The sequence below is a fragment of the Lutjanus erythropterus genome, chromosome 22 (assembly GCF_056507025.1).
Source record: "Lutjanus erythropterus isolate fLutEry1 chromosome 22, fLutEry1.hap2, whole genome shotgun sequence".
NCBI lineage: Eukaryota > Metazoa > Chordata > Actinopteri > Lutjaniformes > Lutjanidae > Lutjanus > Lutjanus erythropterus.
In genome coordinates this window covers 26,428,371-26,492,706 of record NC_139338.1, presented here as the reverse complement: position 1 = coordinate 26,492,706, position 64,336 = coordinate 26,428,371, and the positions used below count along the sequence as shown (strand labels likewise).

At 41.1% G+C, this 64,336-nt stretch overlaps 5 protein-coding genes across 7 annotated transcripts in view; 3 read left to right on the top strand and 2 right to left on the bottom strand.

The window, feature by feature from the left end:
* The window catches only part of tmem110l (transmembrane protein 110, like), a 14,141-nt gene extending 11,993 nt beyond the window's left edge, over positions 1–2,148 (top strand). Inside the window, exon 8 of the mRNA XM_084711266.1 lies at positions 808–2,148. Within this exon, the coding sequence (XP_084567392.1) occupies positions 808–936 (129 nt within the window). The 3' untranslated portion in view covers positions 937–2,148. The remainder of the gene's footprint in view (positions 1–807) is intronic.
* A 3,072-nt stretch (positions 2,149–5,220) lies between these two features.
* itih5 (inter-alpha-trypsin inhibitor heavy chain 5) lies at positions 5,221–21,175 on the bottom strand. The gene is made up of 14 exons (XM_084710899.1): positions 20,851–21,175; positions 20,727–20,771; positions 19,321–19,484; positions 17,985–18,086; positions 16,178–16,458; positions 15,633–15,802; positions 15,246–15,362; positions 11,926–12,097; positions 11,427–11,736; positions 8,694–9,376; positions 8,300–8,353; positions 6,810–6,926; positions 6,354–6,731; positions 5,221–5,860 (listed from the first exon to the last, which is right to left on the bottom strand). The coding sequence occupies exons 1-14, from the start codon at positions 20,968–20,970 to the stop codon at positions 5,601–5,603; spliced, it is 2,973 nt and encodes a 990-aa protein (XP_084567025.1). The 5' UTR covers positions 20,971–21,175; the 3' UTR covers positions 5,221–5,600.
* Positions 21,176–23,075: 1,900 nt separating this feature from the next.
* itih2 (inter-alpha-trypsin inhibitor heavy chain 2) lies at positions 23,076–32,591 on the top strand. Its single transcript, XM_084710660.1, has 21 exons — positions 23,076–23,326; positions 24,872–24,901; positions 25,208–25,246; positions 26,057–26,229; positions 26,309–26,413; positions 26,788–26,950; positions 27,030–27,137; positions 27,908–28,036; positions 28,142–28,258; positions 28,416–28,584; positions 28,954–29,079; positions 29,201–29,382; positions 29,822–30,007; positions 30,168–30,307; positions 30,450–30,622; positions 30,737–30,892; positions 30,990–31,103; positions 31,274–31,472; positions 31,559–31,731; positions 31,945–32,056; positions 32,161–32,591. Exons 1-21 carry the CDS (start codon positions 23,231–23,233, stop codon positions 32,306–32,308), a joined length of 2,838 nt encoding a protein of 945 aa, XP_084566786.1. The 5' UTR covers positions 23,076–23,230; the 3' UTR covers positions 32,309–32,591.
* On the bottom strand, positions 32,504–36,999 carry kin (Kin17 DNA and RNA binding protein). The gene is made up of 12 exons (XM_084710659.1): positions 36,745–36,999; positions 36,562–36,656; positions 36,422–36,465; positions 35,679–35,801; positions 35,385–35,569; positions 35,252–35,300; positions 35,039–35,090; positions 34,172–34,307; positions 33,957–34,088; positions 33,766–33,865; positions 33,574–33,674; positions 32,504–32,770 (listed from the first exon to the last, which is right to left on the bottom strand). Exons 1-12 carry the CDS (start codon positions 36,856–36,858, stop codon positions 32,711–32,713), a joined length of 1,191 nt encoding a protein of 396 aa, XP_084566785.1. The 5' UTR covers positions 36,859–36,999; the 3' UTR covers positions 32,504–32,710.
* Positions 37,000–38,352: 1,353 nt separating this feature from the next.
* atp5f1c (ATP synthase F1 subunit gamma) lies at positions 38,353–42,867 on the top strand. Of its 3 annotated transcripts, none has more exons than XM_084711156.1 (9): positions 38,353–38,474; positions 39,101–39,135; positions 40,021–40,152; positions 40,239–40,446; positions 40,525–40,668; positions 40,751–40,815; positions 40,903–41,058; positions 42,221–42,317; positions 42,525–42,546. In XM_084711156.1, exons 1-9 carry the CDS (start codon positions 38,434–38,436, stop codon positions 42,529–42,531), a joined length of 885 nt encoding a protein of 294 aa, XP_084567282.1. In that variant the 5' UTR covers positions 38,353–38,433; the 3' UTR covers positions 42,532–42,546. The 3 variants fall into 3 exon arrangements, with proteins under 3 accessions (XP_084567282.1, XP_084567283.1, XP_084567284.1); XM_084711157.1 differs by lacking the exon at positions 42,525–42,546 and adding an exon at positions 42,730–42,867 and having other exon boundaries at positions 38,354–38,474; XM_084711158.1 differs by lacking the exon at positions 42,525–42,546 and having other exon boundaries at positions 38,354–38,474; positions 42,221–42,321.
* The last annotated feature ends 21,469 nt before the right edge of the window (positions 42,868–64,336 follow it).

The following is a 64,336-nucleotide window of genomic DNA, read 5'->3' as shown; positions in this document are numbered from 1 at the left end:
AAGCTGTGTGGAATATTGCGACATTTTGCATGGCAGTGTTGTATTGATCCACTGATGCCAACTATCAATCTGTCCTGCCAAGATTTCACCGGCCTATTTTGGGATTGTTGCGCTCTAAAATGCCTGATTTCACGGCAGCTTTTATAAAAAAAAAAAATTTGATGCATGTTTTAGGCATTTTTTGCAACAAAACTGCAGGAGCTACTAAAGGTTGCAAAAGAAGGTTGTGATTTATTTTTTGGTATAATTCTGAGCCTGGTTAGCCGTTTCCCTCTGTTTATGCTAAGCTAATCAGCTGCCAGCTTTAGCTTCATACAAGAGCGGTTTCAGTCTTCTCATCTAACTCTTGTAAATCCAGACTGTCCCTTTAACTTTGTCCGTTCAAAGCTGATGAGTAATTGTGAATTTAAAGATGATCAAACTTTTTAAAGCTGTGTAGAATTTGGAAAATTCTCACTATTGCACCCTGAGTTCCAGTAAGAAACAGAGACGGTGTGAGACGGTAATGCGTTGCTGTCTGTCTTCATCCTAACATCTGAACCTGTACTGCTCTTTAAAGTCTTTCTATCAGTTTTCCCACATGTCAGATCCAACATAAAACAACATATGGAGCTTTATGATGCTGTAAATGTCTTATAGTTTGCTCTTTTGGGGATTTGAATCCCTGCTGCTGGAAAACTGTCTTCCAGGCTGTGAATAAACTGGGATGTTTTCCACGTGAGGTCAGGAATGCAGCCGTGAGATGTTTCCCAGCTGAATCCAAACAAGTTTTTTTTGGGACTCTAAAACGCTTCTGTCTTCTCTCAGGTCCTCCTGACTGTCGAGACGGACACAGATGAGGCCTCAGAGGGGGAAGAGGATCCCTGTGATGTCGGCCCCGTCCCTCCCGTGCAGTATTCTGGCGGACCGCTGAGACCCAGCTGGGTGATGGTGTAAACCCAGGTGATGTGACCTCCTACTCGTCCGTCCACTATCCACACAAACACACACACACACACACACACACACACACACACACACACACACACACACACACGACAGCCTACATATGAGCAAAAACTACAAAACCTTGCATCCTTATCTTTATTAAAGGTCTAAGTATCAGCTTCCTTGTAAGCAACAGCACGATTAAAGGTCATATAACCTGTGAATGTGAACACTACAGCCTCAGCTGCCTTCACTGGAGCTCCACTCAGTGTATGCATGTAAATCTAATAGCATCTTGGGAATTAGAAGCTCTTTGTCCTCTCACCTCGCTGCCTCTGAGAGAAAATCAGAGTAACCACAACTGAGCGCGTGCGGAGGGAGATTATTAGGGAGCGCGGCGCCCGTAGGGCAAACCGAGCGGGTAGCAATGACAAAAACTGGAATAAATCTGTCATTTTTCCACACCAGGGACTTTTGGGAATGATGTTGCTCTAAAGAGAGTCATTTATCTCGTATCATATTCCAAAGACGAGCAAGTGAGTGAAGTATATATACATATAAGTGCTCCGTCAAATATAATCACTTCAAATCCACCTTTTTATTTTGTAATTATAGTCATTCCTGCACGTTCGTTCTCCCTCTGGCTGCTTATTTTAAGTTTAAAAGGTGGTTAATGGTCTTATTTTCTTAAATACCACCTGCGCACTTGATTTTTTTTTGGCTGCTGCAGTCATGACGGACCAAACACGTTGAAAGCAGCAGTGGTTATATGGAAAAGTTTTAGTTCTTCGCGTCAGGCTGCTTTTAAATGTATGTATGTGGGCAGGAAGTTGTTTGATGTCATGGTTTAAAGGACCAGGTCACACTATGATTTACGTGTTTGTTGTGTACGATGGAGTATTGGGGCCACAAAGGGAAGGAAAAAAACCCAGGGATTTTCAAAATAATGTCGGAATGTTTTGAGAAAAAAGTTTCTATTTTGACAGAAAAAGTTGTACAAAGTTTAATGTGATAAATGCTCTAATATTTTAGGGGAAAATTAGTCTCAGTGTTTCTAGAATATTATAATATTGCAGTGTCCGTGTTTTCCTTACAACAGTTAGATGTAGGGCTGAACAATTTCAAAGAAATATGAAAAGTATTTTGACTGATTTTGCGATTGCAATACTGAAAGACACAGTGGTGGTGGGTTATCGTTTTCAGGGATCTGTACTAAACAAAGATATTTTCTAAAGTCTAGAGAGTGATGTGTTGGCCACACCTCTGCAGCACCACTATATTTCATTTAAAATGGTATTTTGACACACATTTTGCCTTTAACAAGTACTGTGCATCCTGCAATTTGAAAATTCCAGTGGACCATATTGCAATTTGGATAAAATTCGATTAATTGTTCGGCCCTAGTTAGATGAGAGGATGGAGTTACAGCTGGCAGCTAATTAGCTTAGCATAAAGAGGGAGAATCAATATGAATATCTGACTATTCTTTCCTCTTTCTTCATAGACTATCAGATTTTTGAACAGGTTTGGTGGAACATTCAGGCTGAAAGTGAGATTTATATAAAGAAGCCAGGTTAGGTCTCCAAGCAAACGTGTGCCAACCGTGAATACGAAACATATTTTGCAGCACTAGATATCAAACAAAAGCCAGAGACCATAAATCTCTAAGCAGAGAGCACAAGATAACATAATTTTGGAGCCTGAGGCCTCTTTTTTTATCTGGGCAGCTGCTTCCATCTCAGAACTACTGTGTGTCCGTGGTGTGTGCTGCACGCTGTCCGACAAAAAAACCAAACAAACTGAAACTATGTTATGTTGCACAAAATCCAAACTGTAAAACATCACGTTGGGTTTTCATGGGGGGCTGAGAGACTTTCTAAACATCCTGCTGTTCATTTGTACAGGGACGGGCCAGCTGATTCCCCACTGCTATCAGCTAAGCTAACCTGTATTTAAAGGACCAGTGCGTAGGATATAGTGGTATGCATTAGTTGCAAACGGCCCTCTGTAGAGCAGGTGTTACCAGCCTGCTGTAGAACATGGCGGTGCAACATGGCGGCCTCCGTGGAAGAGGACCTGCGCTCTCTGTGGATATAAATGTCTCATTCACAAACAGAGATTCTTATTTTCAGGTGATTGTGCACGAATGAAAACGAATAAATGTCTTTAAATCCTGCACACTGGACCTTTTTAAGGGACAAACATCAGAGTGTGGCGTCGATCTTCTTGGCAAGACTGCATAAGCACGAGAGTAAAGCTGCTCTTTTCATTGGAGCGTTTTAAATTCCAACTTTATTTTCATAACATTCTGACATTTTTCCCCCCAAAAGCTGCGGTTTCCTGCCTGCCTACAAGTGTCCCTGATACTCCATCACAGTAATTCTCTCAGTGGGATGATACGGTCGCTGCGTATTAAACTTTTGCAAGTTATGGCACATTTCTTTTATTTATTCTGTTGATATTTTATATGTACTTGATTTTATATATTGTGGTCCGATCTGTGGTAATAGGAAGTGTTTCGTGAATAAAGCAAGCAGGAGAATTTTGAGAGTCACCGCCAAACTGCAGGTAGTGAATAAGTATGAATTTCATATGTGATTGACGTATTTTTCTTTCTATATTCTGCTGTTTATCATTCAAACATTTCCATTCTCCTGTTAACAGTTACGGTTTGTAAGCCTACAGTTTGACATATTCTGTCTGTAATGTTTTATTTTCTATTCCGATGTATCTTGTATGTATTTTTTTTTACTACGAACATGTGTATAAACTGGCACAGCGCGGCCTGAAGTGTTAACAGGCCGTAAACTGCCACGGTGCTTCTTACCGAATGTATCTCTTTAATCTGTGCTATGAATAAAGATGATTGACACATGAACCCGTGTTTGGTGGTGAATTCCTGCGGCGGTCGGGGGCGACGACAGACAACCCCGAGCTGGGGACCTGGCCCGGAGCACACCTGTGTGGGCGGGGCCTGCAGCCCTGTGACCCCCAGCTGATGACAGGGAGCACAGTGGAGCTGAGTGTGGGGGGTGTGCGTTCGTGCGCTGTGTGTGTTAGGCGTGCATCTACTCATTGGCGCTGGGACAAGGGGTTAGTTACTGGGGCTGGTCTCCGTGGTAACCAGGTGTGATCTTCAGCCATGTTCGATGCATGTCGACGTACATATTTGGTGTGTGAGAAAAGCAGAAATATGTACGCCCAGATGTGTGTTCATACCTCAGAAAACGAGCTCAACATGTGGGTTTAAGTGTTTTATTTACAATTATTGTAAAAAATAATACATACAATATAATAAAAAACATTTAAAGGGATAGTCCGGATTATTTGATGTGGGGTTATATGAGGTACTTGGAGTCAGTGTATTAATTACAGTAGAAGCAGAGAGCGGCACCAGTGAAGACAGGCAATGAACTAGTTTTGACAGGGTTAGCCACAAAAGATATTTTAGCCACTTGAAAATGATCCACCTGAAAAAAATTAATATCAGTTAAAGTGTAAACTATATTTAGAATAACTTTGTTTTGCTGTCAGACAGCTTTTTTGACAAGAAACTGCTGTTACATGAGCCAAATATTGCTCTCTCCAAAATCAACCAAAATCCATAGGCAAAATCGCTCATTTCACCTCGCAGAATACAGGAGTTGCTGGTCTACTGCTGCCTCAATTTGTTAGTTTGTTTCTGTTATTGTGTGACTTTAGTGTTGCAAAGGGTTGGTTCGGATTCACCAAAGTCACACAATAACAGAAAGAAACTATCAGATTGAGGCAACTGTAGCCCAGCAGCTCTCGTGTTCTGTGAGATAAAATTAATAATTTCGCCTATGGACTTTGGTTGGTTTGGAGAGAAAGATATTTGGCCTACATAATGGCTATTTCTCATCAGAAAAGGGGTATCTCAGTGCAAAGTAAAGTGGTGAAAATATTCTAAATATGGCTTAGACTTAAGGAAAGGCAAGTTAAGAAAGAAATATATAGAAATTGAAATATTTGTATTAAAATTCCACTTTTTTTTATTGGGTCATTAATGCTTTGGCAGTATTGTTCATAAGACATTCATGCCGATAAAGCAAAGTGGATTGAAATAAATTAAAATAAGACATTAAGACACATTTAAATGATTTAAAAAGGCAAAAGCAAACAGAGAAATACTTAAAATGTAACAGAAAATGTATTGAAAAGACAATAAAAAGCAAATAAATAGTCACAGGTTACTTTATCAAGACATTATGTATCTACCTTATTTCAAAGCTGCAGAAAACATTAACTTAAACTAATAGTTTTTAAAAAAAATTTAGGTGGAACTGTTGTTTAAGTGGCTTAAATATCTTCTGCTGTCACCTCCTTCAGTAGCAGTATATTGCTTAGCTTCCTACATTGGTGCTCCTGCTGCTTCACCAGACTAAAGGCATGCTGACCTCCATCTACTGTAGGTAATACACCGACTATCAGTAAGTATCTCATACAACCCTACTTCAAATAATCCAAACAATCCCTTTAATTTTCATTAGAAATAGTACAAAAATATATTCAGAAGAGCCTGTAGGTTGACAGAACAACTGAAATATGAAGGTTTGTCATGTGGAAACATTCTGAATCTGCTGGGATGTGATTATGGCTACAGAGTAAAATGAGTTAAAGTCAAATAAAAGCCGCAGCCACGGTCGCCCTCCTCACACCGTGTTGGTCCCATGCGGCCAGTCCCCCGTGTCGAACATGTGCGACACCACGTAGTCCTCGTACTGTCCGTCTATCAGCTTGGCCGCGTTGTTGCGGGCGAACCAGCAGTCCACGCTCTGGGTGCCGCTGTAGATCCTCCTGCTCTTCTGGACCACCGGCACTGAGCGGCCCTTCACCTTCAGAGCGGACGAGGGTTTCATGTCTCCGTGTGCAGGAAGCTCTGCCAGCCCCACTTCCTCATACAGGAACTGACCTGAAAGAGGAATCGGACTGAGGTTATTTTAGTGCCAGAGTTCGACTCTTTGAAGGCCTGCCAGTAACTGTTAAAGCTGGCATGATTGGGCAAACATTCCATAATAACCTTTAAGCATGATGTGATTGAAGAGATCTGAGAGAAAACCAGACTCCTGCTCCTCCTCTTGGCTCTGTTCTCAGGCTTTTGAAAATCTAGCCTGTCAGAAGAGACTTGGGCCAATCACAAGTCGCTAAGATAGCTGAATGTTGAGTCTCACTCCCAAAACATCATTATTTGACAACCTGGGAATGAGACTCAACAATCATCTATATTTCTCCTTTAAATTAACGCACCTTCAAATAGTCAAAAATAACCATTTATCTGCACAAAAGTAGTGAAAAATGAAGATTTTTTGGGGCTTTTTACTCAGTTACATTAAATGAATGCAATGAAAGCATATTCAGCACAAATGGACTGACTCAGCAGATGATTAAAGTTCGTTAACACCTACCCAGCAGGCCGTGGCAGTGGTGCGACAGCCCCTTGCTGTGACCAATGTAGAAGCCCAGGTGGTCTCTCTGGTAGGGGGCTGGGTTCTTGTACTGATGCAGCAGGATCACAAAGCTGATGTTTCCCCCGACCGTCACCGTCACATTAGACTTTCCCACGATGGACACGGACAAAGCGCCGCTGTCCACTTCCACCGTGGAGTGGCAGGGCAGCACCATCCTGTCCCGCCCGTCCAGGATGACCTTCTTAGGCGTCACCTCGATGTAGGCACGTTTGGGACGATCCACCACGATGGTGATGGTGCTGAAATAGGTACGCTGCTGTTTGTGGCTGCCTGGCGGAGCTGGGGCGCCGATTAGCTTACCGTTCACTGTCACACCTGGAGACACAAAGCATAAATGACTAGGACTTGGTGTGAACTCAGTACAATGAGGATTAAGAGCATCGTCCATCTTACCAGAGTACTTGTGGTCAGAAACCAGGCGCAGGACGTGTCCAGGCTCACCGTTGATGTTGAAGCACACAGTCAGTTTACTGAGTGGGAACTCCACCACAAAGTGAGGATCGCCATCCGCTGACGGAGTTTTAAAGTTCAGAGACAGACAAAAAAAAACTGTCTTTAAAAACACAGCAGCAAGAATCAGGAATATAACAAGTAAGCCTGACAGTGGATCGCTTAAAGCGAAATGACCCATTTTGAGAACATTTACATGGTGACAGTGTCAACCAGTATTATATGTAAGAGGCAGGAAGAAGAAGGCCGCTATATTTGATAGTATGTAAGAAGTAATCAGGGGCAAATTTAGCCATTTTGGGGCAGAAGGTAAACACTGCTCTGCAGTCTTTGGGTACTTCTGTATTCTGTAAAGGAGAGTTTATTTTATATTTTCAGACATTAGGATGCTTGTGTAATACACATTTTTCCATCTTAAGTTAGGATACATTAGGAACCCCTAATAAGGTAATAGTAATTACCATTGTCATTTTTGTAAATATTCAACTAAATTGATTGGTGTTTGGTCAGAAACAACTCAGGGTGTTAAGGTTCTGCTGGGTGAAATAGGTCTCATGATGTCAGTTTTTCTAAAATTTGGCTACAGCTCCAGTTAGATACCCACTCAGTTTTGAAATGGACAGAACATGCCAGGATTCAACTTTAGAAAAGACTGATTAAAGAAGGGCTGTTTGAGAAAACCCTTTGAAGGGTGTGTTCCTATATTACATAGAAAATAAGTTAATTAAATTTTCTATTCATGTTAAATTCAACTAAAAAAACCTTAAAACTTGAGCTTCAATCTTGGACATCTCTGTAAAGCTTCTACATAATATAAACAGAGGCAACAGCTGATTAGTAGCCGTCTTAAATTTGTCAGTGTTGTTTGATTTTCTGCAGATTTTTTCTGTTGAATCTTCAGCTGGCCTGTGAGAACCAGCGAAGATGAACAGAGGAGTGATGAGATGAGAGGAGATGATAGAGCCACAGTAATGACAGGGTCATTAGCCCTCACTAACTGCCTCTGATGGGCTCCCTCTCTTTACTGTAACACATGCACCAAACATCCCACTTCTCATCTCTTCACTCTGTCCCATTCGCCCACAGAGTGTGTGTGTGTGTTAGCGAACACGCACTTGCATGTTTAAAGTGCCACGTAGTGCTTGTGTTGGTATTTCAATTAGACCCTGCGTGTTCTTTCCTCTGGTGCAGGTCATGTTCAGAGTGGCTGCCTGTGTGATCACTGCAGACTGTCTGACGAACATCCAAATTACAGGCCGCCCACACAGAGAGCGCACAGAGAGAGTCTACTGTACGTTCCCCTTCTCCTCTCTGTTAAAACTCCTCCTATGGAGCCTTATAACCACCGTGTTTACAGTATGGAGGGTTCAGAGGGTATCAGATGAAACACACGGGGGAAAATGTACAACAGTTTACATAAGATGTGGCGTCACCTGATGTTTTGGAGATGGTGATGGATTTCTTGGCGGGTCTCCTCTCGACTTTACCTACAAGGAAGAGAATATTTATCTGATGCAATGAGGCGGAGGGCAACCATTGTTTAATGCTTCCTCTTAAAATATTCCATACGGGTAACATAACTCGGGTGGATCTGTTATTAGTGTTATACAGGGTGTCTGAAGAGACAGAACAGGTTATTAAGTCTGCACCTTCTCTTAAAGGTCCAGTGTATAAGATTTACGGGTATGCACCGGAGTGCAGCACTGTTTCGCTTTTATTAAATCACCTGAAAACAACACCAGGTTGATACTGTGTAACCATACGGACCTCATCAGACTGGTCCATTATAACTTGATATTATGCATTTTTATGAACACACAACCTCACCAATCGTGTTGCTCGGAGATGAAGTCTGGCTGCCTGTCTTCTTGTTGGGTTTCTGTGGCTTTCCATCCTCTGCGTCTCCTGGCAGCTCATTGGCAGTTGAAACACCCTCATCAGCCACTGGGCTGACAGTGGGCGCGGGGGCCATGGTGCCATCAGCCAGGACCTCGGGCCTTTCCACCACCAGGTTGGTGAGGGGAGTGAGGAAGTGGTAAGTCAGAGACAGATTGGTGGCCTGTTGGATGTGGCCTTCCCTCTCTTTGCTGGTCTGGCTGCGCAGCCGTGACCGTAGCCCCTCCTTGACGCTTAGGAAACCCCAGACGCGTTCCACAAAGTCTTCCGCTATTGAGCCCAAAGCAACTCCCAATCCTTGAGCAACCGCTGACCCTACAGGCTTCGCTCCAGCCGCCATCGCTGCTGTGGCTGCCTTCACATGCCTCTCAGTCTCCATCTGTCGGCGCTGCAGTGGGACGTCGGTCTCCAGGATGATGCTCTTGTCATTGTTGCTGGCTGTCACCTGGACGTGGAGTGAATCTGCGCTCTGGTTGGTCAACTTGCCGGCGATGACGATCTCAGAGCCGTTGAAGTAGTTGGTAAACAGACTCTGAGTGACGTACTGGACAGAGTCCTCGGTGTAGTTGATCCTTATATCAGACAGAAGAGGAGTTCCTATCTCATCATAGAACCTAGAAAAGGACAAGGAGACATCAAGGACTGCAGCTGGTTCATCATGATGTAGTTAAGAAGACCTTAAACTTGTGACTTAGACCATAAACTCATTAGGAAACAGTTTACTGTTATATCAAGTGAGAGGTAGGCTCATTTTCTCATAAACTTACATACAATTGGACTTCTTTTAGCAACCGCTAGAGTCTCCCCCTGCTGGCCATTAGGAAGACTGTAGGTCACTTTTCAGATCCAGAAGCTCCGTCCACTTCTTTTATACAGTCTATGGTTTGAACAGATTACCAGTGGTGTTGTTTTTCTTGTTCTAGCATTATGCTAATTTTACTGTTTAACTTGCAAGCATTGAGTCGATGGAGCTACTTAATGCGACCATGGCAGCTCTCAGGGTTTGCCCTGCAGGATTAGACTGTAAATTGCTATAATAGCAATAGCAACATCCAGACCTAACATTTGCCTGTTCTTTTCTGTTGATCACCAATCAGTCATATGTTTAGTGTGTTTGCTCGAGGGCACATCAGCGGCAGTTTTTGAGGTAGAAAAAAGAAGGTTGTTATTACAGATTTCATCAAATGTCTCGTTTGTTCAAACAACCCACCTTCCGGACCATAAAACCTGCTTGTCTAACCTCTCAAAGCTACTGCAACCCCACTTCAGAGTTTGTGCACACATTCATAAAGGAGTGCGTAGAAGGTAAAGATTGTGGATGTGTGTGTGAGTCCTCTGTCCTGTCCTTGCTGTCACGCCGCAGTAAACCTCCTCACCTCTTAACCAGCGTGTTTGTTCAAGCAGGACGAGGGCTATTATCTGCGGCGTCTATCTGTTAACCCCACGTATACACTCAGATGCAGGTTTCACAACACACGCGCATTCCTGCCCGACTGAACAAACACCTCGTGTGTCCGAGTGCGGAAGAGGGAGAGAAGAGGGATAGAGAGAGAAAAAAAAAAGACGTCTGGGGAGAGAAAGAGGGTGGCTGTTGTGGTCTGTGGCTGTCACATGTTGAGGTTGATTAAAGAGGTATGTTGTCAGCACCGTCACATTTGAGGTCGTCGTTCCCTCGTAGCTCGATGAAAGACGGAGGGACGTGTCAGAGGGGTGGAGGGGACGGATTAAGGACAGCTAATTGCTTCTTAAGAGGTGGACTATACATACAAGAAGGGGAAGTCTGACAATGATTACTTATTTAAAGTAATAATCAATGATATTGTCTTATAAATGAGTAGTTGTTAGTCTTTTAATTTCATGTTCTAGATACACATTATCTAGTTGGTATTTTGTGGGAAAATCCTGCAGTTTAATGCAAAAACTTCATAAGCCCAAAAGGTGGAGACAGAAAAGAAAATGACTACGGCTATCTTGCATGAAATGCTTTAAAAAACTACAGAGAATACACAGAATCAAAATAGAAATTTCTCAATAGTTTTCTAGAAGTGTTGTCTGGTCTCATCTTAGGCCTAGACTACACTCACAAAAGACTTTTGACTTTTAGCTACTGTTGGACCAGTTTCAAGTCAGCTGAAACCCAAAAATAAGAAGGAAAAATCTTTTCTTTTTCTGGTGTTCGTGTCATGCCTTTTTTTTGGTCTTTTTATGATTGGGAGTCTGCACAGGGCATTTTATTTTGAAAATTTCCTGTATTCTCTGGTCCTTTGCTGTGTCTGACTTTGTGTCTGGGTTGATCTGCTAAACAAGGCTTGATGGGGCTTCCATCGTATAAACTTGGCACGTATTTGAAGTGGAGCAAAGTGGACAGCTGCCTCCAGTACACAACATTTGCTTTGGGCCAGATTAGTTGGTAAAGTTGATGCATTTTCCTGTTGGTTTGGTGTCTTTCACACAAAAAAACAAAATGCATCACTAAAAGGCACATGAGAACGTTCTCTCTGCTATGTACATGTTTGGAAAACTCAGAAAAATCAGAACAAAAGCTCTAAAGATCAACAATCCAAATAGTAGCTGAAAGGATAAGATGGTCTTTGATTGGAAGAAATATTACAGCAACATACAGATTTGATTGACGGGCACACAGAGCGCAAAGGACACTCCTACCCTTTGAGCATGGCGCTGGCGTCGGCCTCCTCGTGGATGCGTCTCATCATCCCGCAGTTCTCCAGAGCCATGCGCTCCAGCAGCCTGTAGTCCACGTCGTTCCCGATCCCGATGGTGAAGATGCAGAACTTCTCCTGCACGGCTGAGCGAGTGTTCCCCAGGATCGTGGTGGACTGGATCTCCCCGACCGTGGGCCGTCCGTCCGTCAGGAAGATAATGAGGGAGACGCTGTTGGGGCTGGCGTCAGGGCCCGCCAGGTAATGCCGAAGCAGAGAGGAGCCGGTCTGGATGGCATCGTCGATGTTTGTCCCTGCAAGAGATGTCACAACAGATTATTCCTCAGGAAAACATCAAGGATAATGAAATACAATGAATAAGTGGTGCTTTATAGATTTTATTGCCTTGAGGCCTGGAAATGAAAAGCTCATTAGACTTGATATTTAACCACCAGAAAACAAACTGAGTCATGTTTATGTATCAGAATAGTAGAACGTCTCACCTCCAGTGGGTGACAGCGTGAAAATAAACTTCTTGGCGTCTCTGACATTAAGTGGCGTCACCGGCACGAGACGGTTCGGCTGCCAGACTTTGACCTTATTGGAGAAGCTGATGAAGTTGAAGCGATCGCCGGGTCGCAGATCCCTCAGGATGGTGAAGAGAGCATCTTTAGTCTGAGAAAGAAATGAGACAAATGTGAGACATCTTGTGTCAGAATGCTGGAAACACAACGCGCTCGCGGTGTCTGGGGTGTAGCCATGCTTATATACTATTATAATGTGAAAGCTGCAGTGGTGGGACACAAAACACACATGCAAAAAGTTTATAAAAGTGCATACGTCCAAATGTGATAAATACTGGTTTATTAATAAATATCCATGAGAGCATTATGTAGTGTGCAGACTCTATTTTTCTATTTTTTCTATTCTAACAAACATAGCATCAGTCAGATGTCCTGCCTTTTGACCAGCTGTGGTGTTGTGTCATACACACACTCCACCCATGACTCGAGCCCAGGAGGGTGGTGTCAGTAGTTTTGAAAGTTGGTGTCAGTATTGCATTTAAAAGGGAAGACAGCTAATTAAACTGAACATTCAACATCATCTATCTCAGAATAAGGTGACACAATGGTGACTGAGCCTATGGCCCGCTTTAGAAAGACCTTACATTTATAATATTATTAAGTGGGTCTCTGTGGCAACATTCCTGGGAAAAATCACAAGTGGCACAAAGTTAGTCATGTGTTTTCCATCACATGCAGTGGAGGATCCGTCAGTGACGTTAAGTGGAGCTAAAGCAACAGATGCACTCTTCAACCTACGTGTGTGGTTGAAGTCTTGTACTGTTTTTTTCCGGTCTCTGCTAGCGGGGTAAGTAAACAGTTTAAAATGACTGACGTCACACAGGCGGCACTGTTTGGATCTGTTTGGTACTGAGGTCCAAAAACACATCATGCAACTGACCCTTCCTAAGTCCCGCCCTCTTCTGCTCCACGCTCTACTAACAATTGAACAAGCTTGGCACCTCGGTCAACTTTCTCCTTTTCCTGCTTCCTGTTCTTACATATGCTACGTGCTCATCTCGTCTCTGTTGAAATTAAAATTTGAAGATGAAAACGCTAGCTAACTAGCTAGCTAATCTGTATCAATCATTGGTCAGCTATTTGACTACCATTTAGCTGACATTAGCTTACTTAATATGTGAATAAGGAGATAGTTGACCAAGAGAACTGTTACTGGAGCACAGACTAAAAAGGGGTGGGACTTAAAAAGGGTAAATTTAAGCTTGAAATCTCGCCATAGGTGTCGCTATATAGAATGAAATGGAGATCTTTACTTTAAGGTGTCAAGTATAAGAAATCAAGAAAAGTTGGGTAATTATTTTTTTTTTGTTAGATTTAGTCACATTTGCCAACTTTCTTCTTCAATCTCTGATGTATCTGACGAAGCCCACATTTTCCTGTTAGTTATGGCAAAAAGTGTCTAACTAGCAATTTTTAAGAGAAAAATGTCCAAATTCTCCGACTCCAGCTTTTCAAATGTGAATACTTTCTGATTTTTTTACTAATCTGTGACAGTAAACTGATTATCTTTGGGTTGTGGACAAAACAAGAGCTTCCTGGAACACTAATCAACATTTTTCAGATTAATGTCTGCTGTCTATTTTGCATTGAATGTACAAAAGCTCAAAATCTTCTTCTGTCTTTTCAGTTCTGGAGCTCCACAGTCCGAGCGTCTCTGCAGCTCTGACTCCGAGTGTGGGTGTGATATATAATTTGGCTCTGGGGGGTTTATGGAGGGGTCTATATGGGCTGTATACAGCAGAGGTCAGAACCACAGACTGACCTACACTGAAACCCTCTATTGTGGAGCCACATCAAAACACACTTGTTGTTCTGTTCCTGCGGCCCGCTGGGGGCTGGCGATGGGTGGGGGTGGGCCGGATCAAGGGGTCGAGGGTGCTGCTGTTGTCTAGAAAGTTCCATTACCCCATAGACCCTGACCTTCCTCCCTCACAGCGCTGCCTTGTGCTGTATGTTTCCACTTTTCTTTGTCACTCAAAATCTGTTTTTCAGTTTTACGTTTGTTTCTGCGCTCTCCGCTCGGGGCAGCTGCAGCTCCGAGTCTGGCCGAGGGGATTAACGTGCCGCTGCCGCTGCAGATGGAGGAAAAGGTCTGATATTGATATTCCAGTGTGGGAGTGAGGAGGTGGGGTGTCAGTTTACTGATCTGATACAGCCATTATTGCTCTGCATGGGAAGCAATATCGTCAGATTTCCTCTGTCACACTGGAGGAAAGTAAGACTGAGTTTATTTCTGTGGCTTCTGCTCCATCTGGAACTTTTAGCTGCAGTAGTTAAGACTTTGATGTGAAAATACACCAAATCTGTCAGCCTAAATCTCCAACTGTTGTTGCAGCAAATCAAAGCGTCGCTCAAATTCAAGTGGTAACATAATTCAAGTGGATTGCATAATGGTGATGCCAAAAAAAGGTAACTGTAATCCCTTACAGTTACAGAAAAAGACATAATCAGATTACAGAAACAAACATAAACCATTATATTAGGCTGAACAATTTGACAGTTTGGTACTGAGGTAATCCAAAAGTAATGGAAAGTAATCATGTTACATTATTTTAGGAGGATTTTTTTCCTGCAGGTAATTGGCAACTACATAAGAATACATTTTTAAAGTGACCCTAAGTTAAGTTATGTCCTGCTGTGGACGGGGTCTGGTGTTTTTTGACAGGAAACCACTGTTATATGAGCCAAATGTCACTCTCTCCAAATCAACCAAACTCTCATTGGCAAAATCAGTAATTTAATCTTATATAATGCAGGAGTTGCTGGTCCTCTGCTGCCTCAATCTGTTAAGTTTGTTTGTGTTATTATGTGAATTTGGTGTTTTAAAAGGTTAGTACAGATTCACCAAAGTCACACAGTGACACAAACAAACTAACAGATCGAGGCATTGGTAGGTTAGGTAGCTAGCAAGGTTAAATTAGTGGTTTTTCCTATGGAGTTTGGTTGGTTTGGAGAGAGTGATATTTTGCTTATATAACTGCAGTTTCCTGTCAGAAAACGCTGTTTGAGGCCAGGCAAAGCAGTGAAAATATTCTAAATATTGCTTACACTTAAATTGATCTTAATTTTTTCAGGTGGATCCCTTTTTAAGTGGCTAAAAAAAATTGTTGTTGACCGTGTCCACAGCAGTATTTTGTTAGCTTCCTACACCAAAACTCCTGCTGCTTCTCCAAGCCAAACTGTCGCTTTAACTTCACAACAGTTTTCCAGACATTATCCACTAATTTGTGCCACTTTACCTGTCTGATCTTGGTCCCCAGCATGGAGGCGCTGGTGTCGATCACAAACACCACATTCTTGGGCACGACAGGCAGGTCTTTGGGGGCAAAGTAGTGGACGAAATGTCCGTTTAAAACCTGGGAAAGAAAGACAGGCTTTGAGATCGGTTGCAGTGATTGTCAAAACATAGTGTGGTTCTGAAGACAGACACAAGAGTTTGGCAGTGGAGTGACGTGATGGCAGGAAACCAGAGAAATGAATGAAAAACAGGTGGGTGGATGAGTGTGTGAGTGTGTGTAGCTGGGTGTGCACATGCAAAATATGAAAACTATTTTTATGCTCTCTCGCAGTCATCGTTCCTGTTTTTTTATGCTTGTCACAGTTTATAGGAGTGTTGTTAATCTCACCTGAATGTCTCCGATGCCCATGTCTCTCTGCACGTCATAGCGGATCACGAAGTCTCCCAGGAGGCCGTTGGTGGTGATCTTGGCCTGCTGGACGATGTTGGGGCTGAAGGTGATCTTCCAGACGTTCTTTTCGTTTTTGATCACGGTTGGGACGGGCGGCTCTGGCTTGGCTGAGGCACAAAGACAGGAAGTGTGTTTGTATTTTAACTGGCACTAGATCAAAATATCTAGTGACCGTGACCTAAAAGTGGACTTAAATGCTGGCAAGGTGGCTTTTAAAACTCTACACTTTACACTTTAAAAAAAAAGGTGGGAAAACTGCTCAAGCACGGGTAAACTTTCTAATTAAGTAATATTGCTATAAGATGTGTCTCAATCATAACATGTCAGCTCTGTATCAATGTGTATTTTGTTTAGTATTAAAAGAACAAATTTACAAAATGGAAATATTTAAATTGAAAATATTATTAATGCAGAAAAATAGGCAAAAATATCAAACCAAATTAGCTGACAATAATAATATAATAATTAATGTATCTGTAGACCTGGTATCTTGGGTGCGTTGGGTCCAGCTGCACTGTTGGAAGCGCCGCTGCTCCTGCCGTTGCGGAGCGGCAGCACCTCGAGGTCGGTGATGGACGAGTGGTCGACGATGGTGACGTCCAGGGTGAGGCGGCTGACCAGCTGCATCGGCCGCAGGCTGGTCACGTGCTCGTAGCGTCCCAGCCGCCGCTGCAGAAGCTCCTCGTAGGTCAGCAGGAAGACGGCACGGTTCCGACCCGGGATGGAGGCCGCCATCCTGAACACCTCCACCTCCGGTTCAGCACTGGAGGAGCAACGGCGACAGGTATCACACCTCAGCCTTATTTCTGATACTACCACCAGATGGCACCAAAGACTAAAATTTACTGTAGTGGCTTGAAATAATTTATCACTATTTTCAACTCTCAACTTCTTGAAAAGAGTCGCTCTTTATGGTGCATTCGCCCCCTGCTGGTAGGCTACTGCACCTTCATACGTGCGTGTAGTTTTCACGCCTGGGCGAGCCAAAACGTGACACTGAAATGAAAAGAGCAGCAGCTGCAAACGGAAAATCATAACATATAGATGAGAGAAGAGCAATTAGGAAAGAGGAGGAGTGCAGACGAGGTGGGGCGCTGAGCCGAACAGTCCAAGTGCTGATATCATAAATATGGAAGTCCTGTGTCTGTCTAATCTCTTCCACTTCAATCCTTTCTTTCCTTCCTTCCTCCCCTGCTCTGCTCTCTTCTGTCCTTTACAGATGGAGCCACTGAATCACCACATCTCATTTAATAAAATGTCACTTTTCAACATGACAGCTGGAAACGTGATGTCACTTGTTCCAGATGTCACCTCCCGGGTCACACGGATTTATGTGACAATCCTTGTCTCTGGAGAAATGATCTTATGTCAGGCTCACTGCAGTCTGCTCTCACGCGGCAGAAATCATGGACTAAAACTGAAGAGGAGAGGGACCATCCAGACTGCATCATGGGTAACTGTCGCGTCTGTGGAGGCCCCGTTAATGCTGAAAGATGCAGGATTTGGCATCCAGATGACGTTCCTACTCATTTCAGTGAGACAACACCAAGACACATTGTGGACGTGTTCCGACAGCGTGTCTTTGTAGTAAAAGAGTTCAGGTACTAGACTGACCCGCCTGGACTCCAGACCTGACAACAGAAACCCTGGACCGTCTGGCTCCTGAAGTCACATGTCGAGGAAGAATGAGAATTTCACTTTTAAAACTCCATCAATTAGTGTCCTCAGTTCCCAAACGCTGACTTGTAGCCACTCACAGTGGTGCACTTTTAGGAAGAAGGGTTCTAAAATGGTTCTTTCTGAAGGGCTGAGGTTCTACTCAGAACCATTTGCTTGTGAAGAATCTTTTTTTTTTTTAATAAAGGGTTTGTCAAGGGTTATCTGTAAGACTGAGGCATCAATGAAAAGTTTTTGCAAATCATTACAAAGTCGCCCTGCAGTGAGCTCACACTCTCAGAGCTCACACTCTCAGAGCTCACACACTCAGAGCTCACACACTCAGAGCTCACACACTCAGAGCTCATACACTCAGAGCTCACACTCTTAGAGCTCACACACTCAGAGCTCACACTCTCAGAGCTCACACTCTCAGAGCTCACACTCACTCTTTGTGGCCGCCCTGTTGTGGTAAAAGGTTTTAGTTGGGATATTATCAACCTCTGTTTGCAAAATAGGAACATTAGAGGGAGTGAGAGCTGCTGTGTAATTAGGAGGAGACATCAGACCAGAGGAGTGACCACACACACACACACACACACACACACACACACACTCTCAGGTTCCTCTTACCTTGCATCACCTGACTCTTTGTTCTTGGTCTTTCCGTTCTCCTGTTTGACCCTCTTCTCCTTCGGCCTGACCTCGCTCTGGTAGACACGCCCTCCGATGATCCTGGTTCACGGGGTCAAAGGTCGAGGATTAGCACGGCGCTCATATTCAGGACCGACCTATTGTCACGTTTCAACTGCGTCTCCTCACACAAAAGACAGAATTTGTGGACAGAATCTAGGTCTTTACGAGTAACAGTCCACCTGCACATGAATGACCTCTCCTCACGGCGGGTTCGTCTGTTAACAGCAGTATAAAAGTTTTCACCCTTTCTTGGCTCCTTGCTAACATCTCCATAGAAACAGAAACATCGTAAATCCTTCCAGCCTCTAAATCCTGTTTCTTTCATAAAATACCTTCTAAAAAATGTCCAAATCTGCTTAGATTGACTGGATTCAGGGGACAAACTGCAGCTGTGACTGACAGGATGATGGTATTATTTACTGTTTTACTTCTTAAGGACTAACCAACATCAACATTTAGAGGAAAAGGCACCAGGTCATCGACACTGGTTATGATGCAATTTAGTTTAGTTTTACAAATATCAAAATTTTATTTTTAATTTTGTGTATAGGCTCAAACTCTTGTGTTTTGAAATAAACTAAAAAGATCATTTACAATGATTCACAACATTTTTGTCTTGTGACCTTTTGAAATGAAGCAACGTCTACTAGTGACCTTTAATCACAGGTTATTACGGCTTCAGTGTTGACATGAGTTGGGAGCAGTTGACCCGAGGAGCAATGTTGCCTGCTTGCCATCTTTGTTTGCTTGATTTTAAGGATTTTTAGAAGCATAAAGAGGTAAAAGCAACCAGAATTTCTGAGGAAAATGTCAAAAAATTAGAGAAAAGTCAGAAAAACTAAATATACAACAAGCACTAGCCAATCATAAACATGGAAAAATTGGTATCTGCAGTCTTATGTGAAATCATCATTGTTTGATGCATAATAAATGTATTTTTTCAAGATGAAATATCACAGTTTAGTGTCCTTTTCTTGGCAAAGAAGTGCTCAGATTTTAACAGATTTGTTAACAACATAATAAACCTTATGTGTGCACAGAAGTAGTCTGACATTTATTTTTTTCTTCAGCTCAGGAATAATGGGAGTAAAAGCAAAAGTGGTGCTTTATCTTTTTGGTATTTTAAGCGATTTAAGACATTTTATTAAGCAGAAAAAGTCCTAAACTAAGATACAAGTTTTCCAGGAGACACTAATGTATAAGAAAATCCCGACTTTCTTCCTAATTATGTTTTGATTGTTATGATTTTAGGTCCTCTATCAGGTGACCTTACATGGTGAAGTTGGAGACGTATGCGTTGGCGGGGATCTGGAACTGGAAGACGCCCTCGGTGGCGGCGGAGTGGCGGTTGAGCATGGCGCAGTACACGGCGGTGAAGGCGTAACGTGAGATGATGGTGGTCTTGATGGAGAGCTCCTGAATGTGAGGTTTAGTCTCCTGCAGAGGAAACATTAAAACACCGTTAAAGCAGAAATAACCACCAGCACCCAACAGACTACATGTAGCTATGCTAGAGTTTTGCTAACATTCGCTAACTTAAGATGGGATGATATTGTATAGGTCGCTACTGCAGGTCCCCTGGCTGTGCTAAAATAGCAGAGAGCAGGTTTAGGCTACATGCTACTTAAATTTATTTGATTATGGTGGAGTTAAATGACATATTGCTGCAATTTTATCCAAAAACATGTGTAACTACAACTTGCAAAAGCTGATTTGAGTTTATTGTGTTATTAACTAGTGCATATTTATATGCTCCTTACATCAAATGATGACTTGTGTATTTCAAATACAGTCTGTGAGTTAAAATTTTTTAAAATGTTACTAATGTCCCCAGTCTCCCCTAATCCCAAAGTGTTCAGATGAGATTACATTTTTTGTAAAGCAATGGATTACTAATTACAAAAATCGGCATTTACGTTGTATTGCATTATTGACAACATTTCAAAGTAATCTGACTCAACCTCCACCCGAACATCACCTGGACTTCCTCATTAGTTTCTAAACGCCAGTTTGGCTCGACTTTACGCGGCCCTGCTGTGCACAATATCGAAAATCCCCCAGTTTTACCATTGATTAGCCAACATATTTTATTCCAGTTAGACCGGAGTTTCTCCATGGTAACAATAACCAAACTGGGGCAGAAGAATTTATTCCCAGGAGCTCAGATCCAGCGCATTACAGACACTCTGGCACATCTGCGCGCTTGGCTGATCTCGTGTGCGTCACACCCAGAGCGCACAAGTTTAGGATGACAAAACGTGTTTCTAAATAACTTAAACTAGGTCATGCATTCTGGGTCACTTTTAAAAATATAATCACCATAAACTCCTAAACGCTCAGGGTATTGAACGATTCGAGGGTGTCAATATTAATCCAATCTGCCAAATTATCAAATCAAAGACTTCTAAACCCTGATTTTAAATAAACAGCTACATATTTTTTGCTTTCCATTAAAATAATACAGTAGATTTGGAGTCAAACCCTACTTTAGCCTCTAATTTTAAATAAATACCTTCATATCTTTGTGGTAAAATTGATTTTAGTCTCAAAATTTAAGGACAAAAGTGCATAAATATTCAAAAACCTTCATATATTGCAGTAAATTTGACTTTATCCACTAAATTTATGGTACATGAATATTGAAATAACTCCATATATTTGTAGTAAATATGACTTTACCTTGGTTAGTATAGTTTTCACCTGTCGTGGGACCCTGCGTGGCGCCTGTGTGCACAAAGAAGGAGTCAGATAAAGAAATCCAAACACCTGAATGTACAAAACCTTCGTCTTTTAAATGTCTTACAATGTCTAAATCAAAGTCTGCCAAGTCGACATCAGTGTCATCTGCAAACTGGGATTCCTCCAGTTGTCCCAGTACACTCGGACTGGAAAAACATAAGAGTAAAGTGAGCAGCAGCAGCATCTTGCAGCGAAGTCCTTCTCCAGTAAAACTCAAAAAGATAAATGGGACATAATTTCCAGCGCGCAGAAAGTCTCCGAGTGTCTCCGAGTGTCCAGATCAGAGTGACCAGCAGACGGACAGAGGACGGTGACGGTGTGCTGCAGAAATACACGCCCACAAACCGGAGGAGAGAGATGCAGGCAGTGTTTTCAGTCCCACTCCTGCAGAATCAGTGGCAATTAGAGCTGCTACTGCTGCTTTCAGGGGCTGTGGGAATTTATGGAATTTCTCTCCATTTTTTTGTTCACTGATTTGTAAAAAAAAAAAAAAAAATCTTTGTTACTTCTCCTTTGTCAAAATCATCCATCACCTGACAGGTGTAGCATATAAAGATGCTGATTAAATTGTGTCTTGGACTGGTCACAATAAAAGGACACTCTAAAATGGCCAGTTTTATCTTGAAAGAAGAGGCACTGAACTGTGGGAATTTCACGTAGGGCTACAGATACCATATTTTCTTTAGTTGTAGTCTAGTTGGTTAGCTTTACACATGAGGAGTGATTGGCTTGAGTTAAGGTAAGAATGACAGGGTAAGAAAATCACGGGCATGTGCTCGTGTAAGAAGTTTCTGCAGTAAAACATTCTGTGCTAATAGGACAAGCTGGAAGTTACAAGGAGCACTTGAAGGCAGCATGCCACAACCATTAACCATGACCTTCCATCATCTGGCTGAAATCTCACCTCAGTTTCATAATCAATAATATAAAATTTACAAATAAAGTTGACCTATATCTGTTATTCTAAACTACATAAGACATAAATAAAGGAAAATAAATTATTAAATTCATTTAGAGAAGAACAAAATGACACTGAAGCACCTCAGGATTCTTTTTTCCCCTCAGTTTTTGTTATTTTTCTTTAACTCTGTCTCTCAGACAGACAGTGCAGCAGAATTTATGCACATTTGGCAGATGTTAAAATGCAGAGAAGAGTTTTTCCACAGTTCTAGCCTCTTTTCATTGCAAAGTACCACCAGATTGATGCATTCAAATGTTAAATATCTGTCCTGGACCACTTACAGAGTTTGGAATCACCTCACCATAGTTTTATAAAGTAAAACAGGGCCTCCCAAAAACCTAGAAACAGCCCTGGTTAGATTAAAACGCAATCTAGGTGGTATTTTAGATTTAAAAGTTGAAGTATGCAACACTTTGTAAGATAAATAAATATATAAATACATGTATATTCTTTTAATACTATGATTATGATTAACATTATGATGTTTTAAATTATGTAAAATAAATATATTCATAAAGAAATATATATATTTTTAATATTATGATGATTTAAATGATTTATATGCCACAGACATCTGGGAGTCTCCTAACCTCTAACCACTGGGGTAAAAACCCCATAATTTCAAAAAACAAATTCTTTCCTTGGAAATCAAGCATTTAGGCACAATTAATTTAACTGAATAAATAAATAAATAAATAAATAAATAAATAAATAAATAAATCTTTAAAAATATCATGAAAATTTAAATAATTGACTCTGTGCCACAGACAGAACCACTGGTATATATATATTTTTTAAAAAAAACATAATTTAATACAAATAAAAATTAAGCATTTAGTCAAAATTAAACTCACTAAATAAATAAATACAAATTCCACTTTTGGCATCACAGTGTGACTGTAGGGAGATATGAAGTTGTCAGTCTTTAGGCCTACTTTGGTGTCACCTTGTGGCCAAATGGGTGAAATGCAACATTACACCTCTCCCATGTAAAGTGAGAATATGTGTCATGAAAATGTTCATTTCTGTACCTTCATATTTATTGTACCTGATCCTCTAGTAAGCTGCCACCTCAGTGTCCACAGTATCAGAAACACATCAGTGTTATTTGTCCAAACGTGCACCATAATGGTCAGTTTGTGACTTTCATATCCGAGTTAAAACAGTCTGAATCCTCTTGTTTAATCTCTTCAGGAATGAGTCAGATGTGTGCTGTTTACCCTGCCCACACTGCAGGTCAAGTTTCAAAGTTTCCTTCTTCTTTCTGGGTTACATCAAACACAACAAATATTGACTGGGGCCAGGAGTCGATCAGTTCAGTGGATTTCAACCTTCAGTTTTCAGCTCGGCTGTGTTTCTCCCTGCAGAAGGACCGTCTGTCTCCCAGCGCTGCTCTGTGTGTGGGTTGTTTTTTTTTTTTTTTTTTTTATATTATATGTGTGTGTGAGAGGTTATGTGTGTTTGAGCCCACAGGCCTGGAAACATGAGGCGTCTGCTGCTGCTGCTTCTGGGGCTCCTGCTCCTCCAACAGGGCCGCTGCTTCGAGTTTGTGATAGACGGAGAATGGGAGGAAGAGACGGTGAGTTGGAGGGTCAATCCCTGAAAAAACACACTGTTTATGGAACTTTTATTTACAGAATAGAGTTTAACCGACTGTCTAGACTGATATCGACCTTAAATCAAAGTAAACGGGCTGTGAGAATTGAAAGAAAACCAAAATATACATTTATATTGTATGAATGTATATGAATTCTGCATCTATTGGTGGTTGTTGGCTGAATGACCTCCTTTTTTCAAAAAACTTCATTGGTTATTATGTGTGCAGGACTCTTAAGACAAAGCATAAATGGGGAGAAAAAAATAGATTTGTAGGATGTTTTTTAAATTTTGCATTTCGAGAATAAACTCAAAATGTTGAGAATAAAGTTGATATGTGAAGAATAAAGTCACAAGGTGGAGAATAAAGTCCAGATGTTGAGAATAAAAGTCAAAATTTCAGCCCCAGGCACAAGAGAAAACAATTATTTTTGCATGTCGAGAATGAAGAAGTTAAAAGTTTAAATAATATTTTTACTTTGAAATGGTATTTCAGCTGTATTTCAACATTTAGACTATTCTCCAGATGCAAAATAACAAAAAAATCTTCCTTTTTCATTTTCCCTGTTATGCCTGGCCCAAATACTCTTCTGTATTATGCAATTTTAAAATTGATGATTGATGAAAAAGCTCAATTTTAGGAGAAAAAACTTTTTTTTTTCATTTTACAAGTATTGCAGGAAGAGGTGGATTATAGTGTATATAATTTCAGATTGTTTTTGTGTATGTTTGTGTACTCTGTGAGATTTTTATAATTATCACAACAAACTTTCTCACCTGTGAGTTAAATCATGACAAATGCAAGGAAATCTGTGTCTCACACACTTAACCAGATTAAATAAACTTAATAAACTAAACTATTTTTTCATCTTGCAAGTTTTAGAAAAGCAGTATAGCGTTGACCTTTGACCTTTAAAACTCACTTTAAAACTGAAGTTTGTTTAAATTCAATTTAAATCACATTAAAAATGCAAGCGACTACTCTGAATTTTTGCAGGAAAAAATACAGAATTTATGTCTCGTCAGGTTAATTATGCTTGATTGTAAAATCACATTTTTAACGTTACTACAACAAACTCTCGTCCCTGTATAGATGTTAGTTTCTGAAATTTATTCCAAATTCCTGCACCGACTGCTGATGTTTAAAACTAACTTAAAAACTCACCTTTGTACCGCCAAGCAATAATTTTTTGAAAAGTCTGAAGACGGTTTAAATGTCAAATGAAAACTATATGCAAACACTGAATTTTTGCAGAAAAAGTGCAAAGCACTAGTGCAAATTATTATTATTTTTTGCTGGGATAATTATGCTTGATATTTAAATCTGATTTTCCTCATTGTTACAACAAACCCTTTTTGTACCACTGATGAGTGATTTTCTTTTAATTTTTTATCTTTTTTTGTCATTGCAAATGTAGAAAAGCACATTTTTCTTGAACTGCTGCTGAAAAAAAATTCAGAATTCATATTTTATTATTCACTTTTCCAACTTGAGGTTCTTTAATCATAATTTTCTTTGTTTCAACAGTCACATCTACAGGATCACGAGAGACACAAGGTGAGATCTTATTCTAAACAACTTGACTTTTCTTATATATTTATATCCATGTCTAATTGTGTAAAACCGAGCATGAATTGTGGGTTTGCTGATCTCACTGATGTTGCAATAATCGATCCGTGGCCTGCATCCTACTGATTACACAAAAATGAACAAGGCATCGTCAAACAAACCCGCTCTGACCCTGATTGTAACCCCGTATCGTCCGTGTCTTAATAACAACAGTTTGTGATTAATGATCTCCTCTCAGAGATCCCTGATGAGAGACAGTGTGAAGCTGATGACTCTGATGTGTGTGTCTTTCAGAGAGCGATATTGACCAGCGAGGAGCAGGAAGACTTTGAGGTACGACTCTCCGGCTTGTTCGAGCGCTCTCCACTGTGACAGAGTTTAACCTTATCTAATAATCAATAATCTGCTGTTTGAAGAGGTTCCCATGACTGACGGGTTATTGACTTTGTTCTTGTTCATCCTGCTTTGACTCCCTTTTTTTTGTCTGTCTTTCTCCACCTAAATTTGTCTTTATATAATCTCAAACAACTGCAAGATTTTTCTGGAAGCAGCAGGACTACTGGTGTAGGAAGCTAAGTGATGTCCTGCTGTGGACAGAGTCAGCAAGGAGAAGTATTTTGGCTGCCTAAAAAAATCAATATCAGTTCAAATATACACTATATTTAGAATATTTTCACTGCTTTACCTTTACAGCCTCTGACAGGAAACACTGTTATATAAGGCAAATATCTTTCTCCAACCAAACTCCTTTGACAAAAATAGTAATTTTTCCTCTCACTGCCTCGATCTGGTAGGTTGTGTTTTTGTTTGACTTTGGTGGATCTAAATTAACAAGGAAGAAGGTTGGGTACGACTAAATTAACCAATCAAGACAGTGGTAGCCACTCCCATGTTCTGCCAGGTAGCCAAAGGAGTCTGGTTGCTTTATAGAAAGCGATATTTGACTTATAGAAAGTGGTTTCCCTTCAGAAAAGGCTGTCTGAAGGCATCTATTATAGGTAAATATGTGCCTCATACAACCCCACTTCAAAAAAGTCAATCACATAGTCAGATTTGAATCAAAGACCAGGTCCAAACAGAGTCAAGACCAACTCAGGACTGAGACCAGACCAAGATTCAGTTATTCTGTCGTCGCCTCCACAGGCCATCCGTGGAGATGACATCACCGTCAGGAGCTACAAGGTGGAGAGCCGGATCACGTCTCGCTTTGCCCACACCACCGTCAGGAGCTCGGTGGTCAATTCGGGATCCAAAGCCCAGAGCATTGGCTTCAACGTCCAGATCCCCAAACGAGCTTTCATCACCAACTTCACCATGTGAGCCCTGTTTCACACAGCCCAAACAGTCTGTTAAATAAAGCTTGTGGAGGTTTAATTCAATTTTTTCTTGTTGCAGGAATGTGAACGGGATAACATTTGTGGGCTCGGTGAAGGAGAAGACGGTGGCCAGGAACCTGTACGCCCAGGCCAGAGCCAGAGGCAAGGCGGCAGGCATTGTCAGGTACTAGACCAGGGTCACTCCTATGTTTCCAGGGTCCTATGTTCCTAAGGTCCTATGTCCCCAGGGTTCCATGGTCCCAAGGTCCTATATTCCCAATGTCTTATATTACCATGGGTCTAAGTCACAGGGTCCTATGTTTTCAAAGTCTTATGTTTCTAGGTTCCTATGTTCCTAAGGTTCTATGGTCTCAGAATCCTATGTCCCTGGTGTCCTATGTTCCTCAGCTCTATATAGCACATCACTGGTTAGAGGGTAGCACAGAACATAGGACCCTGGAAGTGTAGATAATACTCCCATTTGACAAACCTCTTGGAATCTCAATCCTCTATAAACCTCAACAGCGTCACACAGACTGAAATGTCTCTGCTTTACAGGGCTAACTCCCAGGACATGGAGACTTTTAAGACAGAGGTCCATGTTCCTCCTGGTAGTAACATCGAGTTTGAGCTCCACTACCAGGAGATGATGCACAGGAAGCTGGGTTTCTACGAACACTCACTGTACCTGCAGCCTGGGAGACTGGTGCCACAGTTCCAGGTAAAAATAACATGACATATCTGTATTTTCGGGTGCCAAATGTGTTCTTGCAATCGTTCCTGACATGTTCTTCCTTTAGGTGGATGTGTACATCTACGAGCCGAAGGGAATTTCCCTGGTACAAACACCAAACACCCTTGGACCGCAGTTTGAGAATCTGATCAAAGTGACATCAACCCAAGACAAGGTAGGACTGGAAAACACCTAAAGATCCAGTAATTCTGGAAAAAGGAAAGAGGTACTTAAAAAAAGGCTAGCGAATTATTAGCAAAATGCTAGCTGAATAGCTAGCTTAGAAGCTCATTAGTGATTAATTAGCTAGCATTTTGTTAATATTAGCTATCAGATGTGACTAGCTAGAGCGATAGATGTAGATTAGCAAGATAGTTAGCTTGTGTTTTGTTAACATTAGCTATCAGATTTAACTAACTAGTAAATGTAGATTAGCTACCCCAGCGAACTTAAGATGTTGCCATGTTGCTTTCACAGGACCCCAGCAACATCTTTTAACCATTTTCAAAATTTGGTTTTCTTTTCAATATAGACAAGTCTGGCATATAGCATTATTCAAGAACAGGAAATGGAGCAAGTTGACCGAGGTTCCAGTGGGTACCAAGCTCGCTCAACTGTTATCAGAGCACAGAGTGACAAGGGGTGGGACTTATTCAAGAGTTATGGCAATTTATGTCAAACACTAGGTCATGCACACCAGAATTTGGTCACCGATGATGGTGAAAAAGCTGAAAATCTGCCAAAAAAGCACAAAATGTCACATGACTTTTCCTATAGGCCCATACAGTCCATTGATCAATCATATGACTTATAGATCTATAGTACAAGTCACCTGCTTTTAGAATTTGTAGCTGGAAGGGTGAACTTATTTTGCAATAAATAATTTAATTCCAACAAAATGCTAGCATGCATCTGAATATCTAACCACTCTTCCTGTGTCCTCAGGCTCATATTGTCTTCAAGCCAAACATACAGCAGCAGAGGAAGTGTGAAAACTGCACCGGAAGTGCTATAGACGGCGTCTTCACTGTCAAATACGATGTGACCAGGGACAGCAATGCTGGGGAACTACAGGTATCACGCACTCATCCAGGTTTACAGTTTGAAGCCTCATTTAATGTTGCACGCAACTGAAAACAGTTTGAAAATGATGACTCAAGTCTTCTTTGTCTCTTGCAGGTCTCAGATGGCCACTTTGTCCAGTTCATCGCTCCCTCCAACCTCTCACCCCTCCCTAAAAACATTGTTTTTGTCATTGATGTCAGTGGATCCATGTGGGGAGTCAAGATGAAGCAAGTAAGTGATACTTGTTTACGTGGATGGAGTATTTTTTGCCCTTCGACCCCGCCAACCATCATCCTCCTCCCTGGTCATTCTTCATCCCTCCTTTGTCAAACACTGCCACCCTGTGGTCACGCTGCAGAATGCAATAACTCCCAAACTTCTCTCACAGACAGTTGAGGCTATGCAGGCGATTCTGGACGACTTGACCATAGACGATCACTTCAGCATCATCGACTTCAACCACAATGTGCGCTGCTGGAGTGAGGAGCTTGTGCCCGGCTCTTCCATTCAGATCGCAGACGCCAAGAAATACGTCCAGAACATCAAACCCAATGGAGGTCATTAGGAAACATTATTCCTCTATGATCTATTCTTTGATTGAATTGCTCTTGTGAGGGAAATCTATTATCAGAAATTCATGAAATCTAGACCAGGTTTACCAACTAAGTTAAAAATTAAAAAGAACAACAAAAATGTTACATTGTTTTCTAGCTAGCTAAAAGGTTAACAAAACATTATGTTGTTTGCTAGATAGCTGAAATTTTTTTTTTTAAAAAAGACTTGCCTTTTAATATGTTGTTTTGTATGTTTTCTATTTTTTCCTCATTTTAACTTTGCTTCTTTTAAAACATTTTTTTTTAAATATTGCCCAAACATGTTAAATATCTTTTTGCTAATGACTATATTTTACTGACCTTTGACCCTAGGTACCAACATCAACGAGGCACTGATGAAAGCGGTTCAGATGCTGGTGAGGGCATCCAATCAGGGGCTCATCGACCCTCGCTCCGTCTCCATGATCATTCTGGTGTCTGATGGAGACCCCACTGTGGGTAAGACTGACCAACTGACTCAGCTGCAGTTAAAAAGCTTTTAAATAGTTTGACCAATCTAAAGTCTAATGTCAAATCAGCTCCTCGGGTGTTACAGCTCTGTTTGATGTGATTTTTGTAGGTGAGATCAAACTCAGCACCATCCAGAAGAACATTAAGCGGGTGATGAGGGAGGAGTTTTCTCTCTTCTCGCTGGGCATCGGCTTTGACGTGGACTATGACTTCCTGGAACGTATCGCCACGGAGAACAGGGGCATGGCTCAGAGGATCTATGCCAACCACGATGCTGCAGAGCAGCTACGGGTAGGATAACTTTTAGGAAAACCTTTCCTTCATCAAACAGCTCAACATCACTTGTCTGTTTCTCCTCATTCCCTCTTAACTCTCGCCTGGCATTTGTGAATTAGTCTGGAACCTTTCAACTGACCCTTCACTAAGCTCCGCCCTCCTTAGTTACTGTTGCTATGCCTGTCAAGCTTTCCATTAGTTTACAAGGATAATGGTGGCACATGCTGACATAGGCCAGGTGGCCTAAAATGCGCTACATTTTTGAAAGACTACAAAAAAAGAAGATAGAAAAAAAAACGTATTACTGGTCTCAGAGCCTCCTGAGAAACCCCGTCCATTTGTTGGACTTGGTATCTAGCGTAGTCATGATACCTTGAGCTGAGCAGAAACTCTACCTTTCCCGATGCTCGTTAAGACCGACAGCGTCTTCTCCCTCTTCCTTTCCCCCCTGCAGGCGTTTTACAGCCAGGTCTCGTCTCCTCTGCTGAGGAGGATCACCGTTCAGTTCCCGGAGGACTCGGTGTCGGACGTCACCCAGAACCGCTTCGACAAATACTTCAGCGGCTCAGAGCTGGTGGTGGCTGGGAAGGTGCTGCCATCTGAGAGCAACTCTCTGACCAGCTTCACCACCGCGTCTGCTGTGAGTATCATGATCAGTAGATTGAATACTTAAATTCCTAAACTAGCTATAAAAATCTGCTGGATTTAGGAAATGTCAGTTTAGAAAATATGTGTCACATGAATGCACAATCACAAATTTATGGTTCAATGCCCCATCCTTGTCCCATCCTGTCCTTCAGGCCCGCCTGGACATCACCCTGGAGACGGAGACCGACACCACCGAGCTGGACACGCACCTGGCCAGGCAGGAGCACTCCTTCACGGGCTTCGCCAGACAAATGTGGGCTTACATCACCATCAAACAGCTGATCGCTGAAAGGTGAGACGCTCGAGAGCAAACGGAGTGACTGGGGACTGCATTCACGAACAGAGACAGCGAAAAGATAAATATACAAAACTGGTCGAATTGTCTGTCTGAACAGTGACTTTGTGTTGACGGCTGCAGTGCGTCTCTCCTGCAGGTCTCTGGCTCCGACGGCTGCCAAGAAGAGGAAGATCACCCAGAGAATCATGGCGCTGGCGGTGGAGCATCAGTTTGTCACTCCGCTCACCGCTCTGCTGGTGGAGAGCGAGGACGCCAAGGAGAGGCTGCTGGCTGACTCCCCGAAGGACCCCAAGCACGGCTGCTGCTCAGGTGCCTGACAGATGATATACGCTCTTGTACTGTCGATGGACCTGATCGAATCGAAGTCTGACCCTGCTAATCAAACATCTGAGTTACCTTCACATTATGTTTATGTTTGTGTAGGAGGAGGACTAGGTGGCGGCTCGGCGTCCTCTGCCCTGGCTCCGGTCCGTGTCGTCTACCAGCCTCCACCCTGGGTCCAGATGACCACTCCGGCCCCTCCGAGTCAGGCTGAGAAGGGTCCAGAGGAGTGGGCCCTGCCTCAACAGGTCAACTTAGGTAACACACACGCTTGTGCTGACATTTCTTTAAATCATGACCAGCTTAAACGTGAACTGTACCCTCTGTGTTAACAAACTCAGTGTTTCTCATTCAGTGGACAACGACCCTCACTTCATCGTCCACCTGCCCACGAGCAACATGGACGTCTGCTTCAACATCGACTCCAAACCAGGACACATCCTCAACCTGGTGTCCGACACTGGATCAGGTATTAAACTGGACTAAATGTGGTCAAATATCTATTCTTAACCGAGAACACATATTTCCTCGTCCTCTGATATGTAGCATTTTAACATCAGAGATGGATCATTAACTAAAGTGTGACCTTGTCTTTGATGGTTTGACCCCTCATCTTTTACCGTCTCTCCTGACCTGAAGGTGTGGTGGTGAACGGTCAGCTGATCGGCTCCAAACAGATGCACAAAAACAAACTCAACACCTACTTCGGCACCATCTCAGTCTACTACCAGCCTGATGGGGTCAGTGTGACCGTCAGCACTGCCAACATCGCCATGACCGACGGCAGGAACAACCACTCCTTCACCTGGGGTGCCACGGCTGAGATCTTACAGGACGGGTAACCGTTTCAATTAATTCTGGCCCGTCTTGCTGTGTTGACATCAGGGTGATTTCATCTCATGTTGTCGTGTTTCTGTGTTTCAGCGTGAGGATTTCCATCGTGAAGAACTCTCATGTCTCCATCGTAATCAATAACAACATCCAGGTGATGGTGCTGCTTCACCGCGTGTGGAAGAAACACCCAATCAATGTTGACTTCCTCGGCCTCTACATCGCCCACGACAACCAGTACTCCCCTCTGGTCCATGGACTCATCGGTATGTTTCGGTGTCATTTTTTTAAAATTGTGGATTTGAGTGGTATTTCATGTTTTTCCCAGGACTTCAGTCTTGTTGCAGGAAGAAAAACTGAGCTTTCAGACAGGATGAAGCATTCATTCAACAAGTGAATCGCAGTCTGACGCTGCACTGATCCTGTTTAACTGGTAGTTTAGATGTTGAAAATGTGTGTGTGTGTGTGTGATCCTTCAGGGCAGTTCTCTAGAGAGCCTGATGTGCGCGTGTACGACGTCCGCGAAGGAGTCGACCCTCTGAAGAAGGAGGCCACCATGGAGGTGAAGGGCAACAGGCTGCAAGTCACCAGGTACGTCTTGATAAAAATGTTTTGCATAAAACTGATTTCTGAACAAACTCGTTTCATATTAAAACTCTTCTGTGTGTGTGTGTGTGTCTGTGTGTGTGTTTTAGGGGCTGGCAGAAGGACTACAGGCGTGATAAGCGGCGCGGCTCGAACGTCTACTGCTGGTTCATACACAACAGCGGGAAGGGCTTCATCGACGGCCACTACACCAATTACATTGTCCCACACCTCAACAGCTTCCTGCAGACTCACTGAGCAGCTCCGTGCTACGTTCAAGTACCCTGTGCTGCTATTAATCCTCCGGTCAGTCAAGTTATAAAAAAAAATAAAAAATCACACCCATTTAATACCAAAGACGTGCAACTTTTTGGTGTCTGTGTGCATCTACGTTTCCTGATTTCAGTTTTTCTTTAAAAAAAAAAAAGATAAATGTTGAAGAACACCAGAAGACACTTTTGTTGAATTTATTTGGAGAAAATGTACATCTGCAACGTTAAGATCAACTTGAACATCGATACAAAATAAAAAACTAATTGAACACGTTGCTCTGAGTGTCTCTGTGAGTTGCGTTGTGGGATATTTGTGTGCGAATATGTACAGGTGAAGTAACTCTGACACAGTAGAGTCCCTGAGGTTAAAAACAAGAAGGTTGTTGGTTCAGGCCAGTTTTGAGAAATCCTCATAGGCGACGTCCACCCTCTTCCCCTTCTGTTGACCCTGAGGATGAGAGAAGAGGAAACTTTCAGGCACTGATAAAACATGGATTTTTCACATCAAACATGGACAGATTTTCTTCTAGGCTTCTGTTGGTACATAAAGGGATGATTTGACTTTGTGCGCAGTGTGTGTTCAAATAATTTTGTCCATGTTCTGTTTTCAGGACATTTTGGAGAACCACTTTGGTGAACACAGTATAATTTAGTTCAGGCACCACCAATTCAGACTGCTGATTAAAGGGTTGGTTCTAGGATTGGGCACCAGAACAAACATTTTGGCTCTCTATGATTGGCTGAGTCCATCGCTGGTTGTTCTTTTAAGGGGGAAATTTGGGCAATTTTTGTCATTTTATTTTGAAAAGTTAATGGTCTGCCTCCAGCAAAGAGGCCAGCAATGGCAGAGAGAAGCAAGAGGGGAAAAAACAGTGTGTACATCCAGAATATTTTTACATCTAAAACTGTGAATTAACTTTATTTATTTTGACCAAACCAGAGTTAGTGATCGTCAGAACAGTGGAAAGACGAACCAAGACGTTTTTGGTGAGATTTATTTTGTTTCCGTTGAGTGTAAAGTGTGTTTTACCATGAGTTACCGAGCCACTTGGCTAATTTTATTACTAAGCTTTGTTAAATACTCAATTCTGATCGGTGAGTTACAGCAGTGTTCCCCAACCCTGGTCCTCAAGTTCCCCTGTCCTGCATGTTTTAGATGTTTCTTTGCTCCAACACACCTGATTCACATGATCAGCTCGTCATCAAGCCTCTGCAGAAGCCTGATAACAACCTGATCCCGAGTTTACTCACCGAGTCGAGTGTGAGTGTGGCGCTGAAGTTTTTCTCGTCTATTCCCTCCAGCACAGCCTCGGTGTCTCTGTACGGACCGTTCAGGATCAGAACACGTTTACCTGTAGGGGGACAGAAAAAGACGGACGAGTCGCTCGAATCCTTAAAAGTCGTCGATCGGGTCATAGCGGTTAAAGGTCGTCGGTGGTTTACCTGGTGCGGGTATGACCGTCTCCACGTGATTCTGGTCCAGTTTCAGTTTGTCTCCGGAATCGATCATCTTCACCACCGCCGCGTATTTGTCTCTCACCTCCTACGACGAAAACAAAACATCTTTTTTTTTCTCCCTGTCCCACATGCGCATAAACACGTTCGCACTCAGAAAAAACAGGAAGCATCGTTACCGTGATGACGGCCTTCTTCTTGTGGTACTTCTCTCCCAGCCTCTTGGTGACAACTTTGACCACGATGTTGGGCTGCAGCCAGTAGTCCGTTCTGACCGACTGCTGCTGCTTCTGCTTCTTCTTCTCCTCCATCTGAACACGAAACATCTGTCAGAACGCTCAGCTGGAAGACGTCAAACAGAAGATAGGAAAAAAACAAAAAACATCTCCTCTACCTCTATGATCTCCTCCAGAGCAGACTTCTTCTTCTTCTCCGCCCTGGAGTCTGAACTGGACGACGTGTCTTTCCTCTTGGTGGACGAGGACGAGGACGATGATGATGATTTGAGAGCGCTCGCACCCAGGGCAGAACTACAGGGAGACACAAACAAAATAATTCAAATACACTTGTTAGATAGTTAGTAGGGATCAGCCAATTATAGGCTCTGATGTACAATATTTTTTTACAATTATCAGAATTATTTTTAAAATCTGATTGCCTATAAAAAAATTAATTGTAAAATGTGTAACACTGGCTCTGATACAGCCACCTCTCTCTGTGGTTTCACTAAGTGCCACTTTTACATTATATTTAGAATATTTTCACTGCTCTAGCTTGCCGTCAGACAAACTTTTCTGATGGGAAACCACTGTTATATGAGCCAAACATGGTTTTCTTATAACCAACCAAACTCCATTAGAGAAATCAGTCTTTTTATCTCACAAGAACACAGGAACTGCTGGTCTACTGCCGCCTCTGTCTGTTAATTTATTTGTGTTACTGTGTGAGTTTGGTGTTTTAAACGGTTAGTTCAGACTCACCAAAGTTGCAAAATAACACAAACAAACTAACCAATCAAGGCAGCTGTAGACCAGCAACTCCCGTGTTCTGCGAGGTAAAATGGCAAAATTTGTTTATGGAGTTTGGTTGGTTTGTAGAGAGCAATATTTGACTTATTATGTGCTAGTTTTCCATCGGAAAAATTGGTCTGACAGCAAGGTAGAGCAGTGAAAATATTCTAAATATAGTGTACACTCAAACTGACACTGCAAAAACATATCAGTTGATCGCTAATAATTAGGTACAACGATTGACTTTGTACCTTGATTTGGAAGGACCGGCCACACATGAAGAGGCTCCCAGGTTGAAAGCAACTGCAGAAAAACAAGCGAGGGTGAGAGAAAAGACATGCACAAGAAACTAACATGTTAAATTTAGTCAGAATTTTATTCACCACAACACACCCTAAAAAACTTTGACATAAATCATTAGGACAGAAAAAATATTTTTTGTATTATTTATTGTATTTTCTTACTTTTTTCTTCTTCACTCTCACGTTTCAGCTCCGTGTAAACTGGAGTTTCCTGCAGAATAAAATACAAAGAAAAATATTTTAATTTTGATCACCATTCAGTTGAACAGAGCTGGTTTGAAGCTAAAGTACTCACGTCTGTCTCCTTGCCGTCTCGGCCTCTGCGGACCTGCTCCTCGATGAACCTGGCGCTCCTCTCCTCGTCATCCAGTTCCTGCTTCTTCTTCCTCGCCTGCTCCTCTTGGCGCCGGATGGTCTCCGGGTCGCGGTCGATGTACTGAATGTACCAGCCTTTAGGCGTCTCGTCGACCTTACAGAGACCTGCAAGTCACATTCAGCGAATTATTACCATCAACAAATCATTGTGGATGGTAGTAAAGGTGTGCAGGTGTGTGTTATAGGAGGAAAACCGTCCCGTTGGCTCATTTACCTTCTCTGCCGAGCCACTTGGTGAAGTCGGTGAGAGTCTCCCACTGTGTGGAGTTCATGTGGACGTGTTCTCTGTCGCTGATGTATTCATTGTAGACGATGTTGTTATGCACTCGCTTCGTCCCTGCAGAGGACGTAAAAAAAAAGGAACAAACAGTTTGTAAACAGCTGCTGTTTGTCCTGAAACCTCTCATTTATTTTGGTTTTGTACATTTACATACATACATTTACAGGCTTTGCTCTCTATTACAATATAAGTATTATATATGGTTGCTATGAATATAGTTAAAAAGATGGTAATGTATTTTATTAATATTCTAAGTTTGCTGCTTTCCAAATTCCACATTCATATTATGTAAGTTTAAGAATAAAAAACACTTTTTGTTTTTATGAAGGAAATCAAACAATATGTCTATGATATTGTCCTGACAAAACAAAAAAGCTTTCAAAATAATTAATGTACGTCATAGGTTTGATTTTTTTTTGGCAATTCTGTCACACTTTAATTTTTAATGATGCTTTCTTTAATTTATGATGGATTTGTTTTGCTTTTGTTGTTTTTTTTCTGTGTAATACTGCTGTTTGCCTTGTTTATTTTCATTGTTTCATACGTTTATGTGTGATGACACTGATGCTGTCTTTTGCCAGTTGTATTGACAGTCTGCAATTATTAAAACAACAACAACAACAAAACAGCCGCTGTTGTACAAACATCTGGATCATCTGGGAGGAATCAGGACTCACCAAAACGTCTCCTGAGCAGCTCCAGGAAGTCACTTTTAAACTCACTGGAAGAAAGAATACAAGAATGAACTCTATCATGTGAAAAACACCACTAATGTGACTTTATTGTCGTTTAATTGTAGCTGCAGAAGTGAACTTACTCAGAGAAATAGTCCATGAACTTGTTCGGGTCCTCTGAGGCCAGCAGCAGCTGCCTCTGATGAGACTCGGACATGCAGTGACATTTAAAACCGTTCTGTTAACAAACAGAAACGACAAAAAGTTAAAAACATCAACAGAAACAACAAACATACAAAACAACACTGGTTTTATAAACACCTCACCTCATCTCGGCATTGTTTTTGACACATCTGACAATACCATCTCAACTTCTGTAAACCTTTGGATTTTATCCGGTTGGCTATCGCCTTCGGTGAAAGAAAATCAGCTTTTCCCATCCTGAAAAGCTACGTCAATCACGAAAACACAAATATTTATCTATTTATAGCACTTAAACTGAGAAAATCTCAGCTCGAATAACGGCTAAACCATGAGCATTCCCTAACGTACACAGCTTCCGTGTGCTTTGCGTCATAGTCTCGCGAGAAAGCTTAAAACGCGCGATAACTTTAGCTGCGTTCACGGACTCAGTGTAAGCTTCGTATATTACCGGATTCGTTCTCTCCACCGGAGATTATTTATGGACAACTGCTAAAAAAAAAAACCCCAACAACTTCTGGTTAAAAACATCATCATCTATTCAAAAAAATATGAACAATATAGGCCTCAGTCCTTCCAACTTTATTTATTTATTCATTTCTTTGTTTTATTAATTTTTACTTTCATTTTTCAAATAGTATCTCAGTTTCACGTCTATTTTTATTTTTTATTTAGTCTTTACTTTTGTCTTTTTACGGGCACCTGCTCCTATTGTAATATAAAGATCTTGGTGCCATGATGTTTGCACAAATGTAATTTAATTTAAAAAAAGAAAAAAAGACGAAGACAAAAACCAAAGTTAAAATATTTTATATTATTACTTGCAAAAACTTTTCTTCACCCCAGTTTGTGGCTCCCTCTATGATAAATGTAAGCCCTGTTTTAAAATTTTCATTTTGGAAAGCAAACAACTGTATCATCCAGATTATACAAGATAAATATGAAGAAAATAATTAATAGAGTAAAAACAATATAATAAAAGACTAAATAATATCTAAAATAAAATATAATTAAACAATAAATGTCAAAGACATGTTAACGTCATTTATCTGATATGATTTGGAAATATCTGGATGTCTGTATATATTATGTTCCTGTTATTATACTCTCGCGATTGTTGACCATAAATAAAGTTCATTAAGAAAAAAAAAAGTCTGGCGGCCATGTTGGTTTCAGAGGAGCCGGAACGTTGGAAATAAGTTTAAAATCTTCTTCATTGTGCTTCGCGGGAATATTTTTGATACAGACGGACAAATGACTCCTCGAGGATTCCGGACGTGTCTTCAAAACAACGGTAAGTCTTTTAAGAAGACGTTCAGGAGTCTTTAAAAGTTGGACTTGTCTTTAACAGGTGTGTACCTGTGTGACTCAAACAATCACCACTGCAAAAGTGCATGAGATGCTGAAACAGGGAAACTTATTGTCAGCGATTCCAACGATTATTTCATTATTCCTGAGCTTATTATTATCTTAATGTCTGTGCAAATCTTGTATTTAACTTTTTAAAATAGTTTGTTCAATAACAGTCATTTGACCTAAAGTTGGATATTTTACATACAGTATCGAATGAAATTTAAAATATTATTAAAATGGGTTGAAAGCAACAGACTCGACAGGTTCTACGAGTTAAAAAAAAAAGCACTGAAAAGATACCGTGCGTTTTTTGAGACATGTTGGGTTCGTTCATAAGTCGTTCTTGTCTGTGGTGCCCAACTGAACGATATTTTTGGCAGTCCCTGAAGGCACCATTCGTCCATTTTGCCTTTAACTTGCGCCTGCGCAGTCCTGCGTGTCTGACCTTCATAGGAGTAACCATGTTCGCCAGGACCAGCGCGTTGGTGTTCTCCCCACAATGGTAATTAAAAACTATTTACTCTCTCAACAATGTTTAACTGAATCTTCTTTTTATATTCCTCATGTATGTGTGTGATTTGAAGAAGTGCTTAACTTACAGTCTTAAATGCAAGTGCAGTTATTGAATGCAAGGACATGCTAACGTGGAGGCCGCAGCTAATGAATGACAGCGGTGTGCTGCGCTGTGAATGGACAAGTTCAGCCGGCTAGAAGCTAATGCTAGCCGCTGCTAAACTGACATTTACTTGCTAAAACGTCCTGACGTTTTGAGAGAAGCTAATGAAAACTGTAAACGCGTCACCAATGAATGACTTTGAGCTAACTATGCTATCACATTGTCTAGCACGCATCAGTAACATTGATATTGTTAGCTAGAGTTAAGCTAACTGTCAGAGCTTCTCTGCAGTGAGTACAGTGAGTTCTAAGTCAAGCTAAGGGATGCTAGCTCGCTTGCAGAGCTAGCAAGCAAGAAAGTACACAATCCTCAAGTTTAAAGTCAAACCAGTTAATGCTAACATGACTTTAGCCCGAAGCTACTGTTAATGTTTGTTGTGACTTTCTTAATAATGTTACTACATGATGCTAATGCTTGCAGCTAAAGCTCACATGCACTGTTTCTGTTCACAGTGGGCAGGTCAGGAACATGGCTACCTTGAAGGACAGTAAGTACTTTTGTCTAATACTCTGTTAATATGAGAAGACAACAGCAAAACAACATATTAGAGGCGTATAATGTTTCACTGATGACACCTCAGTTGCAAAATCTGAACAGTCTCTGCTAAAATCCCGTACATCCTGAGACAAATATCTCAGACAGGAGATCAGGAGGTTCACAGGGTGACTTACTGTACAGGGGTTCACCTGTGTGCAGTAAGGCACAAGCTGCAAAACATGATTTTAATATCATCATCATTATTATTATTATTATTATTATTATTATTATTATTATTATTATTATTATTAGAGTTGCACAAGAAATGTCTGTAAATTTATACTATTTATCTACAGATTATTCCAATTTAGTACTGACTCTCGTTACCCATATTTACTGTTCTTTGTTTTTACAACAATGTCAGTTAAATTTAGTTCGGTCAGAGCTGTGGAACATCAAGTATGCATTTACTGCAGCTTATATGAGCCCATTTTTTAAATAATAATAAAAAATGCCATGAAATCAGGTCATTACTGATGATCTGTATTGGCTGAAGATAAGAATCCATATCATGCATCCTTATCTTTTATAAAACCACAAAGTTTACATGCAAGCTCCCTCCTACAGTTTTAGAATTAAATAGTTTTTGACCAGATCTTACCCACATGGGGGTCTGTTTTGGTGGCAGGTCGTCTCCAGGCAACTGGAGAAGAAATGATTTATGACTGAACACTAGGATAGGTTTAGTTTAAATTCTGATTGTCCCAGCATGCCAGTAAATAAAGGATCATGCAGGTTTTCTCATGTAAGTCATGTTAAACACATTTACATCATCACAGCTGACTGTAGAATCCACACCGCTGTCAGACTGAGTAACATCCTCTCTTCTTTTTAGTCACCATTCGGTTGAAGTCCATCAAGAACATCCAGAAAATCACCAAATCCATGAAAATGGTGGCCGCTGCCAAGTACGCCCGTGCTGAGAGGCAGCTGAAACCAGCCAGAGTGTACGGCACCGGTGCTCTGGGTAAGTGCTGCCATGTTTTCTCTCAGATTCTACTCTCAATAGACACATTTTTTTCTGCCGTACTAAGCTTCCTGTCTGCTCTCCAGCCCTGTACGAGAAGGCCGAAATCAAAGCGCCCGAGGACAAGGCTGCCAAGCATTTGATCATCGGTGTGACCTCTGACCGTGGACTCTGTGGCGCCATCCACTCCGGTGTGGCCAAGACCATCAAGAGCGAGATCACTGAGCTGACCAACGCTGGCAAGGAGGTCATGGTGGTGAATGTGGGAGACAAGCTGAGAGGCCTGCTGCACAGGTAATCTAAATTAACAATCTAAATTTAGATCAAAGATTTAAGTGTGCAGCCGATGATTGTTTCACCGTTTCTCATCAGAACTCATGGAAAGCACATCATGCTGAACTGTAAGGAAGTCGGCCGTAAGCCCCCGAGCTTCGGCGATGCTTCCATCGTGGCCACCGAGCTGCTCAACTCTGGCTACGAGTTTGACCAGGGCTCTGTCATCTTCAACAGATTCAGGTTTTCTCCTCATTTCAGTTTGTTTAAGAGCATCTCAGCTTCTGTTTAAATGTGTGAAATACTAATAAAATTTCTGCTGCAGGTCTGTTATCTCATACAAGACGGACCAGAAGCCTTTGTTTTCCACCGACATTGTTGCTAATGCTGGTAAAGTTATTGTTTTAAAAAGTTTTGCACTGATTGTCAGATGTCCCAGCCAGATGTGAACTTAACATCTGTGTTGTGTGTGTGCAGAGACCATGGGCATCTATGATGACATTGATGCCGATGTTCTGAGGAACTACCAGGAGTTTGCTCTGGTCAACATCATCTACCTGGCCCTGAGGGAGTCCTCCACCAGCGAGCAGAGCGCCAGGATGACTGCCATGGACAGCGCCAGCAAGAACGCCTGTAAGACTCATTTCACATCTGCAGTGTCTCTTTATATTTGACAGTTGTTGTGCTGCTATAATATTTCTGCAACAATTAGATTATCTGAAGGGTTGAAGTGTCTTTGAAACAGTTTTTAGAGTTTTTCATGATATAAAAATGGCAGTTATCGACACATAGTAGTGCCACACCCTGATTTAAACATGGAACATTAAGGGTCCGTCCCAATGTCGAATGCCAACTTGTGCAGCTCATTTTCAGTAATTCCTACGGTGCCGAAGTACCTGTTTAGGAGCTAGAGCCAAGGATATTGTATAAAAGTAAAAAATTGTCCCCTGAAGGTAATTTTTACCAGCTGTTTCTGTGTAAAGACAACTGAACACCTTTTCTCCAGTCAAACCTCCTTCGCTTGTCTGTCTTCTTACGTCTTTTTTTGTATTTCTGTGTAATTTTTCATTTTGCGACATCTTTTCAGTCTTACGTCTTTTCCATCTTTGTCTTGTTTCATCTTTTTCATCATTTGCATATTATGTCTTTTTCGTCTTGCAAAAAGACAAAAGAACAATTCTCCTGTTCTTTATCATCTTCCGTCTTGTCGCTTTCGTCTTGTTTTGCCTGTCCTGCTTGACATACACTGATGGACACACCAAGGAATCTTTTCTAATTGTTATTGTCCCATCCACTTTTTTAAACATCAGTCTTGATGTTGGGAAGGTGGTGTGCAACAACACAAAATAAAAATAATCAGTAATAATTCCACTCAAATGTAGTAGTAAAGTAAACTAAAGTAACAAGCCTGTTTGGAAAATGAAAGGAGTAGAATGTACAGATATTTGTGTTGAAATGTAGAGTAAAAGGAAAAAAATTGGCAGGAAACTAAATACTCAATGTACAGATACTTGAAAAATCTACTCAAGTATGCAACATGCAGGGCAGTGGACCCTGAGGACCAGGGTTGGGGAACACTGATGTAGAGAATAAATTACACTTGTGTTTATCAGGTTGTAGAAAAGAGCTTTAGTTTATGTTCACAATGAATTTACTTTAATGGAAAATAATCTCATGTCATGATCACCTTTCGTATCGTATTAAACTTGATTTGAGCAAAGCGTCCTGATTCTCCTCTTCCACAGTAAAGTTGTATTTTTGACACTGACTGCTGGATTTCTCTCCTCTCCTGCAGCTGAGATGATCGACAAGCTGACCCTCACCTTCAACCGCACCAGACAGGCCGTCATCACCAAGGAGCTCATTGAGATCATCTCTGGAGCTGCTGCCCTGTAAGTCTCTTTTCTTTCCTTCCTTCATTCCGTGGCAGATTTTCCTCCGTGACTCTGCCTCTTTTCATTATATTCCTCCAACTATTCTGACCTCCTTTTATTTCTCTCATGCAAAAGATTCCCTCTCAATCATGCATGTATTTTAAAATTTCCAAAAGCTGTTCTGACTCTGTTCTCTCTGACCTCCTCACTCTCTGCCGAACTCAGGAACTGATGCTTGTTTTAACAGAGGAGGTAACATCGTAGAGTTAGACTGTAACGTTAGATCCCTTCAGGGTTCGTTTGGCGAGAATATTCCTCGTAGTAACAGTTCAGACGCCCTTCAGGTGTAGCGAGCGTCTCCAGTTTGTTAAACCCAGTTTGTTTGCCGTTGTGTTCGTTGTTCTGATCTTTTCTTTCTTTGTCTTTGCAGATAAGCGGGCGAGGCCATCGTTTCCTGCGACCTATAGCTCTTCTAAGTACTTCAGACACGTGTTGTCGAGAGTCTATGAACATTTGTGCTTCTATTTGTAAAATATATGGAGAAAATAAACCTCTTACAGATTCCTCATCCTCTCATCAGTTCCTGTATCCGTTTTTCCTCGTGATAATAAATGTCTGATGACTGAGAAACATGAATGTTGATGCTTCACTCCCAACCCAAAGCTGTTAATACTATAAATGTGTTTTGAAATTTCTGTAGATGGAGATGAAGATGCCACACGTCACTGTTCAGCTGATGGTAAAGAATTCATGTGGATTGTACTTCAGAGTTAATCATCTGTTAATGTACAGAGCATGGAGAAAAAAAAAACAGCATTACAGTATCATAAGAAAACAATTATTCGCTCAATAAATGCCACATTTGTGAAGCTGGAAATGTTTTAAGTGTTTTTGAAAGGTTGTATTAATTTGTCGGGGCTACTGAAGTTTAAGTGGCTCAAACGTGACTCGTGTAAGGAAGTACTGAACTGTGAGCTAACAGTTTCCTCAACTAGACAATGAGTTTGTTTATCAGAAACACCTCATCATAGTTTTGTTGCCTTTTCTGTTTTCTGGTGGCCCACGTGGCCAGTGCTTCAAATATATTCGCATCTGTCTGTGAGTTTCTTTAAACTACGTAATGACACAGAGTTTTTGGGCCACTGACTACATCCCTGGCTTCATGTTGCCTCATGAAGAACAGAGATTTGGTTCTGTAGTATGAATCAACTCAATCATTTAAAAAAAGATTACATACAGTACACTTGATGTGATACTGATGCCAAAGGAATCCTTCATTCGGTATCTTTTTTGGAAAGTACAAAAAGGATCAGATGACTGGAAAAGCTGCAGTACGACTTGATGCTGGGTTATTTCGATATTGAGTAGTTAAGCATTTCCATTTTATGCAACTTTATACTTCTACTCAACTCTGTCAAAGGTAGGGCTGCACAGTTAATAGCAATCACAGTAAAATCGCAGTGTGGCCGAGTGCAATATCCAAATTGCAATTTTGAAAAAACGTGAGAGGAAACGGCGTCATTCTGAGGTTCTGTGGAGCTGCAGAGATGCTCTGGACTAAAAATCTTCCAGATGTTCCAGATGTTTGTTTGCTTCAGACCTCAATAAATATCACATCATCTTGATTTTAATAGTGAACATGAAAACTGTTGTGCAAAAACTCATTTCCACTAATCGTATCACATATCAGTATGTGAGTCAAAATAATTGCAAAGTGTACGTCATCGTCTGACAGCTTTAGTTCCTCTTCAGATTAATGTTTCATACCCGTCCTGCCTGACAGCCTTTAAATGTTGTGACTTTTGAATGTAATGAACTCTCAGATCCGCTGGAAGATCATGGTCACAGCTGAAAACAGGCCTGTTTTTCTGACTTGTCGGACACAACAGTAATATTAATTAAAAAACATGTAACATGATTAATTAATAAATTTAGCTGGTTTTCCCTAATGTTAGACTAGTCAACTAATTATTTGCTTTTAATCAACAGGGAAATTAGTCACTTGGCAGCAATCAGTCAGCAATGAAATCTACTACTTTGGCTCTGTTGGCATTTATTCAGCAAACTTTGTCTTGCAAACTCCATGGAAAAACTCCTGCTGCTTGCATTTTGCACAAGGCACCAAATTCCTTCCAGCCAAGGAGTCAAAATACAAAAAGGCAGCCTGCCATAACATCTGACCCTCTTGTGCAAATGGAGAGGAATATAATTTCCAGGCAGGGATCAGTAAATAATCTCTTAATCATTTGGAACTACGTCCAACTGGAACGTGACTTACATCTCAGTGGAAGCCAGGTGGTTTGCAGTTCATGAAGTGTCCACCAGGTGGTGCTGTCTGATAAGAAATATGAGGCACTTCAGCCTTAAGAGAAGACCTGCGTTTAAGTGAAACTCAAAAAGGGTCCAGCAGTGTGTAACAGCAAAATAACACACTGTTCTGGTTTAGCTGTGGTCAATTTAGCCGCAATATTCAGAGTCAGAATCAGATGAGAGCAGCGTTTTTGTGATTTAAAGTCACTGTCCAGTAACGACAGACAGCAGGAGAGACGCTGCTTGTGGTTTGCATTTATTATTGTTTGTGTGTCCGAATGTTTTTGTGCATGCCTGCCTCTGTGTGTGCATATAAATGTGCGTGTGTGTGTGTCCATGTCCTGCAGGCCTTGTTTGTCTATTGTATTTGTGCTTGTTATTGTTTACTCCTGAGGGGAGTGAGGAGCGATTGCATCTGAACACTGAAATTACAGCGATGCCAGACTCTGATAAACACAGTCAGAGAGCAGCAGCCTTCTCATCTCCCTCCGCGTGCTGCCGAGGCCCAGAAATCCAACATCACATGGACGCGGGTGAGGAAAAGGGTGATGGAACGGAGGAGGAGGGGGAGGAGGAGGAGAGGTGGCTTTGTCCGTTTGGGAATTCTGCAGGATGTAGGTCAGGAATGTGTTAATTTTCCTGGATTCATGGCTCTGGATGATGGATAGATTGTCCGTCTCTGTCTTTTAAAATGTTTATTTTGCAGAAAAAAGTCGGCGCAGGTGAAAAGAAGAAGTCCAGTTAAAAGTCTTATCAGACAGAGGCAGTGCACTGAGGTTTATTCTCTTTGTTGCAGGATGGTATGAAGTCTGGGAAAGGCGTCTCTCTCTGCAGCAGTAATTTTCTCCTCTGTCTTGATGTTTGCAAGGAAAACAGTCAGTTTATCACAGTGATACAAGTCACAAACTACAAGGTTTTCCACCTGGTGTCAGAGCTGTTTTTTAGTCTGCGGAGGCAGGTTGAAGTCGAGAGTCAGGATGCATTGAAACGACAACGAATATAAAGATTACCGCCTTAATATTTTGGCTTGAAGAGGGTTTATTTTTGATCTTGGAAAGCACAATTTGATAAAATATCCAATTTAATAAGCTGACTTAATTGTAACTTTGACTTTATAAACTGGAGCTTGTATTTTTTTTTTAAGATGTGCTAATAATCCTGTCTGTGTTTAGTAGCCGAGTCATTTTCATGCATGAGCCTGATGATTTAAAATTCAAGGTTTGACGCTGTGCAAGGCCGAGTTAAGAGAAGAAGTCTGGGAGTTAACTCATTAACACTTGTATGTGTTTTATTGGGCTCACACAGACCCCTGTACTGTACCTGTAGGCACTGAAACGTGCTGTACTTAAAGGACAATTCTGTATCTTTATCAAAAATGTGATTCCACTTTTCTTTTAGCAGCTCAGTACCTCGATCCACCTCGTGAGACGGGCTGCACTGAAAGACTCTAAAAATCTGTAAATAATAGAGATGAGGTGTTTTTGTTGTGGAGAGTTAAATAGGTATCTGTTGGTGACTCACGGGGGACGATTAGGGACGTGAGGAAACTGCTTTTGGACAAAATGTCTGAGTTGGAAAACACGCGGGAAGTCGGTCGACCAAACTGAGTGGGAAGCTCGGTGAAATCACTGCAATCAATCAGTGCAACTTTTCTGCAAATTTGACCAATCACCATAGCTTCATGTGAGTTCCAGCTCTGGAAGGAACACACGCTCTGTGAACTTTTATATTTTGTAATTTTGTGCTTGATGTTTTGACTTTGCTCCCAGAAGATTTTGCTTCTTATTGAAATCCCCCCCAGGTCCACCTCTACATTTACAAATAAAGCACGTTTTGCTAGAATTTTTTGATAAGGTATGGAGCAGCGGGCAGTTTTATTCTCCCTGGAACAAGTTACCTGATTTTTAAAGGATTATAAAAAGAAATCTCAACTTTTTTTTTTTTTGCAAAATCTTCAAAATACCTAAAAACATTGCAACATGCATCGCAATTTTTGAGAAAAGTTGCCATGAAATCAGACATTTAAGGCCACAACAATCCCAAAAAACAGCCTGCAAAATCCTGGAGGGACTGATTAATGCAGGTCCAAATGTATGATTATTCAAACTTGATGAACGGAGGACCTTTGAGGACCAAAGTGTTAACTGGGCCCAGTTTTGAAAGGGACATTTGAGAACGTATAACTGGGTGGAACGAGAACGGTGCAGATGACTGTTCCATAAAGAAAGACGAGATTCATCATCTGGATTACTTATTATTTTTAAGTAATTTCAGCTTAAATATATCAGTACTTTTAAACTTTACTGTATTTTTTTATGTTCAGGTGACTAAAATGATTTCTGTACTTTTAAATTTAATGTTTTCACTTTACATACTAAAATTATGTTTAATCAAGTTAAATATTTCTAGTTATTATTAATATCTTTCAATAATATTCAGTGTTCATAACAACAAAACAAAAAACACACATTGTTAAACATTAAAGTGATGGTGGATTTCTGCAGGTCATAAATGATCATGTTTAATTTTATACTTTACTGCATGAATGAATGAAAATGCTTGCATGACTCTTATGTGTCTTTTATGTTATTTTTGGTCTTGTCATGTCTTTCACCTTGTTTTTATGTTCCTCTTGTTACTCTTTTTAAATGTCACCCCTCTTTTCATCAGTGTTTCTGCATCCCCACATCTCTGCAGCTAACTTTGTGAGAACGTTTTGATGATGAGCCTGAGGAACGTTGGCTAAAACTTGAAATATAAGACCCGATTTAAGCCGAACGTTGAACGTAGAGAGGAGAAACTGACTCCCGAGATATTCTGCGGCCTGATGCCAGGATTCAAACCTGCAGCCAGTTACAAGAAACTAACCAGACTATTTCCAACAGAGCAGACGGCGTTCATTTTCTGTCCTGCGCTGTGAACGTGTGCGACTGTAATGTGGGGGTGATTTGACAGCCGGCGCCCAAATGAAATGAGTCTAACATCTGCACCTGAGTGACTGAAGAGAAAAGACAAAATGTGTGAGCGTGCCTCTCTGCATTAAGGAGTGTCTAAAGGTATAAAAAGGTGTGTGTGTGTGAACGAGTGAAGACATCTGAACATTGTGTTCGGGGGGCCCCACCGCCACCGCCGCCGCCGCCGCTCTGTATTAGCTTCACCTCGTTATCGTTATCGCCCTCCTCCATTGTGGCATGAAGGGCGGAAAATGATTAGAGGAACAGGTGACAATGGAGGCAGAGATTTCTGCCTTTACCCGGGGCAGCGCCACTGTCAGGTACAGCAGCATTACACTCAAAAGAAAAGACGCACAAAAGAGCTCCTTTTCTTACTTTAAAACACTCACGTCTTCTTCAGGAGGGCAGAACGAGGTGTTCATGGGAGCCAATTGACTTCATCCCTCCATCCATCCATCCATCCATCCATCCATCCATCCATCCATCCATTCGTCTCTTAGGTGATCACAGAAGGACAGAGGAGACAAAGGTACACATTTTGTCCTCAAGTAGAAGTACAGATACTCGTGTTTAAAAATAAAAAAGACAGGTGAAAGTAGAAGTATTCAGCTTCTTTATTCAAGTAAAAGTGATCGAGCCTCTTTCTCTCGTCTTTCATCTTGTCTTGTTGCATTTTTCCGTGTTATATAATTTTAATTTTATGTGATCCTTTCACGTTACGTAGTTTTTAGTGTTTTGTCTTGCAGTGTCTTATATTTGTTTTTCGTCTTGTCATTTTTGTCTTTATATTATTTTTTGTTGTTTATGTCTTGTTATGTCTTTTATGCTGTGTTTCATCTAGTTACGTAATTTTCCTCTTGTTGTCTTAATCTTTTATGGCTTTTTTCGTCTTACGTCTTTTTTGTTTTGTTACATCTTTTCTATTATTTTTCGTCTTGTTGCGTCTTTTTGTCTTACGTCATTTATCTCATTTTTCTGTCTTGTTACGTTGACTTGTGTCGTTTTCGTCTCGTTACGTCTGTCGTACCTGATATCCACTGATGCATCTTTTCTTTGTGTTATTGTCCCGTCAAACTAGGCTGAAATAAGTTTTGATGTTTTGCAGGCAGCATGCATCAATAATTCCCCTCAAATGGATTAAAACTAAAGTAACGAGTCTATTTTAAAAACGTAAAGAGTAAAAAAGGTACAGATATTATCGCTAAAATGTAGGGAGTAAAAGTAAAAAGTTGTCAAACAAAAATACTCAAGTGAAGTACCTGAAGTATTTTTACTTCCCACTTCTGCAGAAAGAAAGAAAACTGAGAGCTCTGAGGGGAAAGACTTTCCACTCCTCCTCCTCTTCCTCCTCCTCTTCTTCATCACTCTCAACTCCCTTCTTCCTCCTGATCAGAGAGGAGGAAGAAGGAGAGATAGCGATGAAGGAAGGAAGCGAGGCCGAGGCTGTTTCCCACGGCGACGGCTGTGCGTGTGAGCGTGAGCGACACGGACTCTGATGTAGTAACGCCGGGGCATTATCTCATTCACCCTCCCCCCTCCCCCTCCTCTTCTTATCTCAATGCGTTCCCCTCCTTCTTTCCCCCCCCCCCGCCCCCCCGCCCAGCCTTACACAAAGCTATCTGCTCCGTGGACTTTTCTGACTATTTATGTCGGACAAGGTCAGGATCGTTTAAACCGCTCTGCCTCTCTCAGCCCCTGCAGATGAGATAGCGCGGGAAAGGAGGGAGAAACGATCGATTCCCGCCGCCACGCAGATTTATTCCCCTCCTCCCGCTCCCTCTCGTTCTCCCGGTGGAGGCTTTTGCGCCGAGCACGAGAGGAGGGAGGGTCAGCATCGCCGCCACATCGCCACCGCCGGGCTCATCAGTCTCTTTAACGCCCCGCGGCGTTTAAAATACAGTAGCAGGCCTTAAACTGGCCACTTTTCTCCTGGTCCAAATGAGAGGCGTCCTCCCATCAATCTGGCCGGGTCGGGTTTCAGAGGGGCGTGAATGGCGAGGCCTGTTGGGAGAGAGAAAGAGGAAGAGATTTAGACAGGGGAAGTGGCGGTCTGTATCATTCACAGGGCTGTTTTACAAATGAAGTGGGGCACTTACTCAGGCTGAAGGCTTGATTGTGAAGTGGGCTGGGAAGTGGGACACTAACAAGCCAGAAGAAGAAGAAGAAGAGCGTTTGAGGGGCAATAAAGACGCTGATATTGAGGAGTCAAACATCCTGATGGCTGATATTAGTGCCACTCTTCAGTATCTGTAATATGGTGGTTCAGACACGTTGAAATACCCGTTGATCCCTGAGGGACCGCTACAACAAGCGTCGCCTCGTCTGACTTGCCGGTTGTAGACTGTCCGTCTGAGTTTGCCAGCTGCAGTACAAGGCGTTCAGTACAAGTTGGGCAAGTGGTAAATAGAACTTAACGCAAAGATGGAGTCAGTGGCGTGGAGCGCTATAACAAGAGCCGACGGCATCTGCATGGCAGCGAAGTCAGTTGATTGATTGGTCCAATACTGTCCTCACGTACTCAAAAGACTACTCGATACCACGTCACAAAAAGTAGCTGCTCGACACAAACGTCTAAAGATCCAACACGATGCAGAGTTCAAGAAGTTTTCTTTTGTTGGGATTTAGGCAATTTAACACCAGGTCTCGCCTCCTTACGTCCGAAATGTTCCACCAGCAGAGTTTTCCCGTGACGCTATTTTACCGGGAACGCCACTGTCGCTACATCCTGGGCCATGTGCCACCTAAGATGATTGTGATTAGTTTAAAGTAATACAAACAAGCCTGAGCGTTATTTCCCACTTTAGCCAGACCTTTTTGGCGCCGTGGAGGGAGGTCTGACTAGTCGGCATCATCTGACCAACAGTGGTAGCCATGCTCACTATCGCTAGCCACTGTTAGCACACAGGCTACACTTAATTGAAGGCTTGACGTCATTAAAACGGTTTAAATCTTACACGCTGAGGTAGAAAATCCTCAGTCGCCGTTATGATGAAACAGCATGGAGGAACAAATGTTAAAGGACCTGTGTGTAGGACTTAATGACATCTAGTGGTGAGCTCACAAATTGCAAACACCTTGTGTCACTTTCCCGTTAGCGAGTGAGCGTAGGAGAACCTGCAAAGAGCAAAAGACCCTTTCTAGAGCCTGTGTTTGGTTTGTCTGTTCTGGGCTACTGTAGAAACATGGCGGTTCGAGGTGGCGGCCTAAACTGCTCGCTCTAAGGTACAGAAAACATGACAGGTGATTATATACTGATGAAAGCATACTTAGGAATTATATTATGACAGTAGATTTTACACAATGGACTTTTAAACTAATGAAAGGAGGATTTGTTTTGCTGAGAAAAGTAAAAATGTCAGCAGTGATTCAGAGGTCTGGAACCAGGCAGACCAGTTTTCCTGCATGTTTTTTACTTGAAACTCCTGGCCCACATTTAGGGGAGGCTGAGAACTTAGTGCCAAAACATATAGTGCAACACCACACACTACCGGCCTCCTGACAGAGAACAATGTGCTTCCTGTAAATTCATCGTCCACATGTATTTAAAGAGGTGAACTGAAAAAAAAAAAAAAAAAACAGAATCTGGAGCGACCTGTAAAAAATAAACTCATCCTTCTCCTCTAAAATTGAGCTATTTTTCTTTAAACCAATTTAATAGTAAAGAACAGTTTCCCAGGTTGCTTCTCTACCGATTCTTCCTGGTCTTAACCATTATTTTATAAGACAGCCTACACACTGATGTCTTCAGTTGCCTCTGATAGTCATATGAAGTCTTGTGTAGTTTGCATGCATGACTATCAACGCTACTTGACAAGACCTTGTTGTGAGCAGTTTCATGTTGGAACTACTTTCTTTAGGAAACAAAGTAGTTCTGGTAGATTCTACTGCAGAAGGAAAATTGGATCATGATTTTTGGAAAGAGACATTGGTTTAAAATTCTTCAGTTGTATTTTTTGGCTCTTTGAGCACTGCAAGACTGTCCTGTTATATTGAAGAGAAGGCAGACATCACAAAAACTCTGCAACTCACACCCAAAAAAATCTAGATGGAAAATACTGATTGATTTCAGGGTGAACTGCACCTTTAAAATAATCAGTTTTCTGTAATAGTAATAATTATAATCAACTGATTATTTCATCTGTCATGTTTTTAAACATGGGACAGAATATGAGTTGCAAATATATTTTTAACTTTTCCTTTTTCTTGCACATGTTGACCAAAAATCTAAATTATTACATGGACTGTTTTTATCAAGATTTTTTTTCTCATGTCACAGCAGAAGTAGTCGTAATCGTGAAGACTGCAGGACACAGAATCTCTGCTTTTATAAACCAGGATAACACTGATGACGACAGTAAAAACCTGTTGATGTGTTCGTGTGTGGAATCTGATCAAAACGTCTCATTAGATTCATATTGACGGTTTCTCACGGTGCAGCGTGACGTCGGCTTTGTCTGAGCGATCGTTTTGTTTGTGAGAATTCTTACATATGTCTTCTTCTTCTTCTCTGTGTGTGTGTGTGCGTATGAGAGAGAGTGTGTGTGCGTGTGTGATCCCTGCCACTCATGTCTTGGGTTACTGTGTTTCTGGCTGTATGATAGATGGCTCAGCCCAACCTCAGAGCCCTGAGCCGGAGCCGCCGGACAGCATGTCACTGCCAGTTTCCGCCAACTGACTGTGTGTGTGTTTGAATATGATTCTGTGTGTGTGTGTGTGTGTGTGTGTGTGTGTGTGTGTGTGTGTGTGTGTGTGTGTGTGTTTGGCCGGTTCCGACCCCCCACTGCAACAGGATAGGTGGGTAAGGATGGCCTGGCAGTGTGTGTGTGTGTGTGTGTGTGCATCTGTGTGTGTGTGTAGAGGTCCGTGTCCCGCTGAGTGCGGCGGCCCCGGCCCTTTCCTGTCCAGACCACACGTCTAACCAAAACCCAATGTGTGTGTTTACAGGTCTGTGTGTGAGCCAGTGTGTGTGTGTGTGTGTGTGTGTGTGTGTGTGTGTGTACAGGACAGCCATAATCATTCATAATTCCATCTAAAGCTGCAACTAATCATTATTAGTTTTTTAATTTTTTGATTATTCAATTAATAATTTAGTCTATAAATGTCAAAAATTAGTTTCAAACTGCTTGTTTTTGTCTGACCAGCAGTTTAAACGCAAAGTTTCCAGATCCCATAGTGATATTGATTAATCTATTAATGTTTTTATTATCTATAAAATGTTCAACAATGTTGACATCTCTATCAATCAATCAATCAATCAATCAATCAATCAATCAATATTTGTATAGCACTTTTCATACAAACAAAATGTAACACAGAGGGCCCCATCTTACACCGGTGCAGTTGCCATTTTTGCCACATCTGCAAGATAGCAAATAAAATTGCACATAGTGACAATATGAAGGTAAAATGAAGTCTTGGCCCGGCGCATTTTCTATCTTGTGCTCGGTGCGTTGAAGTCAAAACCACTTCCAGCTTAAACCGGCTAAAAGTGCAAAGTCTGTGGCGCAGTTGTCCTGTCTGCACCCGGGGTATTTAACCAAAGCACACACACTCCACAATCACAAACATCTTCATTTATGTTCATTCTTTTCACAACACAGGGTGAAAATCAGTAAAGTGTCCTTTTCTATCTATTTCTGTCAGCAATAAAGTGTAAATATTGAAGTTCTAAAACTTCAGAGACTCTCTGGTTCTGTTTCCTCGACCCACAGTAGTGTTAGCAGGACGGAGGAGCGATGATGGGAGGAGGAGATGAGGATGAGGAGAACGAGGAGAAGGAGAATGGGCCTCAATCCGACTCAACATGGATGAAAAGTCCTAAAGATGTAAAGAGATCATGAACAGCTACTAAATGGACCTTGTTTTGACATTTCATTTGTCAACTGTTGTTTCCAAAGTCAAGAATGAACTTTGAATCCTAAGATCCAAGCCAACACGAATGCAAAAACTGGATTGAACCTGTCCCTCAACTTAGAAAAAAAATGATTATTTTGCTCGATCCATCTCAAAAATAATTTAATTGATTAATCAGCTAAGAGTTTCTTCTTCTCTTAAAAGTTGTCGTCTCTTCATCATCATCTCCCATCTGATGAGTTCATTTAAAAACCTTTTTCCAGTTCTTATGATAGCTAGTTATTTAAAAAGTTGTCAACATGATACAATGTTTACTAGCTAGCTAAAAAGTTAAAAACAGTATATTGTTAGCTTCATTGCTAAAAAAGTTAGCAAAATGTTACATTGCTTGCTAGCTAAAAAATTAACAAAAGGTTTCATGGTTTGCTATCTAGCTAAATAGTTAACAAAACATTAAATTAGGTTTTAGCTAGCTAAAAGGCCAAAAATGGTACATTGTTAGCTTGTTAGCCACAAGTTTTTATTAAAAAGTTTGCTAGCTAGCTAAAAGTTAACGAAATTTTATATTACTTTCTTGCTTGTTAAAAAGTTAACAACAGTACATTGTTAACTTGCTAGATAAAAAGTTACCAAAATGCTACATTGTCCGCTAGCTCGGCATAAAGTTAAGACTGTACATTGTTAGTTAGCTAGCTAACAAAAAAGTGAACAAAATGTTGTGTTGTCTGTGGGCTAGCTACAAAGTTAAAACAGCACATGCTTAGTTAACTGCAAAAACTTAATAAAATGTTCTAATGTTTGCCAGCTATCTGAAAACCTTACAGAACATTATATTGTTAGCTAGCATGCTAAAAAGTTAGCAATGTTACCTTGTTTGCTAACTAGCTAAAAACACCCAACTGGCAGATTAATTGAATGGATCAACTGGAGTGAAAGAAAGAAGAGACGCTTCGTAAAAGTTGGTCGAGTTTGTCCCTGAACTTTCTTTGAAAAAAACTGCTTTTACTCAAACCATCGGAAAAATGATTTCATTGATGAATCAGCCATGACTTCCCCGTCATCCTTTCCCATCTAATAATTTCAGTTTTAAAAAACTTTTTTCCAGTTTTACTCCGACTTCCCTCCACCAATCTGCGACCTCTCTTAAAATAGCTTCGCAGATTTCGCCGCCGATAGAAACGAACGGCACCTGGAGGAGAGGGAAGAATAAGTAGTCAAATCCCGCCTTCCCCTCCCTCTCTTCTTCCTCCCTATTCTTCCTCCCTCTTCTCCAGTGCTGCCAGCAGACAGTGTGTTTCTCAGCGTACTGGAGATTATAGCCGGGAATGACAAGCACGCCGTCTGATACCATATCCGCTCTGAATTACAGATCAGCCCTTTTTAAATGATATTTTAAATACTTGCTGCAGGCTGCGAGTTTTCACAGGGTCTTATTTCATTGTTATTATACTAGTACCATATTTTTGTTAGAAAATCAGTGTTGGCGCTTATTTAAATGAGGGAGAGTGGAAGCCGATATACACTCCAGTGTGTTATTTTACTGTGCCACTTTGGAAAATCCCTCCCTGCTATACTCCTCACATACACCCCCCCCCCCTTCTTTTTTTTCTTCTTCTTCTTTTTTTTAGTGTGTTCTTGGTGGGAATTAAAAGGGAGCACTGTGAAAAGGACAAAAGAGAAAGGACAAATTGTAATTAGTTTGATTTTGTGTGTGTGTGTGTGTGTGTGTGTGTGTGTGGTTGGCTGCGAGGTTGGTGCAGCCCATTAAGGGTTAGATTCCCACACAGAAAGACGACGGAGGCTTTGATTACCTTTCTCATGTGTGTGTGTGGGGGGCGGGGGGGGGGGGTGGAGGTTTCCTCAAAGAAAACAAAAAAACAAACAAACGAAAAAAAAACAGGCGTGGATTTTACGTTTTTTGATCATTGAATTAATGTGGGATATAGCAAAAAAAAAAATGCCCCTTTGTTTTTGTTTTTTTCCCAGAGACAGACAGGCAGGTCAGGATGGATGGATGGATGGATGGATGGATGGATGGATGGATGGAGGTGTAGTACCCACGGTGGCGTGCTGGGTGGCGCTGTTGCCCCAGCCATGCTCCCGTTTTTTTTTTCCCCTCTCTTTCTTTTTTTTTTTTTTTTTTTTGGATAAAAAGGTCCCTCGGTTTCAGTCGAAGGCTCTGAGCTCTTTGTGCTTTGGCGTTTCATGATGGGATTCTCTGGAGAGCAGAGGATGGAGAACGACACTCCTTCCCCCTCTAACCCTCTCTCTCTCTCTCTCTCTCTCTCCCTCGCTCTCTCTCCGTCCCCCCCCCTCCTCCTCCTCTCTTCCTCACCCCTTCGTCTCCCTCGCCTCTCTCTCTGCTGGAATACACCCTAACCTTGACATATTGAGAATGAAAACGACGGTTCCACATCCCATGCTCGCTTGTTGACAGCGTTAACACTCTTTTCATGTGTGTTTTGATAGCTGAAAATGAACCATATTAGACTGTTATGAGAAATTATGTTTAGTGTGTGTGTGCGTGTGTGTGTGTGTGTGTGTGAAGGAAAGGACATGCATCGCCTTATGTGTGTGTGTGTGTATGTCCACATAACTCAATTTTTTAGACAGAAAATCAGTTTTGTTTGCTCCCACGCTCTTAATTCACGCACACACACACACACACACACGTAGACGTACATGCACGGCACTAATTGTGCTCCTTGTTTGTTTATTGCGTCTGCGAGAAAAGTATGTAAAATAGGCCCAGGGGAGGGAAAATACAGCCAGTGGGGCTAAACTAACAATTTTAACCCTCCCAACCTCCCGTCTCACCCTCCTAACTGCTCCCTCACCTCTTGTCCGCCTCCCAAAACTCAATCCGGCCTCTCAGTCACTCAAAAATACACATATCATTGTGATTTTAATTAAATAACCTGCTAACGTTACATTAGAGCTGCAACAACTGATCGATTGTTGAATTAACGGCCAGCTGCTTTATAAATCGATTGATCGGTTTGAGTAATTTTATCAAAGAAAGAGTCAAAACTTCAGCTTCTTAAATGTGAATATTTTCTGGTTTCTTTAGTTTTTTATGACGGTTAACTGAATATCTTTGAGTTGTGAGTAAAACAAGACACTTGAGGACGTCATGTCAGGCTTTGGGAGACACCGACTGACATTTTAAAACAAGCAACTGTTAATCGATTAATCGAGGAAATAATCGACTGATAAATTGATTATGAGAATAATCGTTAGTTGCAGCCTCCCTTTAGTCTTTGTTGTTGTTGTCATCACAGCGTTTTTAGTAGTTTTTTGTTGTTCTTTGTTTTGTCTTTCTTTTTGTGTTGTTTTGATATTTGTTTGTTTTTTGTTGTGTTTAGAATTACTGTGTAATGTCTGTTGTCACACTGTCTCACACTTGATGTCTACACCTCGTCCTGTGTTAATGCATCCTGCAAAATTTAGGAGTCAAACTGAATGAAAAAATGCAACATTTTGTTTATTAAAACAAGTTTCTTATAATCTTGCATAAAAAAAGTTTTGTACATCTGAGAGCTAATCAAGTGGAGAAAAAAAGTAAAAAGCTGCACAGTTTTCCACATTTAAATGACAAACTTTACAGTCACACAGTCATGAGAACGTCGGGCCCCGTGACACTTTGCATGTTTGAAATTAGGCCTTCTTAAAAAACAGTATTACAGAGGTCTGTCCTGCAGTGTGTCTGCAGTGTTCGTTTGAAAGTTGCACAGGAGTATATTGATCAAAACTCATTTTTCCACATTTAACCAAGCAAAATCAGAAGCATGGACTTTTTCAAAGAATATTTGTGTCTAATCATGATATAACAGACAGTACAGAAGGAAATGAGTTTCATCCTCATGTAGCTCCTGATCATCACAGATTCCCTCCTCTTCACTTCCCCTGTATCTTCCTGTATGAGGGACTGCTGATGTGTTTTTAACTTTATGCTTGTATATACTGTATCTTTAAAGGGACAGTTGACCAATCAAAGCAGATGAACCAAATCAAAAATACACCTTTCTCCTCTGGCCTGTTTTGCTGTTTATCCATCTCGATAGTTTTGGTTAAAAACTTAGGAGTTTAATTTGGAGAGTAATATTTAATAATTTACTGTATCGAAGGCTTTTTATTCTGTGTGTTCACAGAGCTGATGTCATCTTACCAGTAACGTGCAAAATTGCCAGTTATGCTGAGTGATTTAGTAACATCTTGCGCTGAGCTTGTAGATTGTAAACACCTTGTCTCACCCTCCCCTTCCAAGTGTGTAGGAGAACTTACAGTGTTCACAGAAACATGGCAGACTAATCCTAACCCTCTGTAGATAAACACAGCTCATTCTAAGGTAACAAAACCACAAAAGTTCTTATTTTAAGGTGATTATTCTTTAATAAAAACATACTTATGGGTATTATATTCCATTTCTGCCAATAAATTCCAGAAACTCTTACTGGACCTGCTTATTCTAATTCTAAAACAGTGATACTAACAAGCAAAACTTTATTTATGTAGCACATTTGATTTCACATGGATGCACAACGTGCTGCACAGAGAGTGAGACATGCAAGTCGGAGCTACAAGAACAGATGCATAAAAATACTGGAGTTAAAACCAATTAAGATAGAAACTAGAAACTAAGACCAGCAATTGACCAGTAAAATGTTAGGACATGAGAATTAAAACCATTTAAAATGAAGAAAAAATAAAATATGTTGCGATAAAATAAGATAATTAAAACCAACAGTTGACTAATATGAATATAAAGGTGCGTGAGGTAAAAGAAATTAGAGCGTGACTAAAATAAAACAAAGAATTTCTGATCAAATTAAATTTTTTTCTTGTTAAAACTCTAGCAGCTGCGTTCTGAAGTTGTCGCAGAAATGAAAGTATGGATGAATTTTTCACATGTGGTTTCGATAAATTCCGCTGCAGAATTGACCAATCACAGCGCGCCTTTCAGACTGCATCATCACATAATAGATCAGAGCTTGTGGTGATGTTTTTGAAAGTATTGGTCTAATTCTGAGTCATAGAGTGAGTAACAGCACAGACTGTGAAAAATAGTGGAACGTCTGGCTCCAGTGAAGTCCTGCTAATGATGCTCACTTCCTCCAGATTTATGTGTGTGTGTTTATTTGTGAGCCTCCGCAAGCGTGTGTGTGTGTGTGTTTTCCCATCAGTGTTTATGTCATAATTGAAGCTGACCTTATGAGAGCCATCATAGAGCATGCAAGAGTCTTAGAAGACGTCTATTTTGTCTGTCAGTCACGTCTGTTTGTTAGTCACTTGTTGTCGTAGCATTTAGTCAACACTTCTTTTGACTGTTATTTGTTTGAAAATGAGACAGTCTGATTGCAAGGAAGTGATTTTGTGCAATTCTGACTCAGAGACAGAGTTGAGTGTTTTTTTTGCCCTCCAGCGTCTCATACAGATGCACATGCAAGCTCACCCAAATTAAAATAATTAATTTGCATGCTGTTGGGACCTAGTGAACATTTCTTAACTGTCATTAACTAGCTAGCTGCTCTGTGTTCCTTAACAAAACTTAGCTATATTGTTTGTAAGCTTGCCATAAAGTTAACAAATCATTACATTGTTTGCTAGCTAGCTGAAAAGTCAGTTAGCCCAGTTAGCCAAGCTACTCATGAATTACAGTCTGGGACCTAATAAGTATAAAAAGTTAACTAGCTTGCTGCTCTGTATTCCTCAAGAAAGCATCTGCCATATTGTTTGGTAGCTAGCTAAAGAGTTAACAAAATGGCACGTTGTTCACTAGCTGGTTGTAGTGTAAGTTAACTACCTAGCTGCTCTGTACTTTCTTCACAAAACTTTGCTATATTATTTGCAAGCTAGCCAAAAGTTAACTATATAACAAAATGTTACATTGTTTGCTAGCTAGCTGAAAAGTTAGTTAGCCTAGCTACAAAGGTGGGAAACTTGGCTGGCTGCTGTATTCTTTAACAAAACTTTAGCTATATTGTTTGCTAGCTAGCTAAAAAGTCAACAAAACATAAAATATTTGCTAGCTAGCTAAAGGTCAACAAAATGGTACATTGTTTTCAAGCTAGCTAAAAAGTTAATAAAAAGTTGTTTGTTAGATGGCTAGAAAGTTAACAAAATCTTAATAGCTAGCCAAAAAACGATAGAACATTCTATCTATTCAACATAGAACCATGATTTAATCTGGTTTAAAAACGAATCCTTGTGGGTGCAACCCAACCCTAAAAATTGTAACAACAATTTTAATCACTGTCAGGATGGAAAAGTGTCTAAATCAGCATTTAGGTCACGTGACACAAAAAACCTCTCCACTCAAATCTTTATTGATAAAATACAGCTCAACACTACAGCCAGTATCTGATATTTATTTCCCTTACACAAGCATACGTGTGCAAGCTGCAGTGAGTCATCCATTGATTTTATAAGACTACGTGACCTGACTGATGCGAATGCTGAACATCGGCAAACATTATTGCATCAAATAAGGCCGACTCTTCCTCCGTCCTCCCCTCCGTTTTCTCTCACTCGCATCACACCGTTTCAATTTCCCTTTTCCTCCTCTTGTGCTCCGTCTATCTGCCTCCATCCTCTCACCTCTCCATCAACTCCTGCTCCGAGGTTTCATTTTCCTTCTCCAGGACTCCATTTTCTCTCTCGTTCTTGCCCTTTCGCTTCCTTTCCTTTCCTCTTGCATGTAAAGGGACGACTCCACGTGCGTCTACACACACAAACATACACATGAATGAAAACGATTAAAAGCTCTGATGTATACTGTACATGAACTGATACTCTGCTTGAACCAGCACATGCACGCTGTATTTTTTTTCTTTTTTGATTGAAGCTATGGATCGCCTCGAGGCCTGAACTGAAAACCCATTAAATCGGACATTTTTCACTTTCACTTGCATATTGTCACGGCTCGGTGAGAACTTGAATTTTAAAAGATGGCAACTTTTTGAGTGATATGAGGGTAAAAACCTTGTTTTAAGGTTTACCAAAATATTGAATTTCTTAAATTTTTATCAACCTGCTGAAATGCAGAACATGCGAAACTCTATCCAATGAAATTCTGTTCATATACAGTCAAACTTAAGTGGCTTTGCATTTATGTTTTGTAGGATATTTAATTTCTGTGCAGATTATGTTTTTTTTCAGTCCATAAAGAGTTATGTTTGCACGTCACCAGAATATTTTGCTCAACTCCTCCCAGTTCTGCAGGAAGTAAAACTGACACTGACTGAGAACAATAATATCAATACTGCGTTCAGTATTACTTTCGACATCAGTATTATTTGCAGTGCAGTGTTCACCATCATGTGCAATATCAGGCTTATTATTATTTTATTTTATTATTTTATTATATTATTATATTTAACTGTACAATTACTTTCCATCGTCATGTGCAATAATACTTTTCTATTATGTTTCATACACAGTTTTTAAAAGTGTATGAAATACACATAAATATCAGAGGCTATATAATGTTCTTTATGTGCAGTATTCAATATTATGCGTTATATGATGCAATAAATTTCTTTGAGTAAAATAAAGTAAAGATTAAACTGAATAAACGTAACTGTGTTACATTTTCGCAGGAATTGGGGCAGGGAAGGATAAAGACAAAGTTGAATATGTAAAAACTGCCATATGATAGAATTATTAAATCAAATTTACACATTTTGGTGACAAAATTGAAAGCATATTTATCATTTACAACAAAGTTGTATTATGAGATTTCACCATAGTTCTCTCTGTGATCGATTGGAAGTGTCTGAACAGATAAAATAATTTAAAAAAACTAATAGACGGGGAGGAGTGATGAGGATGAATTAATCGGTCTCTCAGTCCGTGGGAGGAAGCTGCTCTTCAGTCTGGTGACATGTCAGCGGATACTTCTGTATCTCTTGCACGATGGCAGCAGTGTGAGCAGGATGTGGTTTGGGTGAGTGTTGTCTTTTAGTATCCTTTGGACTTTGCAGGCACCTTCACTCCCTGATTTTTGGTGTATGTTTTGTATGTTATGAAGTTCACAGGATTTTTTTCCTTCCTAAGTTGTGCTTTAAAGAATTACAGCAGTTTCCGAGCCTTCCTGACCAGAGTAGACGTGTGTGAAGTCCAAGACAGAGTCTCTGTGTTGTTGATTCCCAGGAACATAAAACTGTTCACCCGCTTCACCTCAGCTCAATGATGCAAACAGATGTGTGCAGCCTTGCCTCCTTTCTTGAAAAATCAGCAATCAGCTCTTTGGTTTTGCTGACATTGAGCAGCAGGTCGCTTTCTGTTTTGATTTCCTCCAGATCTGAAGTCTCATCGTTGTTTGAAATCTGTCCGATGACATCTGCAGACTTCCCTGCAGTGTTTTCTCCATGTTAACGTGCTGAGTTTAGATGTTGGACATGTTAAACACCAGCTGACCTCACAGATTTCCTTTTAAATTTAACCAGGAAGAGTCCCATTGAGATTAAAGATTTCTTTATCAACAGAGTCCTGGTCAATACATACAGCAGTACATAATTAAAAACAGATGCAAAACAAAACACACAGTGCTACAATACCCAACATCCCCTGGAATAAAGGTGCAGTACAGGCCATGTACTCAACAGTATCAGTTTAACCAGTGACGCCTCAATATTATTGAGTTTCTTTGACCATGTCGACCACGTGTTGGAACACTGGACAGTCCCTCCAGGAAATCAGGCATTTTAGGAAGCAACAATCAAACAGCCCGCAAAATCCTGGAGGGACTGAGTAGATCAGTTTTCTGGAATTATTTTCTCAATGATATCGTCAGGCAATAAAAGCAAAAGATGTAATACAACAACGATAATAATAATAACGATAAAGAAAAAAATCTCTCAGAGCTCCCAACTGGCAGACCGGGTTGCATTAATCAATTGTGCAACAGTTTAATAATGGAACAGACTGGATCGTCTTTGTTATTTCCTGTAACAAAGGTACAGTAAACGTCTCACTCTGCAGAGCTTTTATGAAGGTAAATATTCAGAGCCTGTAGTCGTCCGTTCCCACACTCATTCACCTTTTCCCAGCGCCGCCTCAGTGTGTGAAGTCCAAATGAAACAGAAATATTCATGGCTCCTCTCCCTGAGCATAAAGACCTGGACCTCCTGCCCTGGCCATTCAATTAGCCACAGTGGCCAGTGTGTGTGTGTGTGTGTTTCTGTGTGCGAGTGTGTGCGAGTGCAAACTATTGCCCTGTCTGAGCAGCCAACCTCAACTAAGGGCCAGGCTCAAACACCGGCTTAAAGCTAACCAGGTCACAGCTGATGGTGTGAGAACCGGGGCTCTGAGTGTGTGTGTGTGTGTGTGTGTGTGTGTGTGTGTGTGTGTGTGTGTGTGTGTGTGTGAGAGGAAGAGAAAGAGCTCAAACCAGCTCTGAATCCGTCTATATGTGAGTGTTTAGGCAGGTGTGTTGCCAAAAACACAACCTGCCACCTGACAGTTCTCCCATGATGTCACCCGCAGGTTGGCGAGGTGTCAAAAAGCGCGGTTTATTTTCGTCAGTTTTGTTTAGCTGGAAGCGGCGTGTGTACGTGCAGGCGCCTCCAGTGCAGCCACGTCTTTCAACGCCGTGTGTGAGTGTGTTTTCAGGGGTGGTCAGGGTCCACAGATTTTCAGCGGTGGTTGAGTAATCAGAGCCCAATTCTGTTGAATCCGCTGACACATAAAGACGCATTATGACTGTTTAACCTTTGGCTACATGACAGGGTTAATAGAGCATTCACAGGCACAGGAAGTTTATTATTGGAAGCATCTCTGAAAACAATCCTTAATTTATTGGCTCAGTGTCGCCACATCTTTTTGTTTTTACGCTTTCACCACTCGCTTCGGCGAGACTGAAATTTGGTTATGTTCTTGATAATTCGATTAATTGCTGATGCCTAGAAAATGTCAGGAAATGGTCAAAAATGTCGATCAGTGTTTCCCGAAATCCAAGACGACGTCCTCAAATGTCTTGTTTTACCCATGAGCCAAAGATATTCAGTTTACTGAGAGAGGAGTTAAAAAGACGGGAAATGTCCATATTTTAGAAGCTGGAGTCAGAGGATTTTGACTTTTTTTCTCTTGAAAAATGATTAATCAATTATTAAAATAAATTAATTTAATAACTTAATAATCAGTTACTTGATTTATATTTGCAGCTCAGTTTAGACAAGTACAGCTGTACATCTGTGAGTCAAAGTGAAATGTTGTGATGCATGACTGACCTGAAGTGCAGGTGTAAAGCCTTAAAGCAGTTTGACACAGAACTTAAATTTGTCATCAAAATGTCTTTGAAGTAGTGCAAAGATAACGTTTTAAGTTAACAAGAAGACGGTTTGACAGAAAACTAATAATTAACTACTCAACATTTTTTGTGCACATTTATGGGTGCGTGCTCAAACACCGGCGATTCACAATTTTTGAAAAACCTTAAAAAAAAAACATTTTTCATTGACTGCTCTGTTTTACACCGACTGCAGACTCCTCACTCCTCTTAACCATCCACGAGTCATCAGCAACTGCTAGGCTAAAAACAAGACGTACTGTTGTGCCTCCAAATCCTTATATCCATAGAAAAGTTGTCTCATTTTAAACCGCAGCATCTGCAGATTAATTCCTTATCTGATATGTTATGATCCACCAATGTCAAACAGGCCAAATCCATCTGGCCAGCTACTTCCATGTGGCCCTCGAGAGTTTGCCAAGAAAATAATTTGTGTGATAAAGTTCTGTGCTGAGTTACGGAAGTATGGTGTCCATAAACTACATGTCCCAGAATGCATCCCAAATGTTGTTATCCATGCACTGTGGGCAAATGTACATTTAAGATGTGAAACCTTGTTTGTTGGCTACCCAAACTGAAACAACCTTTACTGTTATTTTGACATTAAACCAATAATAATGAAGAAGCAGAGG

Bases quoted from the DNA above. Each gene is read 5' to 3' on its own strand.
- itih2 (XM_084710660.1), top strand. From the start codon at position 23,231: ATGAGGCGTCTGCTGCTGCTGCTTCTGGGGCTCCTGCTCCTCCAACAG. The intron at 30,008-30,167 runs GTGAGTATCATG...CCTGTCCTTCAG, and splicing joins GCTTCACCACCGCGTCTGCT to GCCCGCCTGGACATCACCCT. The intron at 30,308-30,449 runs GTGAGACGCTCG...TCTCTCCTGCAG, and splicing joins AAACAGCTGATCGCTGAAAG to GTCTCTGGCTCCGACGGCTG.
- atp5f1c (XM_084711156.1), top strand. From the start codon at position 38,434: ATGTTCGCCAGGACCAGCGCGTTGGTGTTCTCCCCACAATG. The intron at 40,153-40,238 runs GTAAGTGCTGCC...TCTGCTCTCCAG, and splicing joins GTACGGCACCGGTGCTCTGG to CCCTGTACGAGAAGGCCGAA. The intron at 40,816-40,902 runs GTAAAGTTATTG...GTGTGTGTGCAG, and splicing joins CGACATTGTTGCTAATGCTG to AGACCATGGGCATCTATGAT.
- itih5 (XM_084710899.1), bottom strand. From the start codon at position 20,970: ATGCTGCTGCTGCTCACTTTACTCTTATGTTTTTCCAGTCCGAGTGTA. The intron at 6,927-8,299 runs GTGACGCCACAT...AAACTCCGTCAG, and splicing joins CACCATCTCCAAAACATCAG to CGGATGGCGATCCTCACTTT. The intron at 6,732-6,809 runs GTAAGATGGACG...TTGTGTCTCCAG, and splicing joins TTCTGACCACAAGTACTCTG to GTGTGACAGTGAACGGTAAG.
- kin (XM_084710659.1), bottom strand. From the start codon at position 36,858: ATGGGAAAAGCTGATTTTCTTTCACCGAAGGCGATAGCCAACCGGATA. The intron at 35,570-35,678 runs GTAAATGAGCCA...TGTGACTTGCAG, and splicing joins CAAGTGGCTCGGCAGAGAAG to GTCTCTGTAAGGTCGACGAG. The intron at 32,771-33,573 runs GTGAGTAAACTC...TCTCATCCTCAG, and splicing joins CCACACTCACACTCGACTCG to GGTCAACAGAAGGGGAAGAG.